The sequence below is a fragment of the Nycticebus coucang genome, chromosome 10 (genome assembly GCF_027406575.1).
Source record: "Nycticebus coucang isolate mNycCou1 chromosome 10, mNycCou1.pri, whole genome shotgun sequence".
In the NCBI taxonomy this organism is placed as follows: Eukaryota; Metazoa; Chordata; class Mammalia; order Primates; family Lorisidae; genus Nycticebus; species Nycticebus coucang.
Window position 1 is genome coordinate 66,873,852 of NC_069789.1, and position 72,089 is coordinate 66,945,940.

General features: G+C 34.9%; 1 pseudogene; it reads right to left on the reverse strand.

Annotated features, from left to right (window-relative positions):
* Window positions 1-1,700: 1,700 nt before the first annotated feature.
* LOC128596425 (nucleolar protein 58-like) lies at window positions 1,701-32,381 on the reverse strand (annotated as a pseudogene).
* Between the last annotated feature and the right edge of the window lie 39,708 nt (window positions 32,382-72,089).

The window sequence follows — 72,089 nt, forward strand, 5'->3', positions numbered from 1 at the left end:
AGCTGGTTTCTGTTCCACCCTAGTGAAACAGATACTCTGGATTGAAGTCTCAGCTGTGGAGAAATATCAGCAATTAAGTCACCCCACCCCCCACAGGCAAACAATTGGAAAAGAAAAATTAAACCTTCCTACCACCGTGCACCCAGGGCACCACCTGATTGGTCCTCAGGTGTTGGTCAGTTCAAAAAGTCCAAATCAATTGTCTCAGTCTGCACCTGTCTCGGGTGAGAGAGTTTAAGAGGTCTCTGGAAACAGGATTACAGGGGTCTGGTGACTACTCTGGTGTGGCTTACTCCAGTGCTGTGTGGAGTAAGGAGGAGCCACTCAGCCAATAGATCAGTCTGGGAAGGTTGATCTCTCCTTCCCCACCTTGCACCGCTGTCATACCCAGTCACTGATAGCCCTGCAGTTGGCTGACCAGTTGCCTGTAGTGAATCGGTACTCCAGGAGTTTGCACCTGCCTGAATCACAAAGAAGTCTGCCAGGCCTCTGTGCTCTGCCTCTCTCTAGCAGGAGGAGGTGAGGCCTGACAACCTTGGGCACTTGATGAAGGTTGGGGGTTTTCACTCAGGTCCAGTCTCGCCCCTGACTAATGTTACTGACAGAACAGAACAGAACAACTCTGTGGTTCCCCTGCAGAAGAGAAGCTGAATTGAGTTCTAAATCAGCTTGTCTTTGCTCTTCTATTGTCTATAGGCTGACGATCCCCTGAGGGCTAGGTGCGTCTTAGGTTTAGTAAAGCGGACCTCTGGGTCAGCCCCACCCTGGGAGTTTCCCCGGTTTGCAAGTTGGAGTAGCCTCAGGCAAATACTATACTCAGAGTCTCTGGTTGCCCAGGGAGACAGGAGGTGTGGCTTTAGAATATTCAGTAGTGAACCGTATTGCTAGCAAAAGGGGGCTGCTGTTTTATGGCTCAGGCAACCGCTGCTCCGGTGTATCTCCCTTCTGGCCAACCGTCCTCTCTCTGCTTCCGTACCCCAGAGTCTGCACTGACCGGCTGCAGCCCAGCACTGTCTACACTCCTCAAGCAATCGCCCAAGAGTCTGGACCCCTGGGGGACAGGCCTCCAGACCTTGGGGCAAGAGCAGAGGGGAGCGTGGGGAGCGCTGGGAGCCTGGGGTTGCGGGCAGAGAACACACACAGCTTTACACAGTTTTATGCCTGGCTGTATTGTCACCAAAAGACGGCTGTCGCTCTGTGCCTCAGGGAACTGCCACTCCAGTGCGGTCCCCTCTCCGCCAACCGTGACTGGCCTCCAGACCCCAGTGTGAGTGAAGGGGAGCGCTGGGAGCTCAGAATTCCAGGTAGAGTCTATATACAGTTTATACAGTTTTATGCCTGGCAGGAGGATGCCGTGGCACCCTAGTAGGGGAGGTAGGTCCAGTTTTTAGAGGGTCTTTCCCATGGAGTGTAGTGCGAGGACCTTTGAACTCTGTCTGATTGTTTGTGGGGCACTCTGAGCCATTCTCATGGGGGAGGGGACACCCATTGGCTTGGTGATGGATTTTGTACCTTTTGTTTGTATCCTTGTGGTCACAGCTCGCCTCCGCGGGGTTGACATGCGTTCTTCAACCTTCTCTCTTAGTGCAGCTCAAATCCACCAGGTTACTTGCTGAATTTTTGTCCTTTAACTCTCCTACTGGACGGGAGCCTCTGTGGAAAGCTGGCTTCAGTCAGCCATCTTGTCTCCTCCCCCCCTCAACTTTAATTTTAATCTTGGATTTTTTGGCTTTTTTTTTTTTTCAGTAATTTCATCCTCTTTATCTACCTGTTCTATTTTGCATTTTTTAGAATAGGTTGGAAGTGTGGAGTCACCAGAAGGATCATAAGTCTTCACTTCACTTTTATGTTCATATTTTTCTGCTTTTGCTAATGCCTTTCCTGTTCCACTTATTTTTCTTATCCCTCTATCTTCCAAAGTTCTCAATCTAGCTTTAATTTGGCTCTGTTCTCAACTCCCATTGCAGAACTGGAATCCTCACCAAATGCATCATAACGGATAGACAGGACAGTTTTGGCTGCCAGCATGCGAGAAATGTTTCCTTTATGTTTTGGGCTTGTCTGGCCTACAAGTGAAGCATGATAAATGAGACCATATTTAGGCGTATCTTGTCTAGACTTGAGGGCTCTGAAGAGTGCCTTTTCTGCTCCAAGAATCTGAACTGTAGAAGCTGTGTGTTTCGCCAAATTAAAAAGAGAACCTGCATGAGCAATAAGCCGTGCTCCAACTAATTCCCCAACCACGACTGTAACATTGGGTGCAATGGCCATCATACAATTTTGTAGATGTTCATAGAGCTGGGTTCTATATTCAGAGATTTCAATTACCTGGGGGATCACTTTTAATCAAGAGTTTCAGGTTGTTGTGAGCTAATAAGCCAAGGGCATGACATTCTTTATTACTCCTGTCTCTTTTTTCTTTTTCTTTTTTTTTTTAAATTGAGATTCTGTCTTAAACAAAAAAATAAAATTTTACCCACAGTAGTAGTATTCTCAAATTATTTTTTCCAATTGTCAAAAAAAAGAAAAAAGAGAGAAAAGAAATAGAGGAGAGTGTTAATTAATTGTAGCTAAAAAACTATCAGTTTTCTCTTCCCTAGGAATTGCAGAAGAGATAAGTAGAAGTGAAGGACAGAGACACAGTAGAGTAAAACAGTATAAGATTACAGAAAATGTCCCTCCTATCCAGTGATCCTCCCATACCACTTGACAGCATGAGGTAAGGAGGGATTGAGTAGAAACTCCAATCAATATGTGGGTTTAAAATTTAATTTATATGAGACTTTAAAAAAATATAGCCAGGAATTGATCATATGACTCTGACTCTCCTTAAGTTAACTTAGCCCAAATTATGTGATTATATATGTGTGTATATATATATATATATATTTGATATATATATATCAAAAAAAGAAATTTTGATATATATATATTTGCTTCATATCAATGTCTCTGTCTCTCTTTCTCATCTTGATTAGAGAAAAGTCTTATCTTCATTGTTCAAAAATTTCAAACAAGGCTCAGCGCCTGTAGCTCAGCAGCTAGGGCACCGGCCACACACACTGGGGCTGGCAGGTTCAAGCCCCACCCAGGCCAGCTAAACATCAAAGACAACTGCAACAAACAAATAGCCGGGTGTTGTGGCAGGTGCCTGTAGTCCTAGCTACTTGGGAGGCTGAGTCAAGAGAATCGCTGAAGCCCAAGCATTGGAGGTTGCTGTGAGCTGTGACGCCACAGCACTTTGCTGAGGGTGACATAGTGAGACTATGTCTCAAAAAAAATTTTTTTTCAAACAAATGTGAAATACGTTTAGATATTGTGAGTTTTCAAAAACATAGACACTAATGACTTACTGCATAATAAAAAGCACTTGTCCATTGTAGGTCTTCCCTGACATAGATAACTATCAGGCAGATTACTATGAATTTGCTGATGTGGCAGAAAGTTGCTAACACATTTTCTGAAAAAAAAGATTTTATTTGAACCTATATTAAGATTTTTTTACAACATAAATGTGCTTAAGGAACTTACAATTTTAAAACAAAACACTTTAGGAATAAAAAAATAGCAATCAACATACTCATCTCAAACCACCCAACAATTTAAAAATAAATTTGAATTTATTTCTTTTGGTTTGTATGTTTATTCACGCAAGACTTACAAAAGAATAGAAAGAAAGGTCTTAAAGATACTTTGTTGATAATGAAGTGGTACTTTCACTCTGGCAGAGAACAACAAAGTATTATATACAATAGAACGTCCATGGTTGACTACCTCCCCAAATCACCACCTCCTTAAGTTGACCTAATTTTCATAGACTATACATGCACTACATGTGCGTATCAGTATCATAGGCCTGGTTTCTATGTTGACCACCTCTGTATGTTGACAAGTTGTTACAGTCCTTTGGGTCAGAGCTTCTAGTATATTTCTTACGAATCTCAAACATGGTTACTATAGTCTAACTAGTTGATCTTTTTTTGTGTGTGTGTGATTTTTTTTTTTTTTTGGCCGGGGCTGGGTTTGAACCCGCCACCTCCGGCATATGGGACTGGCGCCCTACTCCTTGAGCCACAGGCGCCGCCCGAGTTGATCTTTGATTAATGTGACAAGAATAATGTAGCAGAAACTTGTTGAAATTCCATTGGCTACTGGAATTTGGAATTTTTCTCTTTGAAAAATCCAGATCTGCTTCTTCCATGACAACAGTTATTGCAAATGTATTCCTGGACAACTGTGCTCAGGTTCCTGTTCTAGTTTTTACAGTAAATATTTTGGTCTGCTATGTTGTACATGATCTGACAATTACATTTATGAACTCGGCCTACAAAAAGTGCTATAAACCTCATTCCTTAGTATTACTGTGGTAACCTTCAAAGTACTCCCCTGGGGAAGCTATACACCAATTCTAGAGCCTAGTCCACCCTTCAAAGCAATTTTGGAACTCTTTTTTTGAAATGGCTATCAGAGCAATCGTCGTATTAACCTTGATGTCCTGAATGCCACCAAAATGTCTTCCTTTCAATATTTATCTTTGGATAAAGAAAAAAGTCACTGGGGGCCAGATTAGGTGAGTAAAGAGAGTGTTCCATCTGATACAGTTATTTGTTTACTGGCTAAAAACTCCCTCATGGACAGCATTCATTGGTGAGCTCTTTCGGGACCATGTTTCCCTGCTTTTTCTTTTGTGCGTATGGAGGAACATGGGTGCCTTGACTACTCCATGATTCAGATAGGTCTGTCTGATTTTCCCAGTAGGCAGGAACCCAAGCCTTCCTCATGCCCAGGTACTGATAAAGGTGTTTAGCTTTCTGACTATAACATTGAAAGAGACTAGCCATAGCCTTTAACCAGGGTGTGAAGTTTTTATGAGAAGCCCTTCTTGCAGGTATAGCTGCATAAAACATTTCTTTCTTCACACTATCTGTTGAGAAAATATGCTGCTGAACTCTTAAGTTTTCCTAACAAATGCTTTGGACTGATTGCCCTGGTGTTTAGTACTTCTTTCTTTGGAATCAAAAAAGATCCATCTAACATAGCTTTCAACACTCCCTTGTGGAACCTCTGCCATAGCCTCTAGAGTGACTCACATATTGGGTTGGACGTGAAGGAAATATTATTGAATTATATCCTATCTCTTTTCAGATCAGGCAGAACTCAACCTTGATCAGAATGATTCTTTGTGGTGCTATAGAAAGTAGCAGAAAAAGGAGCAAGGTAGGATAATAATTCAACAGAAGAGATTGATTCAAATAAACAGAAAAATATTCCCGATAGACTTTGTTCTCTGACAAGTCCATAGGTTCACAATAGGAGTTGTTAAACAGTTTTTAAATTTCTCAAGGATATTTACACAGTTAAAGTTTAACTGTGATGTCAGTATGGGGGATACTGTATCTGTACTCAACTTGATTGAGATCACACCTAATCATTGTAATTAAAAGACATTTTAACAATATGACCAGATCTCAACAAAACAAGAAAATTCTAAAATAGTTAATATACACTACATTTTACGGTATTATATTTTATCAAACTATAAAAATAATTTAGTATTCTTTTGTCTAATTATCATTACTATTATGAACATTGAGTAGGAACATTTTTTTTTCTTTGTAGAGACAGAGTCTCACTTTATCACTCTCAGTACAGTGCCATGGCATCACACAGCTCACAGCAGCCTCTAACTCCAGGCCTTAGGTGATTCTCTTGCCTCAGCCTCCGAAGTAAGTGGGACTACAGGTGCCTGCCACAACACCTGGCTATTTTTTTGTTTGCATTTTGGCCAGGGCCTGGTTAGAATCTGCCACCCTCAGGGTATATGGGGCCGGTGCCCTATCCACTGAACAAGAGGCACCTCCCAGAAACAATATGTTTTACACAATAAACAGAAGCCAAAATTTCTTCTTGAATCAGTCCTTGTTTTTGGGATTGAAAGAATGAATCCACAGACTACAGATCAGTGGTAAGTCAGGGTTTATTTTACCGAAAAGAATACTGAGAAAAAAACAGCAGAACTCCTGGCAGAGGGAAAAACCCCAGTGGGAAAAAATTTCCCCCTGGGTCATTTGTTTAGAGGTATATCCTAACAAATGAATGGATACATCCCTTCCGTTGGGGCAAGGTTAATGACTATGTTGATTAATGAATAGATACAGTTCCTTCCTCTAGGGACAAAATGTCAGTGCATTCCCTTCCTGAAATTTACCAGGCCTAGGAAATTGGGATTTCCTTTCACCCTGAATGGAGGAACCCTGCACAGGCTGTGGCCACTCCCAGCTCCAGAAGCTGTGTATGCGCCGCCCAGAGTGCAGCATCACACCTGCAGCACTCCCCTTCATCCCAAGTCCCCCCTCCCAGCAAGGGGAAAGTAAAGTTGACTCCAGCAGCAGCACGGGCTGGTAGGGACCTGCGGCTTCCAGAGTGCTAGTCCCTCTCTGCTCCACTGGGTTTTCCAGCCCTTGCCTCCCCTCAACCTGCTGCACCAACACCCACCAGGGCTGAGATGCAGAAGGCCCAGCAAGTCCTCCCCTGCACCGAGAGCATCCTGAGCTGGGGTGCCACCAGCCCTGTGTCAGACATTTTAACAATGTGATCAAATTTCAGCAGAACCAGAAATGCTGAAATAGTTAATATTCACTACATTTTCTAGGCATTACATTTTATCACATCATAAAAATAATTTAGTATTCTATTCTTTCATCTAATTCTCATTACTATCGTGAACATTGAGTAGGAACTATATATCTTACACAATAAACAGAAGCCAAAACCTCCAAACTTTCACCAAAATATATGGCATCAGGGAATCATACAGTTGGCTCATAATCATTGAACTTCTATCAGAATTTTATTAATGTTTAAATACATAATCCATTAATAAAATGACTAGCCAAACATTTAGTGCAAAATTATAATATTCCAGGAATTGAAGTAAGAATCAAGGGTACTAAGATTAATTAGAAAGGACTCCTCTCTTGAAGAGACCCTGTCGTCCTTGTTAAGAAAGACACTTGAAAAAGTAATTACCAACTGTTGTGTTAAAGTATGTGATTAATTTTTTGAAAAAGTTCTATGGGAAGGCAAAGAAGGAATTGCCTAACTAATTATAGACATGCTACATCCTTAAGATAATTAGGCCTCTCCTAAGGACACCAGAGTAAACAACTCCAAAAGGAGAGCAAAAAGAAATTCAAATTTATAACATGATGATTCTGCATTTGCAGTAAAAATTTGCGAGTGTGTGAGGAAGCCTGTGTGACAAGTCTGATGCTAGTGGTAATAGAATGGCAAGACTTCAGTTTCATATGTATGTGAACATAAGGTAGACCTGAAATCTTTCCTGGTTTGCAAATGTCATATCCCAGTGATGCTTGGAAATGACCTATAATAATCCACCCTGCAGTCTTTGCTTGAAGCTATGCTAGACTGACTTGGACAATTACCCATGTTAGGGAAGATGTACTTGTGGTAGACAATCATGTCAACTGATTGTGATTCGTACATTTCCACCAGATAAATAGTGAGAATCCCCAAAAGCCTTTCACAATAGTCACAGGAGTACAAAGTCAACTCCTCTCTAACACATTAAGATTTATAACATTGTCTGGGACACAGTGGTAATTTGCTATTTCTTTAACAAACTTAAAGTTTAATGAAGTAATTAATTTATTTAAAATACAGTTAAAAGATCATTTCAAATAAGGAGATAATAAACTAGATTTTGGATAATTGGGAAAAATAAAAAAATAACATTTGAAATAATTTTAAGACATTATAATAATTAATGTAAATTTTAGCATTGCCCTCATCTAAGTATTTAAATCATTTTCTGGCATTAGAATATCCTAAGACTTGTTATATCACTCTCATCTGGGCATACTTCTAAGGCATATTTCATAGATTTAATAGATATTGCCAAATGATGAATGGCAAAAGTATCCCCAGGTTAAAAAATACTTCATACTTTTTTTCATTCATCATTTTTTATTGTTAGAAACCAATGTGAAAAATACAATTTGAGATGTATAAATTCTACACTTTGGTCATTATCTAAAGCAACATGAATGAAGGCAAATGATGTCCATATGTTTAAGAAGCATTGCAACACTCTCGCAATTAATGACAACATCCCTAAGATACCAAAAGAGGGATTGGCACACAATCAGCATAGTGAGTTTCATTCACAAGTTTTATCTGGAAATGTATTTGACTTGAAGTGGCATTTATTTCTAACATTATATTCTCTCACTCTTACATAATGCCAGGAAAAACATTTCCTTTTTTTATAATTCATATTAAGATAATCTACAAACTGAGGTGTGTCAAAATTTACTTTAGCCCAGTGAGTGGCCCATCTTGCCTTTGCTTGCATAACTCGAAGCTTTACATTTTGTAAATTATACTAATACAGGACAGGTGGTGCCCCAGCCAGCTCAGCCGAGCTGACCTGGAGGACCAGGCCGCCTCCTCGGAGGTGTTGGTGCCACGGCAGCTGGCAGAGCAACCAGCAGGCTGGAGGGTAGAGCCTTCCACCCCACCGGAGGCTCTAACAGCCAGAGGGGCCAGACAACTGCTGGGGAGACACTGGCACCTTGGTGTTCCTTCCCTTTGCACTTCTGACTCCATTTCCTATGCCTAGGTCAATTTCATGTAAGTTTCCTAGGCTTCCTACATTCATTCGCCTTGCCCCAGTGGAAGGGACTATATTCATTCATTAATGCACTCATTCACCTTGCCCCTGTGGAAAGGTCTGCATCCATTCATTGCCTGGCCTCATATACAAGGAACCCATGTGACAATATATACCCCAAGACAGACAGCCTGGGGACAGACGGAGAGAAAGAGAGACAGAGAGAGGGAGAGAGAGACAGCTTTCCCCCCCATGCCCACCCACTTGGGTTTTTTTTTTCTGTCTGCCAGGAGCTTTGGTGTTTTTGTATTCTTTTCTTTTCTCTAAATAAATAATGTCTTACCACTGATCTGTGGTCTGTGGATTCATTCTTGGAATCACCGAGACTAAGAACGCACTGAAGAGGAAATTCCAGTATCAATACTATTTTCCCATAAGCCACTAAGTGGTTCTTAACATATTTTCTATAACTTCTTAAACTATGGCAATTGCATTCATTGTTTAATTAAATTGACAAACATAATAATTTTAACCATTTTCTGTAAATTCAATATATATCTTTATTATTGTGCATAAAATTTAGTTATTTTCAAAATTTCTAAAATTTGAAAATAGCAGGAATACAGAACTCAAAGACTGCAACAGTCACACAAATACAGGTTTAATGATGTGTTGCGTGACCAGAGACGTAAACGAACAGCAGTTTTGCCGTGGATGTAAACTTGCTCCTGTAATTATTAAGTCAAGAAACAGACTACATGAGATGGGATGGCGTGTAGCGAAAATCTTTATTCAGGGTTTTGATTTAATACTTTTTTAGTTACGTACACACTTAATCTATCATCTGTGAGTTTCGTCATTATCTTATTTTACCTATCTGAAATTAACTTGAAAGGAAATATTTTGTTATCATATCAATACAATCACTTTGCAGTAAACCTCTTCTAAACACTGACTAATTTCTGAGCAGGTATCTAAATAAAGATCACAAAGAAGAAAGTAGCCACAGGGGAACAGAGCTAATGGAAGAATATCTTCAAGCATTCACTCAGTTTACACAGTATGAAGTAATGACTGTGTCTTTCCCTCAGGGCAGAGCACTTACAGACCTCTGACAATATGTTGTTAACATACGTCAACCCTCTGGCATGTATCTCTGAGGAAGGGTGGCATGCCCTTTGATCTCAGGCTTCACGGGGTGTATAGCTTCAGAGAAATGGCTTAAGGAATTAACTCCAGGGAAGCCAAATCTGCATGTATCCCAGGGTCCCTTAAGCCTCTGGAAGAAAAGCAAGTCATTTTAAACTCACACTGAATTCATTCTGTGTGCTTGATGTAGGATATGTTTATTTCTAAATATTATCTTACATGATGATATATATCAAGTAGCACTAATAATTGCAAGAGGCAAATTTCTATAAATTATTGGAAGAAGAAAGTGACTTTACACTTCTGAGGATGATCTATGGAAATTTTAACTCCCAGAAAGATGTTTGGAGTGACTGAATGTCTGCATAGAAAGGAAGAGGGACTTTGCCTAACAATTGCAATCAATGTAACCTGGCTTATTGTACCCTCAATGAATCCCTAATATTGAAAAAAAAAAAAAGTGAAAAAAAAATAAAGAAAGAAAACAGAAATACACCTTATCTGCTATCACTTAATTCTCTAAGCAATTCATGATTTTGTTCTGGTAAGGAAGAATGAGGAATACCCTATCATTTTAAAATCATTTTTCTTTTCTTAAATTTATAAAAGTTAAAACAATTATCCTGATGATTTTATCAAAATTATTAACATCCCGATTTTTTGCATTTAAACAATAAGAAATGAAAATAATTACCACACTTTTAAAATTCCAGATTTACCAGAGATATTCACTGAAGTAACACTGAAAAAAGGTAATCTACATGTCTCTTTCTTGATATTTTTCAGAAAACATAAAATATATTTTTTAATTTGACTGTGTACATCTACTTACAAATTAAAACATTACCAAAGTTTGTTCATTTTTACTGTTCTTTCTTTTTAAAATCAATGCAATTTTTAAAATTTGACGAATGATTGTGCATATTTATGAGGTACACAGTGATTTTTGATACATATAATTAGTTCACAGTGATACACTGGCATAGCCATCATCTAAAACATTATCTTTTCTTTGTGCTGGTAACAGTTAATACCTTCCTTCGAGCTATTTGAAATTATATAATAATTTATGGTTAACTATAGTCATTCTGTAAGAGAGTAGAGAAACAGAACTTATTCTATCTAGCTCTAATTTTTTATTCTTTAACATAACTCTCCTTGTCCCACCCCAACCTCCAATCCTTATCAGCCTCTGGTGTCCTCTGTTCTTTTTACTCCTACAAGATCAACTTTTATAGCTTCTATATGAGGGACAACATGCGGTGTTTAACTTTCTGTTCCTTTCATGTTTCCCTTAACATAGCGAATTCCAATTCCATTCACTTTGCTGTTAATGATAAGATTAATTCACATTTTTTTTATGAATAGTATTCCATTTTGTATAGATATCATAGTTTCATTATCCATTCATCTGTTAGTAGATACCTAGCCTGATTTCATACTTTGGCTATGGTTAATAGTGCTGCAACAATCATGGGGCTGCAGATGTCTTTCAATACACTGAGATTGCTGAATCATATCATAATCCTATTTGTTATTTTTTTGAGGCACCTCCATATTGATCTCCATAGTGACTGTGGTACTTTACAATTCCACCAAGGGCATAAACCCTCTTCTTTCTCCACCAGCATTTGTTTTCTGCCTTTTTCATAATTGCCATCTGAAGTGGGGTAAGATGATACTTCACTGAGTTTTAATTCACAATGCCCTGGTGGAATGATTAGTGAAGTTGAGCCCATTTTCAGATATTTGTTGATGATTTGTATGTCTTCTTTTGAGAAATGTCTGTTCAGATGATTTCCCATATTTAAGTGGATTGTTTGCTTTTTGACTTTTGAGATATTGAAGTTCTTTGTGTGTTTTGGATATTGATCCCTTGTGAGATTGTTTGCAAATATCTTTCCCCATTATAAGTTATATTTTTACTCTGTTGATTTTTTCCTTTTTGTGTGGAAGATTTTTAGTGTGATATAATCCTATTTATTTTTGCTTTTGTTGTCTATGCTTTTGAGTTCTTCTCATTAAAATCTTTTCCCAGATCAATGTCATGAAGTTTTCTCCCTATGTTTTTGTTTAGTAGTTTTATAGATTCTGGCCTTACATTTAGGTCTTTGGTCAATTTTGAGTTGACTATTATGTAGTGTGAGAGGTGGGAGTCCAGGTACATTCTTCTGCGTATCATTATCCAGTTTTCCCAACATCATTTATTGAAGTTTCTGTCCTTTTCCCACTGTTATTAGTGTCTTTGTACTTTGTAAAAATTAGATGGCTACAGAATTGAGGAATAATGTCTTGTTTTTTTTTTCTTTTTTTCCTTTGGCCGGGGCTGGGTTTGAACCTGCCACCTCTGGCATATGGGGCCAGCACCCTACCCCTTTGAGCCATAGGCACTGCCTAGTGTCTTGGTTTTATATTTCGTTTCATAGGTCAATGTGTCTGTTTTTATGCCTTGTCATGCCGTTTGGGGTAGTATAGTTTTGCAGTATATTTTTCAGTCAGGTATGATGCATCCTGATTTGTCTTTTTGTTTTTTGTTTTCTTTCCTATTGTTTCTTGGGTCAGTATTTATTTGGCTATTCAGGGTTTTTTGTGGTTCCATCCAAATTTTAATATTTTTGTTCCAATGACATTCGTCATTGGTATGTCAGTAAGGATTGTATTAAATCTGTAGATTGGTTTTAGCAATATGGTCATTTTAATAATATTAATTATTCTGATTAATTATTACTCTCTTTGTCCCACCCCAACCTCCAACCCTTATAAGCTTTTGGTATCCTCTGTTCTTTTTTTACTCCTACCAGATCAACTTTTATAGCTTCTACATGATGATTTGTATGTCTTCTTTTGAGAAATGTCTGTTCAGATGATTTCCATAAGCATAGGATATCTTTCCATTTGTTTGTATTCTCTACAATTTCTTTTGATCAGTGTTTTGTAGTTTTTCCTGTAGAGATATTTTATCTCCTTAAACTGATTCCTAGGTAATCTTTATTCCTGATGTCATCATATGTAGGAATACTTTCTTGATATCTTTTTTCAGCCAGTGTGTTGTTTGCATGTAGAAATGTTACTTATTTTTGTATGTTAATTTTATATCCTACAACTTTACTGAATTTATTTACCAGTTCTAAGAATTTTTGGTTAAGTCTTTCTGTTTCTGATCATATAAGAAACAGAAATATAAGATATATTAGTCAACAGAAATAATTTAACTACCTCCTTCCAAATTTGGATTCTTCTTATTTCTTTCTCTTGCCTAAGGACTCAGAGTAGGACTTCCAATCCTATGTTGAATATGAGTACTGAGACCAGGAATCCTTGCTGTGTTAGAGTTCTTAGAGGAAAACCTTTCAGCTTCTGGTTGTTTGGTATGATGTTCACTATGGGTTTGCTCATTTACCTCTCAGTCTTATATCCTAGCTCACCATTTTATCCATACATCCACAGAGTTAATCTGAAATAAAATTTAATATAAGTATTTATGTGTATTCTCCCTTCTACTTGGCATGGTTTAGTGATAGCTTAGGGAAATAAGGCAATGAATATCTGGTCCTCATGATGATTTCGTTGTAATTCTAAAGTGCTGCCAAGGTCTTTGAATTGCAATGCAATCATGTGTGAGGAAAACAATACACCTAATTTATTGCATACAGTAAAAATGTATAAAAACTAAACATAGAAACCCATGATATACTGGCAAATATTCTCTAGGCTGAGACACTTTAAAGTGAATGATATCAACAGGCTAGTGTTAAATATAGATAATAGTAATTGAACACATATATTGAAAACTTACCAGTTAATTCAGGATTATTGTTAGAACCTATCATATCAAGGACATGAAAAAGAGAATGATGACATATATTATTCTTTGTGTTCGGTGTATGGTTTTCATTCATGCCATTTAAGGTTTAGAGAAGGAAATCTTGAATACATTATTTGCTGTTTGCTTTACTAATCTGAAAGTTTACCATGGCCAGGGAAGAGTATGCCTTTACATAGCATAAATGTTAAATGAAAATAGTGTTATTTAATATTATTTTATCTATTTAATTCCTCTGATCATTGTGGAAGATAGGAGAGTTGAGAAGCAGTCCTTCTTTCTGTATCTTCCATCTATTTCAAATTCCTATCATTCCTCTAATTTTTTTCTTGACTGGATTCTCTCATTTGCTCACATTTTGCTTATTTCAATGTTGGAAATAAACTCTCTGCCTTTCTTTCTCTGTAGCTCTGATTAAAATGTACTATGCAATTACCAACTTGTAAAAGTTCTCTGACGTTATGGCAGACTCCATATTACTAGTGCCTTAAAGTAGAATTGCACAACATTGGCTATACATATTTGTTGAATTAATAAATGGGATATAGCTATATTACTTTCTAAATTTGTCCCTTATTTCTAAAATAGATGCCAAATCGAGCACTCTCAATAATTCTATTGCTCGAAGACCTGTTAAAGCCACCAGTATCTGTCGTCTAAACTCTTGCAAAATAATTCTAATTGATCTCTTTCTTCCATTCTTTTCCATGAGCCTAATGATTTACCAGCCATAGAAGCACTATATATTATAAAGCTTTGTTAAAGCATTGTGGAAATTAAATAAATGGTACTTAAAAGGTACAATTTACACTTTGATGTATGTCCAGACCTATGAAACCATCACTACAGTCAAGTTAATGAACACATGGATCACTTCAAAAAGTTATCTTTCCTCTTGTGCCCATTTCTTAAATCAATAAGTCTTTCATCCCAGCATCTCATTCTGGATCTGCAAGCAGATACTAATCTATTTAGTTTGCATATCTAAGAATTTCATATAGATAAAATCATTCAGTACAATGGCTTTTGGATATGCCAACTTGGATAGTATAGTCTCCAGAAATCACTTTGCTGTATTTTTCAGATTATAAATGAATAAAAATCTCATTTTAAAAATATCTTCCCAGGCTTGGTTAATCACTTAAAAAGTTCAGTGTTCTGGTCTGCATATCTTTGGAGCTCTCTTTGATCACAACAGTCTTCTATCCGGAATTCTTCTCTGAGAACTTTAGCCACTATGACCTTTCCAGACTCACTTCTGTATTTGTCACTGAGTGAAATCATTGCACTCAACCTAGTTTTCTCCTCCCATGCCTCCAATGTGGATACTCTGCCAGGCAATAAGCTACAGCAATTGCAGGACTTATCCCTTTTATAACCTCTACTTTTCAAAGATTACTACCCTACATTATCTAACGTGCACTGTCTTAAAAACGATACATTTTCTCCATTTTGTTGTTATTGTTTCAGTCTGAAGCAAAGTCCCTGTTATTCCAACTTGAATAAAAATGACAACTGTTATTTTAAAATTCTAAATTATTTCAGATGGTCCCTTCCTTCAACTACTGATAGCTTATTAACACATATAGACTAAAAGGATGTCTGTTATTAGCATGAGTTTATAAACTGTGTTCTAGCTGCAATGACCCTCTTTATTGCATTAGACAGCTCCTTCTCCTAATTGATTGATATTATAATCACTTTTCCATAACTCACTGTTCTTAAACTCACCTTCTTTTCTGTATGTCATGCTTTGTGGTCTGGTAGTCACAGTTGCACTCACTCTATCATTAAGTTGTCAGTTTCAGTCTTCTACTTGTAACCATGATGGAGCAGTTTGTGTCAGACTAACTGTCCCACTGAGATGTAGATCAGCTACAAAAGCTGGATGTAATGTTTGCAGTTATCAAGGCACTGATGAGAGCACCAATACAGTAAGGACATGATGGGCTATAATCTCAGAGAAAAGAGAAGAGAAGCTGTCTTTTCCTTGTACCTTTAATAATTCTTATCGCAGGGAAAAAAAGTTAAACAAAAAGCAGCAGAATGGGACTTGAAAATTCTTGGTAGAGAAGACAGAGCTTACAATGAAATAGAGCAACCCTCTTAAACACCAGTGGTTTCTCTGCGATCAGAAAATGCTGTACTCTAAAGTTGGTCTATACTTATAGAGAAAGAACTATGTCTTGGATATAAGAGCAAACAAGAAAAAGATCACGTTCAGCAAGGCCTAAAATGAACTTTGATGTAATCAAAGTTATTTACTCATCCTTTTTCTTCATGGGAAAGGAAAATTAAGTGTTCTTTATGGGAGGTAATATCCATATCTGCATACTTTTATAAGCATAATATCTGGTATTAAATTATATATCATTAAGTATGCCAAGAGCAAGTTTCAAATGACCAAAAGAATAGTGAAAGACAAATAAGACACTAGAAACAGACTAACATTTCATCAAGATATTACAATTATTTGATAAGGGCTTTAAAATAGCTAGGAGTAGTACAACAAATAAATTAGAGAATGACATGAAAAATATTTCAAGTCAGTTTAATCTAGAAATAGAGCTCAAGGAAAATTATGAGGATAGCAATGCTATAAAGAAAATGAGGGAGCCGTTAGGTGGGTGACATTATAGTGACATAATTTTATCTAAAGACAATTTAAAAAATCTCTAAAAGCTAGCTAGAAACAGACACTTTCCCTTCAAAGTAGTAACAAAACCATTCGGCATTAACTTCTCGAGAAATGATTAAGGCAAAAGAAATTTATCACTTTAAATATATTAAGGTTTAACCATTGAATTAATAATTAATAATTAAATATAGCAAAAGAAATTGCTATTATATTGCTATTCTATGTTTAAAGTGATAAAATAATTTCTGAGTTTTTTCATTTCAGTAGCCACTATGCAAATTGAACCATATAGAAAACTAGGAAGAAAAATGCACATTAAAAAAATAAGAGACTTATGGGATAGACATTGCTAATATGTATAAATGTGTTCTATACTAAAAAAGGAAGAGACCAAAAATTAATGTGATGAAATATTGTCACACAATTTTCTAAAATTACCCTCCAAAAGGAGAAATAAAGACATGGATTTAAGAAACTCTAGGAACCTCTAGTAATGGAAACACAAAGTATAGCACACCAAATCACATTATAGTGACATAATTTTATCTAAAGATAATAATTTAAAAAATCTCTAAAAACTAGCTAGAAACAGACACTTTCCCTTCAAAGTAGTAACAAATCCATTGGGCGCTAACTTCTCAAAAAATGATTAAGGCAAAAGAAATTGCTATTATATGTTTAAAGTGATAAAATAAATTCTGATATAAAATTTGATATGTAATATAATTATGATGAAATGAACACATTTTCAAAAATGAACAAAATCTAAGAACAAAAATTAGCACTAAAATACATGAGGCGAGCCCATTAGGTAAAAGAATAATGCTCCAGATAGAAACTTGAAAATGGAGGATGAAATATCCATTCCAAGATAATAAATACATTAAAAGTCTAAATTGAGCTAGGTTTGGTGGCTCATGCCTATAATCCTCACACTCTGGGAGGGCAATGCAGGAGGTCTGCTTGAGCTCAGGAGTTCAAAAACAGCCTGAGAAAAAGTGAGACATCCCTCCCCCCATCTCTACTTAAAAAAAAAAAAAAAAGGTAGAAAAATTAAGCCAGGCATTGTGGTGGCACCTATACTCCCAGCTACTTGGAAGCTCAGGCTAACGGATTGCTTGAACACAGGAGTTTGAGGTTGCTGTGACTTCGGCTGACTACAGCATTCTAGCCTGGGCTATGGAGTGAGATTTTGTTTCAAAAACAAAATCTAATATTGACTTTTAAAAATTATACTAAAGAATACAGGTGGTGCCTGTGGCTCAGTGAGTAGAGTGTTGGCCCCATATACTGAGGGTGGTGAGTTCAAACCTAACCCTGGCCAAACTGCAACAATAAAAAAATAAAAAATAAAAAAACTTAAAAAAGATTACATTAAAGAATTTATTGTGAAATTTTAACTACGTATAGAACTAAAACATAATATATGTCAATGACAGCACAACTAAAGGAGAAATAGAATGTAAAGTTTTAAGGTTCTCAAATTACCCAGAAAATGGAAAAAACACCAGTGTGAGGGAGACTTATCCATAAGACAAGGTTTTTTTTTTTAATCTTATCAGTAACTAATAAATGAATAACAAATATAGAGGTAAAAAAATGGAACTGTTTAATCAAAATAAGGCAAAAATGGTGAAAAAGTTATGAGAAATAGTATTTTTGACAAATGAAAAATAAATACTGATATTAAGATTTAACCCAAATTTCTGAGCTCTTAAACTAACGTACATATGTAAATACAAAATAAAGATCATTGGAATTGAATGAAAAATAAATATATGCTTCATATAATATTGTTCTCCTAAATATAGCAACCCAGAAAGCATGAAAATGAAAGAATGAGGCAAAATTATTTCTTTCTCTTCTCTTTATCTTAGTCTTATGTACACTTTTCATGTGACTTGTTATAATGTATACTATTCAGGTGAAGGGGACACCAGAAGTTCTAACTTCACCACTATATAATTTATCCATGTATCAAAAAACCACTTTTATCTCCTAGATCTACTGAAATAAAAAAACAAAAGATACCATTCTACATTCACTTAAAGGCAGTAAAATAGCCTCTCTTCTGCAAGACATTATGTTTTCCCTTGGGATTTGCCAAATCCTTCCCTGATGCATGTAATGTTATATGGCGTCATAATCAAACTGGGGATTTGCACCAGCATTGCGGAAAAGAAAATAGGCTCTACCTCAAAGAATCTAGTCAGACTGTAGCACGGGAAGTACAGGTAGAATTTGATTCTAATAATATTTGATTCAGAGGGACAGAATACATGTTTAAATATGGCATAATGTGTTTATTTAGGAGGCAATTTTTAAGAAACAAATTGTAATACCCTGTCAAGAGACCCAAGGGATAGGATGAGCTGCTTACTAGGATATATCACAGAATTAGAAGAGCAATGAACATGCTCAGTGCTGTCAGATGCCAAAATTCCCATTGCAGAAGGAAGAGGAAATATTCAAAGACTAAGAGAAATGGAATTTCCTGAGTGGTTATATTGTAGTGCAAGGAATCTCACCAGATAATTATATTCCATAGGAAGACCTGAAGAAGTTAATATTTGCCAAAGGCAAAAGAAGCAACATCATTCAAATTTTCATTAAGGAGAGGGGCACCAGCCTCTTCATTTGTCTCTGCTTGATATCAGTAAGCCAGGGGTGTTTGCAGGAGAAATAGTTATAGAACTAAGAACAATAATAGAAATAGAAGTTAGAGAATGCCAAAACTATACAAGTCTAGCAAATGTGCTTAACCACCAAAAGCCAGGTGGATGCAATTATCACAATGAGCAGCAGGGTTAGATTTGTAGCCAAGAACCCTGCCAGACCCACAGATAGTCATGGAGACAGCAAGCAGAAAACAGTGCCCACAGGTACAAAATTTAAAGGCAGGAAAAGGGGTGCAACTAGCAACCTTTTTTACATCATTTTTTACATTGTTTTTACAATTAGGAAAAATCAAGGATGGATGACCTTTGATTGTCATATTCTAAAAATTCAAAATTATTTGCCAAGCTTATTTTTAGACCCAGAAGTCTTTTACCAAAAAGGAGACAGATCTCCAGGATGGAAAACCCTGCAACACCCTCAAAAACAGATTATGGCAATGATTCTCAAGCCTTCCCCCAGAAAGGTCTTGTGAACATTTACTTGGGAAAAGAAACATATCCAAACATTTAAAGGATTCTTTGTCTGAAGTTCTGAAACATAATAATGGCCCCCTGTTAGACTGTAGAATTTTTTTTTTTTTTTTACAGTTTTTGGCAGGGCCAGGTTTGAACTGCCACCTCCGGCCTATAGGACTGGTGCCCTATTCCTTGAGCCACAGGCGCCGCCCAGAATTTTTTTTTTAATTTCAAAATATTAAGGACTACAAATGAATACCTTGTTTAATGCTTATGTGAGGGCTTTCAGTGTGGCCATCAACAGTAATGTTCATTGAACCCAATAGGTAATTTTTATCTTTCATCCCCTCCCCCCCCACCTCTGTCTTGGTTTCCAATGCCCCTCATATTAATCATGCCCATGCATATGCATTGTTTAGCTCCCACTTATTAATAAAAATATGTGGTGTTTGGTTTTCCATTTCTGAGATACCTCACTTAGGACAGTGGTTTCCAGTTCCATCCAAGTTGCTACAAAATATATTATTTCATTCCTTTTTATGGCTGAGTAGTAACCCAGGGTATATATACCACATTCTCTTTATCCATTTGTGAAATGATGGACTCTTAGGTCAATTCCACATCTTTGCAATTTGAATTGTGCTGTGATAAACATTTAAATGCTGGTTTCTTTTTTATGAAGTGATTGCTTGTGTAGATAACCAAAAGTGAGATTTCCGGATCAAATGGTAAGTCTATGTTTATTTTTTTGAGGAATCTTTGTGTTTTCAATAGACAGTTGCCCTCATTTGCAGCCCTTCACCCAGTGTATAAGTGTTTCTTTCTCTCTACATCCATGCCAATATCTGTTCTATGTGCCTTTTTAGTAATGGATATTCTCAGGGAGATAAGGTGGTATTTCAATGTAGTTTTAATTTGCATTTCTCTAATGATAAGTGATATTGAGCATTTTTCATATGTTTATTGGCCATTTCTCTATCTTTTGAAAATCTTTTCTTCATGTTTTTGCCTGTTTTTAAATGAGATTGTTTGTTTTTTTCTTCTTGATTCATTTGAGTTCTTTGTAGATTCTTAATATTATTCCCTTGACAGATTTAATATTTGAAAATACTTTTCCCATTCTGTAGTTTGTCTGTCCATTTGTTGATAATTTCCTTTGCTATGCAGGATTTTAATTTAATTAACCCTTATTTATTTATATTTATAATTGCCATATTTGCCTTCAGGTACTTAGACATAAGTTCTTTGCCTAGGCCAATGTCTAGAAGAGTTTTCCCTATTTTCTTCTAGAATGTTTATGTTTTAGTGCCTTACAACTAAGTGTTTTATCCATCTTGAATTAATTTTTGTATGTGGTAAGAGAGAGAGATCTGTTTCATTCTTCCTCATGTATGTATCTAATCTCCCCAGCACCATTTATTGAATAGGGCTTCCTTTTCTCAGTCAATGTTGTCTGCTTTGTCAAAGATCAATTTGTCATAGAAATATAGTTCATTTATGGCATCTCTGTTATGTTCCATTGATCTTTGTCTCTACTTTTATACCAGTACAATGCTGTTTTGTTTACCATAGCTGTGTAGTATAATTTAAAGTTAGGAAACGTGATTCTTCTAGACTTGTTTTTTCTGCTTAAGACTGCTTTGGCTATTTGAATTTTAGGATTATTTGGCAAATGAATTTTAAGATTATTTTTTCTAGATTTGTAAAATGTGTCATTGGTAATTTGGGGCATTGTGGGAAAATGGTTCCAGAAAGGAACTCTAGCCTGAGGGACCCCCAAATCACTGAACAATATAAAAAGAAGATGCAACAGAATTGGATGCGATAGGAATGATGCTGAGAATAGACATGTTTTCTTTCTTACATGTTTACCTTCTTTTCTCCAACACGGTGCATTTAGGAAGAGTTAACAAGAAAAACTATCATCTGAGAAAATACAGCAGAGTAGACATCTGCCAAAGTCCTGAGGGAAGGAGGACAATGTCTCAAAGGACTATATAAAAGTCATATTCTACTGGGAGGGGTGAAAAGTTCTGACAGCTCACCCAGTGTGTTACATATGGTGGAACTGGCAAGAGCAACTGGGTTTCTCTTAGTCCCCATATCCTGAGAATTGAAATCAGGGTTGTTGACACCATTTTAGATTATAAATTTCTTTCTATAACATTGTTTTGAGTGTTTTCAGTCGGGAATCACTGAAATGTGTCATAGGATGCATTGTAACAAGTGTTGAATAGGGTTTCAGGACAAGTGTTGCTTGATGTCACCCACACAATAGTAGCTATTTTTGAGTATGTACTAATGAGCGTTTTATGTTCATTATCTTATTCAATATTCACCATACTTTGAGATATATATTATTGGCTATATTAGTTTTAAGTGAGAATACTAAACCCAAGAAATAATCATTGAAAGTCCTATAGAAAGTAAGTGTAGATGCCACAATTAAAAGCTATTAGTGTGTGATAAAAATATTTATGTTTAAGAAACAGAGCTTTTTTGTGACCAGATTATGCAATGTAATTGGAAAGTTTAAAAGTCACACCCAAATAAAGTTGTACAATAAAGTATATAATAAATAAAACAGTTTTTCACAGAAAAAAAATGGTTGCGAGAAGGTAATGTTGATAATAATAGTAAATGTAAAAGTTAACATTGCAAGAACAGTAAAGATAGATGTATTTATCTGAACCTTTAAAGATGGGTAGAGGTTTTAAGATTCTTCAAGGACAGAATGAACAGCATTGTTGATCTATTGTTGTGAACATTCCCCTTCTTAAAGCTGCTCTCAAATGAGGTAGAGTTTTACCTCTGTGATTCCAGGTTTTATTGTAATTCTATATTATTTTCTTACTAAAACTAATTATTTGTTCTTGGTAAGTAAGAAAACACTAATCATGGTTGCAAAATTGAGATTTCTAATTAGATATAAAGGAAAGAAATATATTCTATTTCTGGTTGTGCTTTATTTTGTGTAGCTTGATGAAATTTAGTAATTCACAAGGATAGCTTTGGGCCAACATAATCGAAGACTTTCCCTAAAAATAGACTACAATAATTATTTTTGCTATTTTAAAAGTTTATATGAGGTGAACAATATACTATAGTATTTAGTAATAAAAGATTTAAATCTGCTATTTTTATGAGCAAGAGTATTTTCAAAGTAGAAATTACTTTCCTCTGCCTGCCTTTGCTTTCACAGCTATCTGACAGCTGATTTGTGAGTTTGTGTCACAGTTGGACGGTGTGCACCCATCTAGGAAATGACAAACATAGGGACCTCTTGGAACAGATGGAAGGCACCCATGGATGGTTTCGTCTACCTAGGGGATTGGTAAATTAACTGCGGAATTTTGTTTCTGATATTGAAATAGTTGTTTGCTAGTATTGCTGTAGAAGTGTTAAGTGACAGCTGGTGTTTTTAAGTATTTTAAACTCTTGGTGATGCCTGAGTTCTCAGGTTCCTCATTTTACTTTTGGAAAACAAGTCTCCAGTAATAAACACTGGAGTTTCATTGTTTGCTTTTTCTTTTTTTTTTTTCTATTGTTTTTCTTTTATTTTTAAAATAATTTTATTAACAAGCATTCTTACAGTTAAGAGGAAAATGTTTCAGTATGGGTAGGAATACAGAAAATATATTGTGGTTTAGGAAAAGAAAGGGCTATTTACAAAATAATAGTACCCAGTTTCGAGTGTTGTAATTTCACATATTTTCCATTAAAAGTTCCCATCATTCAGAAGTCCTTTTTATTAAAAGCAGTCACCTAGAAATAAAATTATTTCTAATTTTAAGAAGTACATGACAACTACTTTGTGACAGCTATGCACTCTACCATTCCCTTCTCTTGTTTATAAGAATGCCATTGATTATTTCTAGATTTAGAAATATCCTTGTTTGATTTTTAAATAGTTCCTAAACATATGACTACATTTTTATTTCCTTTTTGATTTGTTTTTTTATTGTTTGTGAAGTCCAAGTTAGGTTTGATTGTTTTAACACATTGGCTACTGCACTGGAATATTTTATTTTTCCTTGGGTCCCTAGTGTTTTATTACAAAAATAGAATAAAACTGCAAAAACAAAACTATTTAATGAAAAATTTGTTAGTTTTTATTGTTTTCTGTGCATGAGTTATAGGTAATGTGATGTCAGAATCAATTTTCACACTGCACACCATGAGAGAGTTGTACGTGACTTATTATATACTTACTGAATTTTTTTTCTGAGTTCAAAAGAACTGAGTCTTTTGTCATTCCACAAGTATTTACTTATGTCTGGAGTGGACCTTGGATGGTCCTAAATAATGACTTTGGAATCATACCCACTAAGACCTCTGAATCGTGCCTTCTAAGTATGTGGAGCCATGTTATTTGCTGCATACTATCATATACATTTTGTCAAAGTGCCATCAGGCCAACATTCAAGGGAACATACAATTGGAAGTTATTCCAATGGAGAACACAGTCAGCACGTGTGGCCAGACTGGGTGAAGCAGGGTGACAGGAGGTGGACTGACAGCAAAAACAATAAGCAGAGATTTCACCAGCCTTGCTATGGACCTTCCCATCTATCCACCAGCTCTATATACTTCACAAAGTCCCAGTCTCAAAACCACCATGAGTTAAATACAACTCACATGGCAGTCAATGTGTTAATTAGGAAAAGTAATCCTTTTAAAGTTGAATATGTGCTTTTAAAAACAGCGTTTTTACTTACTTGTAATATTAATTTTATTAACCACATTATATGAATACTACATATGAATTAAATTACATATAAAATCTGATATAAACTACTGTTATATTTTAATTTTCTACAATCTCCTTTATATATTCTTAATGAATCAGGATGCTAAATGTAAGTATGTTTTACAATTGTTTTACCACAACTGCTCCCTTATTTACCAACATAATTAATAATATGTAAAGCTAAAATACACAGTAATTAAATTCATGGGTGATGCTAAATTGGTAGTAGTCATTACCTGAAAAAAGAGCAGTAATGCAAAGTATTACAATGGAAAACAACGTGGGAAAGAAAAAAGTTCAAAAATGTTCTGCTTGAGAAAATGCAATTTCTTTTTTTTTTTTTTTTTTTTTTTGCAATCATGGGGCACTACTTTGAGATATCATCTAACTCCCGTAAGATTAGCCCATTTCACAAAATCCCAAGACCAGAGATGTTGGCGTGGATGTGGAGAAAATGCGATTTCTTAGGTAGAGAAAGTGACTGGACGTTTACCTGTTTTTGCCTTTATTAAAAATGTCTGTGCATGTATAAATTCTGATTAGAACCCTAGAGAGTAATGAACAGGTAATAATTCTTTACTTGAGCTGTGGATAAAAGGAGACCTTTGATTTTTAGTACGTAATGCCTTATCTGCACAAGACCACGTGGAGTAAATTACAGCTATCCTCCACTGCACTGATTGCTTGTTTTCTTTTTTGCTTGCATTTAAGGTGTAATTTATATGAAGATATAGCTCTGTTTTTCTGCTCAAAACAATGTAAGATTTTTAAGACAGGAGCTGCAGCTCAAACCTTTTGAAATTAACTTCATTAATATTAAAACTAATAACGTTTATTTTTACCTCAACTTTTCTATGGATATTGATTTAAAGAAATCCTGGGGATGTAAGCACTCCAATTTGTACAAATAATCAACACATCAAATCCCATAATGGCATAAATGTATTTATGATCTTTGTACAAATGACTTAATAAAAAAATAATAATTAAAAAAAATTATGACCAAAAACAAAATCAAAAGCATTTGTAAAACCCTTAAATATGCAAGGTAATTGTCTAAGGTTAATGAGATAATAAAATGAGTATTAATAACAGAACATAGTAAATACTGATGTTGAGCAATTATAAGGAGTAAGAAAATGAGTGTGCACAGTGCACAGTGGCAAGTATATATAAATTGAAATGATTCAGAAATATTCTTCACTTAAACATAAATAAAAAATTAAATTCAAGGAATGAAATGTTGAGAAAAGCATGGCATTTTAAGTAAATAATTTTAAAACCAAGAAACTTGAGAGATAAAATATTTGTAGGACAAATACAGAATAATGAAATACTATGTCAATAAATAATCTTTGAATTTTTTGACTATGATAATCATGATAAAGTAGTGAACTACCATAGTTTATGGGGAGAACTAAAGTTTGCACTTAAGTGTCTTGACTTGTATTATAATGCTATTGCACTGTAACCTATTGTCACTTTATTGCATTACACAGAGCTCATATTTTCTTTATTTCTAGATATGAATAACCTTTCACTAAAACGTGCAGTGATCTATAACATACTGGAACTTGGAATAATCTATCAACCATGAATATATCAACCCTTTTCTCAGCAACTTCTTGTAGATTACAATGAATATATTACCCAAAGGATAAAGAAATATATGGAATTTCTAATTTGAAAATTTTGCAGCTAAGCTTTATTTGTTAAAAAAAAACTTCAAAAAATACAACAATAAGAATTAGTTAAAATGTTCAAACTCAATATGAGTATTAAAAATAAACTACTCTATTTCATTTTGGAAAAGAAAGAGTCCATTGAAATAGCATCATAGGCTAAGATTTTAATAGATATATGAACTTCAAACACAATAACCTATAAATCAATGGCAAACAGAAAAGCATTGGATGAAGGGATTCTGAGTTAGGAAATGCTTGGCTATAGAAAGAATGACTTATTTATAGTGGATTATTTTGTTGAAATAGTGCTATAGATATAAACACAGTTCATAAACACTTTTAATTATAGAATAATTTATTACTTTAAACATTCAGATGTTATTAAGTAACTTTTTGATATTTAGAAGGCAACGCTCTAAGTATTAAGTTCTCTTTGTAGAAAACATTTGGAAATAAATGTTATAACCTGGTCTGATATAAAACACGGCTGCTCATCATTATGAATAATTTCAATAGCAATGGCTTTGAAATTTGATCCGTGAAATAAACTGAGTTCTCAATTAAGTGTTGTCATTGCCACAGAAAATCACTCTGTAGAACTCCATGAATTAAGTAAATATATATTCTGAACCTTTTAGTATTTAATCTGAGCGATCACTCATTAAGATCAGAAAGAACTCCATGACTGGAGGCTTGTAAGGGGATTCCATGTTGCCTCCATAAATTGTGGCATTTAATAGAAAGCCTAAATAAGGAAAATCTACTTTTGAAACATACAAAAACAGTTGCTTCTTGGTATAATTGAATTCACTCGTCTTATTTTCGGTTTCTTCAGTATCATCCTTGACTTGATGACGATGCTTCGCTTACCATATTTTGAACTTGGTCCCAGAGACCAAGACTACAGGTTGCATTAGATCTGATCTTCAGGACCTTGAAAATATAAACTTGCATTTGACATATTTATCACTTGCTTTCTTCACCTGCCTACATGGGAAGAGAGCAAGTAGTACTACTACCGTGACTCATTATTCAGCTACTAAACTTGTCAATTAAGTTGAGTTCTTATTATTTACAGCCAGCCAACTTCTAGCTTCCACTAACCGCCTTCGTTTGAACTTTAACATTTAACATTCTCATTTAAATTTGGAAGCATAAGCATGAAACAAGGAAAGTGATATTTTAGAAGATTGAGGTCTTAAAAATGTGCAGAATAGATTGAAGCAGTGTTGAAAAAAATGAGAGTCTATTAAAATAGTTCAAACCTGGGTGACATTGGCCTGAGCTGGGTGACTACTGTGACTACACTAAGAAAAAGATAGATGTAGGTACAATAATAATTTGAGAGAAAAATCAACAGAGCCTAGTGTCTTACTACAGGATGAAGGGAAAAGGAAAAAGATGCTACATCATTTAAAACATCTGTAATTAAGAGACAAGAGTATCAAAAGGAGAAAATGGGAAACCCAGAGAAGATTGAGATTCAAAGCAAACTCAGAGCTGATTTTACACAAGCTCAGTCCGAACCTAAAATATCCACATGAAGACATTCTACACGATGTTTGAAATCAGAATATTGAATAAAAGTTCCAGACTGGAGATTTCTATTTGGACATCATAAAAGCAGAAGTAACTAATGAATCCATTATGGTACAATGGATGTGATCTAAAAATAAAAGATAGGATAATGGAAGGGTTGTACTGACAATAGTTACCACTCACTAGATACTGGTAACGTTTGTTATCTTGTACACTGCATCTTGTACCTCTTGTAATTACATCATGACTTAAGTATCACAATTTTAATACAGTTTTTTCCTGTCTTATCATGTGTCTCCATTTTGGGGGATCCACTGTATATGGCTGCATATGTTTTAGTGATTATACCTAGAAACAAAGAATACTTAGCGTTAAAACAAACAAAACCACAAACGGATACAGGGACACGCATTTTATTTAGACATACAGACAGACAAACACATACATATGTGGCTTATACAGTGAAAGAAGTTAATGTTTAGATTATTAGAGCTATATTCTAAACTATTAGCTGAGTGTCCCAATTTAACATACATTCCTGAACCTAAATCTTAATATAAAATTTTATTTCCTTTACAAATTATTTTTCTTCTCCAAGTGACACTAATTTTAAATATTATAATGTCGTGTAAGTAGGAAATGTTATTAATTTATTTTCTTTTAAAGAGGAGCGATACAATATTAAAATAGGTTTATCACTTGTGCAGCATTTGTTATATGGTTGAATACCATTAATATTATAAGAGTTTTACAAAGCAGATCAAGACTGAGTTTATTATCACCAGCATAATTATGTTAAAGACACTTCATTTAGCGCCTTTTCCACTGTGGGGGTTCTTTTATTATTGAGGCAGTATGGGAAAGGCTTTTCTCTAATTTATTCCACATTTTATTTTCAACATGAAGTGCTAAACCTATTGAACCATAGACCTTTGCTGAATTGATCTCTTCACTTGCGGTATTTACCTCTCTGGTAAATTAGGTGTACATAATAACCAGCTGTCGACCTCTACACGCAATAGAGACCAGCTGCATCAAATCTCATTCTTCCAGGTACACACACTTCGGCACCTTTATCCGGGTAGTTGGTCTACTGCTGCTGTAAATAATTTCATACTGTGGAAGCCAATTTCATGCCATCTTGGCTTTTATTTATTTAAAAATAAGAAAATTTTTTGAAGAAAAAACTCAATCATAGTAGTAACACAGTCAACATTTTTAAAACAGGAGATTTTAGGTGACAGAAGTTCCACATTCAAAATTACCTCCACTCAGATGGCACAGCTAATATCTGAGATCACCACGACTTGATAAAATCCTCTATGTTTTAGAGAAAGAATTGTCCATAACGTCACAATATTGCTTGTATTTTAATTTCAGCTTTGCCAATGCATAAATAGCCAAAGGAACTCTTGTAAAAAAGTTGGAAAGGTCGGGAGGCGCCTGTGGCTCAATCGGAAAGGCACCGGCCTCATACACCGAAGGTGGCGGGTTCAAACCCGGCCCGGCCAAACTGCAACCAAAAAATATCCGGGCGTTGTGGCGGGTGCCTGTAGTCCCAGCTACTCGGGAGGCTGAGGCAAGAGAATCGCTTAAGCCCAGGAGTTGGAGGTTGCTGTGAGCTGTGTGAGGCCACGGCACTCTACTGAGGGCCATAAAGTGAGACTCTGTCTCTACAAAAAAAAAAAAAAAGTTGGAAAGGTCAGTCCCTGAATAGTGTTTAATCCCTGAATAGTGTTTAATAGATAAACACAAATTTTAAGTGACTACAGCAAATAAATTCAATGATCTGTAAATATTTTCTAAAATTAAAAATTTCCAAATGCCTACATTTGCTTGGAAGAGAAAACTATGCAGCACACACACACGCACGGACCCAAATAGTTTGAGTTGTCACAAAGGTACAAGGAATATCACAAGAGAGTCAGTGCAGGTGGATTGTATTAAGAACTGTCAGAAGATATACTCCTTCCCAAAGGGGAGCATCATTTAGCGTATAGCAGCCAAGTCGAGGAAAAACCTACCTGGGCAAAATGCTAAATGCATGAAAGACAAGGTCAGCAGAAAGGACTGAAGTCATTATTAAAAGGTCCAAACTTGCCATTTTGGAACTGTATCTTAACTTGACAAATTGATGATATTACAGTCATAAATAGATTGATCAATAAAGAGCTAAAGTGGACTGAGACAGTAAAGGGCTAGCCAGTCTTTTCTTGGAATGATAAATGGAACACAAAACTCTACTGAAACTGCCCTAAGGAGGTTTACGATTGACAAAGAAAACATGATATGAAATATAATTTTTTGGGAGTATTTTTGATAATTATAAAAATGTTTTTTAAAAAGTTATTATTGTGGTAATAGTTTAGTAAAAATTAAAATATGAACAAAACATTGATCAACTTATTTTATGTTAAACAGGGGTTCTAAAACTAGAGGTTTTTTTTTTTTTTTTTTTTGAGACAGAGCCTCAAGCTGTTGCCCTGAGTAGAGCGCCGTGGCATCACAGCTCACAGCAACCTCTAACTCCTGGTCTCAAGTGATTCTCCTGCCTCCACCTCCCAAGTACCTGGAACTACAGGCGCCCGCCACAACATCCAGCTATTTTTTGGTTGCAGCCGTCATTGTTGATTGGCGGGCCTGGGCTGGATTTGAACCCGTCAGCTCAGGTGTATGTGGCTGGTGCCTTAGCCGCTTGAGCCATAGGTGCTGAGCCAAATAAGAGTATTTTTTACAAGTCCTATTATTAATTTTAATATAATAAAACTGAATAAAAATTAATGATAAGGCTGGCTGCAGTGGCTCATGCCTGTAATCCCAGCACTTTGGGCAGCTGACATGGGAGGACTGCTTGAGGTCAGGAGTTCAAGTCCAGCTGGGCAGCATAGTGAGTCCTTCCTCTTCTTTTCAAAAATTTAAATATTAGCCAGGGAAGATGGTGAGCAGCTAGTCCCAGATATCAGGGAGGCCCCTGGACTAGAGCCTGGGTGACAGAGTGAGAATGTCTCTCTCTCAAAATAAAAATAATAAAAATGAAATTAAAAATAATGATTTATCTTTACTTATTTTAGATTGCTGGTAAATGACTGGGGCAGTCCAGGGGCACTGAATGACCTATGTTTCTACAATTCATGATATATCTACTTGATATACAATCTTGAACCAACAGAACATTAGAGTGGAGGTTACTCCTGTTACAGATGAACACTACCTAGACAGATAATCATTTCCTGAAATGGTGCACAGCTAATTTCTCCAGTAAAATCAGAAATTTCTCCTCAAGAAACAGATAATTGGAAAGTTATAGTGAAAGACATAAGCTGATCGTTGCAGTAAAAACAAAGAAAAATAGATCAACTGTGTGGTTTAACCAGTGAGAGGTTAGTAGTCAATGGTTAAGTTTTATGCAAATTAAATCAATTTCAGATGATGAATCCCATAGACACCCATTATGGCCATGATCTGCACAAGTGGTGACCACAAAATAATGGATATAGATATAGAGAAATTGAACATAGCCCTTCTGATTTACATATATATGTATATACACACACATACATATATACATATATGCATACATACACATTTTTTTGTTTGTTTTTTGAGTGAGAGTCTCACTTTGTTACCCCAGGCTAGAAGTCCATGTCCTCAGCCTAGCTCACAGCAACCTCAAACTCCTGGGTTCAAGTGATCCTCCTGCCTCAGCCTCCTGAGTAGCTGGGGCTACAGGCACCTGCCATGACACTCAAATTATTTTTATATTTTTAGTGGATATGGGATCTCTTTCTTGTTCAGGCTGGTCTGGAACTCCTAAGCTCAAGATATTTCCCAGAGTGCAAGAATTACAGGCAGGAGCTACTGTGCCCAGCCCTCCCTTCTCATTTATAAAATACCCAATTTAAAAATATTACTTATATAAATGGCATATTCGAAAAAGAAATCACCCTAATAATATTAGAATCTATTAGAGCCATTCCTTTCAGCCTACATTTCCCAATCAACAGAATTCAGAAGTTTCTTGTTTAGAAAAATCACATAGATTTTTTATAAAACTTTTCCTAAACAAAATTAATGAGCAGTGAGCTTCTTATATACTCAGACTCCAAATAGACACTGCTGGGATCCTAGTGAAATCTTACTAATAAAGGAAATTTTTATGCCCTCCAATAAACTTCTCCCTACTTAGAACTCATAAACTAAAACTATTTTAACAACAGTATGATATTTTAAAGAATATCAACGCATACTTTGTATTCTAGTTGTATGTAATTGCACATTTAACACATCAGTATAATCCTTTTCTGCTCTAATAACATTTTTTCTAGAGATGTCATATAAACACTGAAACTGAAATTTTTTCAGCATACTGAGGAAAAAGTGGCTTTGATGAAAGTTAAAATAATGAGATGTTTTCTTTAATTATAATATCTCTCATCTCAAACCAAGTAGCTCAGTTTAAAATGCAATAAAACCATTGGGTCAGTATTATTGGAAAGTTTGGAAAAAGAAAGGTCAGATTCTGAAATATCAATTATTTGTAGTTGGATAAGGACAAATGTTATTTGTATTTCTTTATTTTTCAGAAGTTAACATATGGGGCATTACTGAGGAATTGGAAGGTAGTAATGAATCTTAGGATGGCTAATTGGGTCAAGTCTCTTATCATTCCAAAGGCCTTGTTGAAATATGTGAGTGGGAGTTGCAAAGTGGAGTTACAAGAATCCATATTAGAACTGCATGACTATGATTCGAAAATCAAAACTATCTGGAGCAGTTATGGATATGTGGTTATATTTATCCATATAGGCTATTATGAGAAAAATGCCATAAACTAGGTGTCTTACAAACAACAAAAATTTATTTCTTACCATTATGGCGGCTGGCCCCTCTGAGGTCAATGTTCTGGCAGGCAGATTCAGTATCTGGCAAAGTCCTGCTTCCTGGTTCATAGGCAGCTGTCTTCTTGCTGTGTCTCACATGGCAAAAGAAGAAGAGCTCTCTAGGTCTCTCTGATAAGGGAACTAATCTCATTTATGAGGAACCCATCCTCATGATATAATCAAACACCAAAGATCTCATCTTCTAATACCATCACATTGGAAGTTAGGATTTCAACATATGAATTTTGAGAAAATATACTCAGTCTATAGTAACACTCTAAGATAGCTCAGAAAATATCGCTCGGATTTTTGGGACTGGACCACTATACATAATTTAGTTCTTCAAGATTATCACTTTGGACCACATGATGAGTACATTCCTGTTTTTTTTTATTAATTCATAAGTATATACATTAATGCATTTATGGGGGTATGATGTGCTGATTTTATATACAGTTTGGAGTGCTTACATCAAACTGGTGCATTCCGTTTTGTACCAGGATCAAGGTGGCAAGCACTCAGAAGTGCAACAATAAATTTATTCAATCATCTCAATGTCACTATTGCTTTCACACTTTTACCCACCTGTTCTTGGGGCTAGATATGTATATGGTACTGGCAAGGGCAGAGACCTGAAGAATGTGAAAAAGTAGGGCAGGGAGGCACTTGGACATCTAAGGAAAGAGTATTTCATGTATGAAAAATGGGGTGGGAAGCCTTGAAGTAGAAGCATACTTGATGTATTACAGAAAGAGCAAACAAGACAGTATTGTTAGAGAACAATGAAACAGGAGATAAAGTTGATGAAGCATTGGATTGCCCAGACACACAGCAATTTGCAGCCCATCATGAGCACTCTTCCTGAGACACAAAATCAATGTGGAATTTTGAGCCAAGGAATAATATGATACAAAATATATTTTCAAAGAAGCCTCCTGTCTTTGTGAAAATATACTATAAGCACTGAAGAACAGAAGTGGAGTAACCAAGTATGAGACTGTTGGAATATTCCAGGTGACAGGGATGTTTTATTGGACTGAAGTGCTCGCAGGGAGCTAGGTCAGCAGCAGTCAGATTCTGGATATATGTTGTATTTAAGACAAACAAGATTTGGTTTGGGATTAAACAGTGTGTGAAGACAGAAATAATTCAAGAATGAGTATAAGAGTCTTTGCCTGAGAAAACAGAAGAGACTTAACCAACAAGAGTAAAAAACTATAGTGAAAATAGAATTGTGAGATTATGGAAAAAGTCAAAAGCAAAATTTTAAACATTTTATTTTGGAACATCTATTAGAAATCCAAGGAGAAATATTGAGTATACAATCCACTTATAAGATAAGGTTTTTATGGTAGAATACTTTCTGGAGTTATTTATTTGAGAAACTATAAAGGCCAAAAGACAAGACATGTTTGCTTATGAAAAGAAGAGGGGGGAAATGAGAGAACAATGCATTCCAATATTTAGAGGTGAGAAAAATGTACAAATAAGACAGAATGAGAAACAAAAATTTTGTTAAGATTTTTCATGGTTTGTTTATTTTTTTTTAATATGGTCAATATTACTTGTGGGTATGCTGAGAGGAAAAGATTTGATTTGCTAGAAAGATAAAAGCAGATGATACTGCAAGAGAGAACATAATTTTTATATTTATTTATTTAATTAATTAATATATTTATTTATTTTTTGAGACAGAGTCTCATTATGTTGCTCTTGGTAGAGTGCCATGGTGTCACAGCTCACAGGAGCCTCAAACTCTTGGATTTAAGCGATTCTCTTGCCTCAGCCTCCCAAGTAGCTGGACTATAGGCACCTGCCACAACGCCTGGCTACTTTTTGGTTGCAGTTGTCATTTTTGTTTAGCAGGCCTGGGCTGGGCTTGAACCCACCATCCTTGTCATATGTGTGGCCAGCACCCTACTCATTGAGCTGTTGGCACCAAGCCAGAACATAATTTTTAGAGCAGTATCCTTGGATAGGTAATAGTGGAGAATTGGGTTCAAAGAGTGGTATAGATAACTCATTTATATTAACAAGAGGAAAGGCAGAATATGTGAACAAAAAGGCAGACACGTTGGTAGTTATGGCAATGGGACCAAAAGGGATTTCTCTTCTTATTGGAAATTTGAAATGTAGTCTATTAGAATGAAATGACTAGGAAAATACAGTAGAACCTCCATAGTTGACCACTTCCCTGTACTGAACACCTCCTTAAGTTGACCTAATTTCCATAGACCAGATATGTACCACAGGTATGTGTAAGTACGGTAAGCCTAATTCCCTACGTTGACCTCCTCCATGTATTGATCTTTTTGATACAATCCCTTCCGTAGTCAACTTATACAGGTTCTACTGTATAACAACATTTTAAATGATACTAAGAGCCCCATTGTGGCCGTTAATTTTAAAGTCAGGACAGTCAGAATGTTTGCAATTTTTCTTCATCCACATCTAGATGCCTGGGTGCAGTGGCTCGCACCTATAATCCTAGCACTTAGGAGGCTGAGGCAGGTGGATTGCCTGAGCTCACGGGTTTGAGATCAGCCTGAGCCAGAGCGAGACCTCGTCTCTAAAAATAGCCGAGCATTGTGGCGGGTACCTGTAGTCCCAGCTACTCAGGAGGCTGAGGCAAGAGAATTGCTTGAGACCAAGAGTTGGATGTTGCTGTGAGCTATGACACCACACACTCTACCAAGGGCAACAAAGTGAGACTCTGTCTCAAAAAAAAATAAAAATAAATAAAAAAGAAGATTCTCAGAGGAGTTTGAGCTTATACAATATTTGACTGCTAGTAGTTCATAATGAAACAGGGGTTAGGAGAACAATACAAATCTATTCCAGTGATTATAACTATTTTGTGTATTTCTTTTTGCTGTTGTTTTCTACCCAATTTATACTTAGAATCTTTTTTCAAAATTGGTGATTTTTTTATTGTTTGTATATTTAGACTCTTTTAAAACTTTCTTCTTAATTGGGGTATGTAAATGTTGTAGATGTTTCTTGGTACAGGTCCTATTATATTCTGTTTCTCAAAATTTTTATGAAATGAGGGTAATGCAAGTGTTATTGTAAAATGAAACTCCAAGTTGTACTTCAAAACTGGAGCATATTTATGACTGCATGTGTTTCTGTAGTATTGTCCTTATACTCATATGTTTATTTTATATTTTGTTCTTCCACATGTGATCATTTTTTACATTTTTTAATCTTCCAGAACTTCTATTGAATTTTTACAGTCTTTTTTTTTTTTTTACTCTAAGTATATTTTATGGTACCCTGTAATATTTTCTTTACTGTAATATTTTTCTCCTGTTTTGGGTGGTGCCTATGGTTCAAGGAGTAATGTGCTGGTCCCATATACAGGGATTGGCGGGTTCATGCCTGGCCCTGACCAAAACTGCAAAATAATAATATTAATAATGATAATAATAATAAATATTCTTCTCCTGTTTTATGATGGTTATATGTTCCTGAATCTTTCTAATATGAAGTTGATAAACTTGCAAACTTGCCATCAGGAGCTGACATTGGCAGCACTGTACAAATACTGTGGTAAGGTTTCATAACCTTGGTATTTCAGTATCACACAGTTGTGTTCATACTGACGTGTGGCAGTGTCTTGCTGAATGGCATTCATTATTATTGTTGCACACTTTTGTGTGCCATCATGAGAATGCTGGCATTTGAATTAGAACAACAAACACACATTCATAAATTTCTTATTAAATCTGGCAAATCAGGGAGTGAAATCAGGGAAATATCCAAGTATATGGGGATAATTCTATAAAGAAAATGGCATCTCATGTTTACTAGATTAATTCTATCTACAATGCGCTTATATTTTAAGTAAAGGTCACAATCTGGGATAGTCAACTTCAGGAATTAAATAGATACATATGTGGGGAGATGCAATTAAATCCATAATAGTAATTGTGGTCGGAAGACTGGTCTCAGTTTGGGCAATTAACAATGATGCTCTCAACATAAACAAGCTTTTTACATGGCAGGCAGCTTCCTCCAGAGTGAACATTCCAAGGAACAAGAGGTAGAAGCTGCAAGTTTCCTAATGTTTGGACTTGGAGAATGGTACAGCTTGACTTCCTTCTATTCTATTCACCAAAACTGTCATTAAGTGAAGCCAATTCAAGGGAAGGACAATTTCTGCTTCACTTTTTAAAGAAGAAGTGATAAATAATTAGAAATCATCTTGAATCTATCACAGACTTAAACTAATCCAAACCTTACTTCCAAGATTCAAGATGGCAGTGAGGGCTTCTATCTGTAATGGCATAGTTTAGAATCCCATTGACCGATATTATAGAACAAAGAAATACTAAGAAATGCTGATGTGAACCCCCAAAGTTCCAGATATAATCTTTCTCACTCTAGGAGACAGCAATGAAAATATTCACTATATTTGGAATCAATGAACAAGCCAGTTTAGGGAACACATTGCACGAAGAATTCAAAATGGTCTTCTATGGTCTTAGCTCCCAAATCAGTTGAGCCATGGCTCTGTTCTCTGGCATAGCATCTCTTCTTTGGATACCAAGTAATTGATAGCTATGAAGCACAAGTTCACAGAAATAACAAGCAATATATCCTTAAAGGAATTATAAGGTATAATTGCAAAAGGGAATCTGCTATCATCTCTCTTATTCTCAGAGGAGGTAATCAAGAAGACTTCATTCACATAGTGGCCAATTGCTAAAGGGAAAAATATCATACCTTGCAAAAAAATCCCCCTGACATCACACAGTGTTCAAATCACATCCCAGGTTATTAAACTATTTTTTATTAGTTACTTCTTAATGTATGGGACATACATTAATATATGTGAATACCTTATGATAGTACATTATTGGCATAAATTAGTCTATTATCCAAAGGTATTATTGTGCGACATATCAACATAAGCAAAGTAACAGAGTGCAAGAAAATGGCATATAATACGTTATCCTCACTATATGAATATACAGGAATCCCTTGGTCTCTTGGTTCCAGGACCCACTTGGACTTCAAAGTCCATAACGTTCAATTCCTTTATACAAAATGAGATAATATTTGCATGTAACCTAAACATATCTGTATGCTGCTTAAGATTACTTTCGAGGGTAAGAATCGAAAATGGCCCATTTGCTAGGCCAAGAGGCACATATCATGTGTCTGTTTTAATTGTAGTTTTCTTTTCTTCAATACACATACCAAATATGGTGGTATATGTAAAACTGGTGTCATCTCCAAATTAATTTCTTAATAATACATAGTCATTCACCATGATTCATATGACTTGCACAGGGAAAATGTGAGGTCAACAGGTAAAGAAGATAAATTATTATACGTGCTTCTTTAAAGTTCTTGATTTGGGCACCAATCTCTTTACATTTCTGAGAATAGACTTCCTTCAGAGATGCTGCATTTATTTATTTTTATTATTATTATTATTATTATTTGCAGTTTTTGGCCAGGGTTTGGCCAGGGACTGGGTTTGAACCTGCCCCCTCCAGCATATGGGGCCAGCGCCCTACTCCTTTGAGCCACAGGTGCCGCCCCCATTGATTTATTTTTTAATATCAGGCAGGTAGGTGAATGTAAATGAAGAAATATCCATTAAATAGGTCATGGTCCCACTGGAACTACTTGAAAAAAGGCTCAAACAACACTCCAGAAATTATGGTGGTATTTTAGTTATCAAGGACTCGCATCAAATTTTGGCTTGTTATTTTATATCTTCATATTAATTCAAAGTATTTTTCTTCCCTTACTATGTAGTCACTTTGGTAAATGGTTTCAGGATCTACTGTGGAAATCCTGAAGAAAGATCCAGTGTGGCCACATTGTGGAGGCCTTCTTCAAAGGGATTTTCTGTCTACTTAAGGAGACCCAAGTCTACAAACTGCCTCTGACGTGGGAATGGAAAAGAAAATATTAAACACTCAGTCAACAAAATCATCCCCAACAGACCTAGAGCTTTCTATGCTTAAGAATGTGTGTAGATCCTTAATAAATAAATGGCCAACTATTTATTTTGTATGGACCCTATGCTCAATCATCCTTTGCTACTGAGTTCTGGGAGATGAAGAGTCCAGGTGGTATCCATCCGGTTCGTGCATCTTATTACTGGGTAACCAACCTCTCTGCTCTTACTCTCTCAGACGCTCCCATTTACCAAAACCAGCTGCAAAGCAAGGAAGTCTGCCTGAGGCAGAGATCAAAGAAATTTGTTCTTTAAGCCACATGATATTAACAGAACATGGAAGTATAAACAATATTATTCATTTCAAATGTAAGACTACATTTAATTATACTTTATAAATACATCTCCTATAGTAAGATTTACTTTATAAATATATCTCCTATAAGTAAATATTTATGTATTCATAATATCCTTTACTTACAGTAGAAGAGGTGAAATTTATTTCATGTCTCATCATGAGAAGTTATTTTCAATGCACAGGAATGAGAAACAAAATATTCTTGAAGGAATTATATGCCATAATTGAAAAAGAGCATTCTGCTGTCCTCTCCCTTGAATATTCTCAGAGGAAGTTTGATAAGAAAGGACATCACACCAAAATACTAACATCACAACTAGATACCCCCAGTGGATGTGCATATAAAAACATTGAATTGAACATAAGAACATTGAATTAGATTATCTGTTTTCATTTTTTTTAATTAATGAAAAAAAATGTATGTTCTCACATCAATATAGTGATGTGTGTGTGTTTGAAAAGCCAAAGGGTGGATAATGGTAGACAACTTCACTTTTTTTTTTTTTTTGCAACTTCATTTTTTTAATTAATGTAAATTTATACATTATTAACAGAACATGGAACTTTATACAACATGGAACTTTATACAACATGAAGAGTCCTTTTTTGGAGAGAAGACAAACACAGTTTGAACCTAAGTGCTATTGGGATCATGGCTTCTGCTACACTGAGATGCTTAATTGATGAAGAAATAAGCGAACCATAACATAAGTGGAGAAGAAACAATAAATGAAGAGAATATGCTTTTAATTGCTCCAAGTCCCAGTTTCCTGTCATCACTAAAACCACACTTTCCTTGTTTCTATCCCTCAAAACAATCAGCATTATAATTTAATCTCCAATTTATATAAGCTAATTTAATATGGATATGTGTCACTTATACATGAAAAGTAACACAGAAGGCGCAGATGGGGTAATTTCATAAATGTTCCTAATAATAATTGTCCAAAATTCTAAACTCCATGAAAGTCACAGATTTATGATTCTAACAGATCTCCAACAAGAAAAGTGAAACTGAGTCTTTTTTTCTTGTTGTGGAACAAGTAATTGTCATCTTTAATGAGAGCATTTTGTTATTCACTATTTCTTTTTTTTTTTATTGTTGGGGATTCATTGAGGGTACAATAAGCCAGGTTACACTGATTGCAACTGTTAGGTAAAGTCCCTCTTGCAATCATGTCTTGCCCCCATAAAGTGTGATACACACCAAGGCCTCACCCCCTCCCTCCGTCCCTCTTTCTGCTTTTCCTCCCCCCATAACCTTAATTGTCATTAATTGTCCTCATATCAAAATTGAGTACATAGGGTTCATGCTTCTCCATTCTTGTGATGCTTTACTAAGAATAATGTCTTCCACTTCCATCCAGGTTAATACGAAGGACATAAAGTCTCCATTTTTTTAATAGCTGAATAGTATTCCATGGTATACATATACCACAGCTTGTTAATCCATTCCTGGGTTGGTGGGCATTTAGGCTGTTTCCACATTTTGGCGATTGTAAATTGAGCTGCAATAAACAGTCTAGTACAAGTGTCCTTATGATAAAAGGATTTTTTTCCTTCTGGGTAGATGCCCAGTAATGGGATTGCAGGATCGAATGGGAGGTCTAGGTTGAGTGCTTTGAGGTTTCTCCATACTTCCTTCCAGAAAGGTCGTACTAGTTTGCAGTCCCGCCAGCAGTGTAAAAGTGTTCCCTTCTCTCCACATCCACGCCAGCATCTGCAGTTTTGAGATTTTGTGATGTGAGCCATTCTCACTGGGGTTAGATGATATCTCAGGGTTGTTTTGATTTGCATTTCTCTAATATATAGAGATGATGAACATTTTTTTATGTGTTTGTTAGCCATTCGTCTGTCATCTTTAGAGAAGGTTCTATTCATGTCTCTTGCCCATTGATATATGGGATTGTTGGCTTTTTTCATGTGGATTAATTTGAGTTCTCTATAGATCCTAGTTATCAAGCTTTTGTCTGATTGAAAATATGCAAATATCCTTTCCCATTGTGTAGGTTGTCTCTTTGCTTTGGTTATTGTCTCCTTAGCTGTACAGAAGCTTTTCAGTTTAATGAAGTCCCATCTGTTTATTTTTGTTGTTGTTGCAATTGCCATGGCAGTCTTCTTCATGAAGTCTTTCCCCAGGCCAATATCTTCCAGGGTTTTTCCTATGCTTTCTTTGAGGATTTTTATTGTTTCATGCCTTAAATTTAAGTCCTTTATCCATCTTGAATCAATTTTTGTGAGTGGGGTAATGTGTGGGTCCAGTTTCAGTCTTTTACATGTAGACATCCAGTTCTCCCAACACCATTTATTGAATAGGGAGTCTTTCCCCCAAGGTATGTTCTTGTTTGGTTTATCGAAGATTAGGTGGTTGTAAGATGTTAGTTTCATGTCTTGGTGTTCAATTCGATTCCAAGTGTCTATGTCTCTGTTTTTGTGCCAGTACCATGCTGTCTTGAGCACTATGGCTTTGTAGTACAGACTAAAATCTGGTATGCTGATGCCCCCAGCTTTATTTTTATTACTAAGAACTGCCTTAGCTATACGGGTTTTTTTCCGGTTCCATACAAAACGCAGAATCATTTTCTCCAAATCTTGAAAGTACGATGTTGGTATTTTTATAGGAATGGCATTGAATAGGTAGATTGCTTTGGGAAGTATAGACATTTTAACAATGTTGATTCTTCCCATCCATGAGCATGGTATGTTCTTCCATTTGTTAATATCCTCTGCTATTTCCTTTCTGAGGATTTCATAGTTTTCTTTATAGAGGTCCTTCACCTCCTTCGTTAGGTATATTCCTAGATATTTCATTTTCTTTGAAACTATGGTGAAGGGAGTTGTGTCCTTAATTAGCTTCTCATCTTGACTGTTATTGGTGTATACAAAGGCTACTGACTTGTGGACATTGATTTTATATCCTGAAACATTACTGTATTTTTTGATGACTTCTAGGAGTCTTGTGGTTGAGTCTTTGGGGTTCTCTAAGTATAAGATCATGTCATCAGCAAAGAGGGACAGTTTGACCTCCTCTGCTCCCATTTAGATTCCCTTTATTTCCTTGTCTTGCCTAATTGTATTGGCTAGAACTTCCAGCACTATGTTGAATAGTAAAGGTGAAAGAGGACAACCTTGTCTGGTTCCAGTTCTAAGGGGAAAAGCTTTCAGTTTTACTCCATTCAGTAAAATATTAGCTGCGGGTTTGTCATAGATAGCTTCAATCAGTTTTAGAAATGTGCTACCTATGCCTGTATTCTTCAGTGTTCTAATTAGAAAAGGATGCTGGATTTTATCAAATGCTTTTTCTGCATCTATTGAGAGGATCATGTGATCCTTATTTTTGCCTTTGTTAATGTGGTGGATAACGTTTATGGACTTGCGTATGTTAAACCAGCCTTGCATCCCTGGGATGAAGCCTACTTGATCATGATGAATGACTTTTTTGATGATAAGCTGTAATCTATTGGCTAGGATTTTGTTGAGAATTTTTGCATCTATATTCATGAGTGAGATTGGTCTGAAATTCTCCTTTTTGTTTGGGTCTTTTCCTGGTTTTGGTATCAGGGTGATGTTTGCTTCATAGAATGTGTTGGGGAGGATTCCTTCTTCCTCAATTTTTTGGAATAATTTCTTCAGTACAGGAATACGCTCTTCCTTGAAGGTTTGATAGAATTCTTTTCTAATTAAAATTAAAGATTGTCTTTTTCTTATTTTTAAACAGAGTCTCACTTTATGTCCTGGGTAGAGTGCCACAGGGTCACAGCTAGCAGCAACCTCAATCCTCTTACCTCAACGTCCTGAGTAGCTAGGATTATAGGTGCCTGATTAGGTTTTCTATTTTTTTTTTTTTTTTTCTGTTTTTGGCCAGGTCTGGGTTTGAACCCGCCACCTCTGGCATATGGGGCCAGCACCCTACTCCTTTGAGCCACAGGTGCCTTTCTCAGGCCAGTCTCGAACTCCTGAGCTCAACTCATCCACCTGCCCTGGTCTCCTAGAATGGTAGGGTTATAGATGTGAGCCACTGCACCCAGCCATTTTTTTTTCTTTAGAAAATAGAGACTGAGATTGAAGAGATATGTCCACCTGGCAAGGCAGGGCAAATCAGCTACAGCCACCAAAGCCTGAAGGAAGGCACAGATTGATTTTCCCTCAGAGCCTCCAAAAGGTATCAATCCTGGGAACACCCTGATTTTGGACTTCAGGCCTCCAGAAGTGTAGAAAAATCAATTTTGATTGTTTTAAACTACAAAATAATAATAATAAAGATTATATCATTTAAAATTAATGTTCAATAATAAAAATTCAGTTACAGAAAATTATTGTTCTCCATGTAACTGTTTTACAAAGAAATATGCTTTTTTCTTATTAAAATATGTAAATTAATATTTTATTAATTAATTCAATTTTCAAACCATCATTTGCAACATTCCTCACAGTAGGAATTCAGACATAACAGGATAAAAAGTGCGGCTTCTGCTATTTTTGTATGTAGTAAAAGATTTGTCTACTTTCTTAGTAAAGTCAGGTAAGTGAAATTAAATGGGATGTGCTTGAAAAATTCCATTGGTGCATTTCAGAAGTGATGCATATATATGGTACTTGCATTATACTGAAACAACTAAATCTTTTGTTTATATTAGATTTCTTATAAATACTGAGACCTATATATAGACCAAACCTACATAATTTATCATGGCTTCAGAGAATCCTTCTCAAGCTTAAAAAAAATTCAAAAATACGTCACTGAACTCTACTAGGAAATATAAGGACTTATCTGTGAAAAAAGGAGCATGTCCATTAAGTAATATTTAGGAGATAAATAAATCTTGAATATTTATAAATGATGAATATTTTAAAATATAATGTTATTTTTTATGCTTTGCAAATAGTAATGTATTCTAGAATGGCTATATATCTTTAATTACTAAATGAGATTTAGTGTATGCATGTATGATGTTAATATTGATTAAACTACATAAATCAAGATAAATACATATGTCTACGTGTATGCACCCACATATGTATTTATTTGTTTGTAATAGTTTAATCAATAATAATATTTAACCTAAATTTCTAACTTTTACTTATGGCTAAATGAAAATATCTTATATCCGCTGTTCCCAACCTCAAGGCATGACCAGTACTGGTCCATGGGTTGTTAGGAACTGGGCTGCACAGCAGGAGATGAGTGGCAGCAAGAGAGGAAGTCTTGTCTGTCACTGTCTCCCATCACCCGTAAATGGCACGGCACTGATTAGTTGCAGGAAAATAAGCTCAGAGCTCCCAATGATTCTGCATTATGGGGAGTTGTATGATTATTTCATTATATATTATAATGTAATAATAATAGAAACAAAGTGCACAATAAAGGCAATGTGCTTTAATCATTGCAAAGCAATCTTCCCCACTGTGGTCTTAGAAAAATGGTCTTTCATGAAACGGGTTCCTGGTGCTAAAAAGGTTGTGGGAGACTGCCTTACATCATAAGCCTTCTAGTGAAGAAATAACAACAACAAAATCCTCTGATAGTTTAATTTGTGTTAGGCCAACCCCCAACCTCCAGAGATCATAATTACCTAGTGTGTATAGATGCTTTATAGTGGGGCAGGAATTAGCATAGCTGTGGGGGGGGGATCAGAATATGACTATTACCGTATTTATACCACCAAATATCTATATATGTTAAAAATAATTTAAATAATTAAATTATAATAAATAGAAATTGTCCATACATACTAACACTATAGCAGGTGGTACCAAGTCAACTATGACTATCGTATTTTTGAGCATTTGTGACATCAACTATAGAAATAAGAAAAAAAAGCAGAAAATATTTGAGGAATTAATTAGAAATAAAAAAATTAATTATACAAATTTGTAATTTACAATGGATATACAAGAAAAGGCGTATGTTGAAAGTGTAAAACTGATATCTGGAAAAATGGCCAAGTTTGAAAATTCATTGGCAGAGACAATAGAAATTATATAGAATATTCATTACATATTAAGAATATAAATATAATCAACTCTCAGCCTTTTAGCTAAGATCAAGTGAAGAATCCATACATATTTATGAAAGTAAAACCAAAGAAGAAAATTCATGGAGCACAAGTTAAGTGTCCAATACTTTCAAAATGTCAAACAAAAAGAAGATGGTAAAAAAGTATAGATTATTTTGGAAGTTGCACATGATTTGGGAGCAGTATTTATTTATTTTTTCTGTAATAATTATGGTTGAGATTATAATTAAGTATAGTTTTGGTGGCAAACATAAAAACAAAAAATATATAATTTGAGATTTAAAAAAGATAGAACCTCTAGATATCTCACATTCACGTCTATTTTAAATAATCATTATGTGGGAATATTTAACATAGAAAACAAGAGGGAATGTGGGCAAAATGATTGAATGTGATGGGAAAAGTATGAATGTTTGATCGCTATCCCAGAGTAATGTGGAAAATGGAGTATTAAAGAGTTTATAGGCAAAAATGCAACCAAAAAATAGCCAGGCGCTGTGGTGGGCACCTGTAGTCCCAGCTACTTGGGAGGCTGAGGCAAGAGAATCGCTTAAGCCCAGGAGTTGGTGGTTGCTGTGAGCTGGGTGAGGCTCTCTACCGAGGGCCATAAAGTGAGACTCTGTCTCTACAGAAAAAAAAAAAAAAAAAATTAGCATTTGTAAATCTATATAACAAATAAGAGATATTAAAGCAACTGGGCTATATTCAAGGGATAGGCATCTACTAAACACACAATGCTAAAGTTTGTGTACATTTTAAAATAGTTGACTATTTACAGACACACTGTACTAGTATTTTATACTCTGTAATAAGTACTAAACATATGAAGAGACATCTAGTTGCTTAATGGGTGATATAGACTACATACACAATAAAACAAGCAGATTTATTAGAACTAAGTTATAAGAAGAAAATTCCTTCCTCCCTCCAAACTTTTTATGCTTACAGAATTCACCTCAACCACACCTGTCTTGTAAGAAATTCTTATAGGAATTCCTCAACATGAAAGAAAAACAAACAAACAAACAAAAAAAAAAACAACTAAGGTGCAAATGAACACTTTTTAAAGTATAAAACCCATGGTAAAATTAAAGAACCAGACAAACTCAGAATAGTCTATTATGATATTTGTAGTGAGCAATCCACTTATAATTCTAGTCTGAAGCCTAAAAGACAAAAAATATTAAAAATAAGAGTAGCAACAGCAACCCTTAAAAGATAATTAATACAAAAATATTGAAATAGAGAAAACTAAAGGGCAAAATGGGGGAGGTCTGGAATTAAAGTGTTGAGTGTGAGTGTGTGTGTATGTTATTTTGCCTTTGTGTGTCTTTAAGAGACATTGTCATATCTTTAAGAAAGGTTTTATTATCCATAAGAAGCTTTTTTCCCCCTAAGCCTCATGCTAACCACACACAGAAAACCAATAATAGATTCACTAAAAGAAAATACAGAAAAATTATAATATGCTACAAGAGTTTAACCACTTAACTACAAAGGAAGACAGTAAAAAAGAAAAATGGAAGAGAAGAATCTCAAAATAAGCAACAAACAACAAAATGGCTGTAGTAAGTCATTATTTATCAATAATCACACTGAATGAAAACAGTCTTGATTCTGCAATTAAAAGACACAGAGTTGTTTAAAGAATACACAAATAACAATAAACAAATAAACAAACAATAAACTCAACTATATGCTGTGTTCAAGAAAGACACTTCAGTTATAAAGACACACATAGACTGAAAGTAAAAGGGTGTAAAATGATATTCCATCCAATTAGAAACCAAAAAGGAACAGAAGTAGCTACACTTGGATAAAATAAACTATAAATTAAAGACTGTAAAAAGACAAGGGAGATTGCTATGTAATGATAAAGGGGTCAATTCATCAAGAAGATATAATAATTACACATATCTACACTCCCAACACTGGAGCTTCCAAGCATATAAAACAAATATTGAAAAATTTAAAGGAAGAGCTATATTGAAGTACAATAATAATAGGGGACTTTAACATCCCACTCTTAATAGCAAACAGTTCATTCAGGCAGAACATTACAAAGAGATGCAATTAAACTACACACTAGATATGATAGGCCTAACTGACATTTATAGACTAATTTACCCAACTGCTGCAGAACACACACTTTTTTCATCAGGACATGGAATAGTCTGTGGAATAGACTAGATCTTAGGCCACCCCAAATTTAGTCTATACAAATTCAAAAAAGCAGAAATTACATCAAGTATCTTCTCTGACTACGTGGAATAAAAACCAGAAATCAACACCAAGAGGAATCTCAGTAAAATACAAACACATGAAAATTAAACAATATGCTCCTGAACAACCAATTGGTCAATGAAGAAATTAAGAAGGAAATTTGAACATTTATTGAAACAAATTAAAAATGGAAACATGCCAACATCTATAGTTTATGGCAAAAATAGTTGTAAGAGTGAAATTTTAGCAATAAATAAATTGAAAAGGTACAAAGAACATCAAATAAACAATCTTATAGTGTGTCGTAAAGACCTAGGAAAGCAAATACAAACCAAACACAAAATTACTAAAAAGAAAGAAATAATACAGGTTAGAGCATAAATAAATGATATACAGAAACACACAAAAACCAGAATGCAGAAGAAAATGAAAAGTTTGGTCTTCAAAAAGACAAAATTGACAAACCTTCAGTGAGATTAAGAAAAAAGAGATAAGACACCGATTAAAAAATTCAGAACTAAAAAAAAGGAGACATAACAACTGAGGCCTCAGAAATATAGAGTCTTAGGGAATAGTATGAATAACTATACAGCAACAAATTGGAAAACAGCCCCCAATGTCAAAATCTTCATGTCAAAAGGTAGGATTAGTTGGACAACATAGTAGAGGATGACTGAATACATCAATATGAAATGACTTGGAAGTTAATAAGAAGATTCCCAAACAATATCAGCCCTTTATTAAATTAGCATGAATTTGGTCAGAGTTTAAAGAGATATTTTTGTTTATCTGGGGATTCCTCATCTGAATTGCCAAGCTAAGATGTATCTTCAAAAGAAAAGAAGATAATTTCTGGGAAAATGCAATAGTGGTAGTAACAGTTTTAGGTACTCCTGATATCCACACTGAAATAAGCAATTAGGTTGCAATAACAGGGCAAACAAAAAAAAAATTGCAGTAACAATAGCTAAAAATACCACAAAATCAGCATGTTTATTGCTGTTGGTGTGGGAGAAACAGAACAAAGGGCAATAGTGGGACATAAGATGAGAAGAGAAAAACTGTAAAGCAGTTAAAAGATAATCCCAGGAAAATTGAACAGTCCAGAGGAAAATAGCAGCTAAAGGTATTTTGTCTAATCTGAGAATAAACGAATTAGTGGGCACACAGTGAGAACTGAATGGGCTGGAATAGCCAGGCTCTCACAAACCCTCAAGTCTCAGAGCTCCCAATCAGAGGTGGGACCCAAACGCAGGAAAAACTCCTGAAAGTAGAATCAAAAGTGAGTAGTATAGGAGACACAGAGTCAAATTAAAGAGGAGATCCATGCACCTGTGATAGAGAAAACAACGATAAGATACCAGAAAACTCAAAAATTAATTGACTTCTTACACTATACATAGTGGAGAAATATATATTTGTCTCTGTATGGGGGGGAGAGAGACAGTGATTGTTATGATATAGTTAGAAAGGATATCATCTATTTGGGTTTGGACAAACAAATTCACATAAAAATGAGAAACAAGTGTAACAAGATCAAATCACTAAAATAATTAGTGAAGAAAATAAGAATTGAAACCAAACAATACCCTTACCTATAACAAAATGTCATAAAGCATAAGGAAAAAAAGAAAATATGTAACTTAGAGTATGAAAACAAGTTAGGAAATTATACGACATGAAAAAATATAAAGTACAACTACACAGTATATAAAAAGATATGGCAAATTTTTTCAAAAAATTAGAATTAAATTACTTTAGAAATAAAAACTAAACTATAAGCATGTAAATAAAACAGATCATATATTATAAAAACCAAATTAAATAGGAGGAAAATTTAAATATTCAAAATGAAAAAAAGAAGAAATAAATAAATTTGCTAGAAAATGAAAATAGTAGTAATAGTAAAAAGATTCAGCATAAATATATTTGGAATATTTGAAAATAAAGAAAAAAATTAAAAGGAACTCAACAAATACCAAAATTCAATAAACCCTCTAAAATAAAAAAGATATTTAAATCATATTTGAATATTAAAAAAATTAACATAATGAGACTGACCCATAATAGCCACCAATAAGACATATTGTAGTGTAATTACTAGAGATGAGGAAAAATATACACGTGTGTATATATGTAAAAATATGTATATTATATAATGTATTTAATACATATGTAATGTATTATAATGTATAAAATATATACATATATATGATGAGAATCTAGTCAAAACAACTCAGGTGTCAAATGGAAGAAGTTCTTGGCTAAAATTGACATACTTATAGCTTTAAATAAAGTAAAGATGGCAATATGTTTTAATTCATAAATTCAAAATAATATTAAAGAAGTAATCTAATTAGCAGCCTTCTAGATACAGCCAAACAATTCATCTTCTTGAAAGATGGGTAATTGAAAAAAATAACCCAACATATATCCTACTATTCCTGCACCATGGTATAGACAAATAGTATATGAAGTAAAGCAATATTCTTATTAAATTATTATATACAATATATAGAAGCAAAAAGTGGTAAAATCATAATATGTTAATTTTTACCTTTTCATAAATTACTGGATATGGGCACTGAGCATCAGTATTTGGGCACAAAGACAGTAACCCACATATTTATAATCTTCTGAGAAAAAAACACATTAAAACTTCTAGTCATTTCAAAGTGATGCAACATGGCACTTTCCAGGTAATACAGAAAGCAAAGACATATGTTGGACTGCAGAATAATTATAGAATCTGAAAAACCACAGTGTGAGAAACATTGTGTGTCAAATATCCCAACTTCATCTCCAGATAAAATTTAAGGAGTACAGGTATGGATAAGATTCTTTAATGGAAATCATGTGATAAAGTTAAGTAGATATATAAATTAATTAAATAATTTCTCTCTGAAGGATTAAACAATTTCTAGGTATTTAACAATACTATATTCAGATATTAGCTCCTCACTTCTCAGTACAAGAATAAAAAGTAGTATTCCCTTTGAATCATTAAAAATAGATTAAGATGGCCAGTAGTGAGTGGGTCATGCCTATTATCCTAGCACTCTGGGAGGCCAAGGTGGATGGATTGCCTGAGTTTAGGAGTTTGAGATCAGCCTGAGCAAGAGTGAGACACTGACTCTACTAATAATGGGGGAAAAACTAGCTGGGTATAGTGGCAGGTTCCTGTAGTCCCAGGTATTAGGGAGGCTGAGGCGGGAGGATTGCTTGAGCTGAAGAGTTTGAGGTTGCTCTGAGCAGCTACAATCAGCAGCACTCTACCCAGGGGGACAGAATGAGACTTGTCTTAGAGAAAAAAAATAACTTAAGGTATTTAAAAATTGTATAACAAGAAAATTCATGGGGTATGTGTCTCAATGTGATTGCTTGATGAAATGATTGAAGTTTAAAATTCTTCAGAGATGCTTTTCAAAATTGTACACTGTTAGTTAATTATTATACTTTTAATGTAAATTTTTACCTATATTGTGAAATGAACAAAATGGAAGCCATATTGCTTATTAGCATTAAGGAGAAAAAAAAGAAAGAAAACACTATAACCTATGTTTCTGCACCTTTTCATGGCATGTAGTAACAACACTTTGAAAATTGAGGAAAATTTACTTCGTACAATATAATAGTGAAAATTGCACATGCTTCTTTTTCTGTGTCTTATATTACATTGCAATTTTGTATTTGACACAGTGTATTAGTCAATGTTCTCCAGAGAAACAAGAATAGGTAGAATATGCATATTCCAATAGAATGCATGTTGATATATAGAAAAAGATTTGTTATGAAAGACCGACTCACATAATTCTGGTGAGGAAGGAGAGACAAATTTTACACTTCCTAGTAGTCCTGGGAATATAGCAGACAGTTGCAGAAGAGCCTAGCCTCCAAAGATGAGAAAGAACTACACACACACACACACACACACACACACACACACACACACACACACACACACACACGGCAGAAATAACCTTGAAAGAGACTATGTAACAATTAACAGCACTCTGGTTTCTTGAGAAATACAGTCATCAACTCTTTATGATTCTTTTGCTTACTAGGTAAAAACTTTCCCCATGACCTAACAATCTGTAACTGTCACTCTGTAACTGTAACTGACCTGAAAAAAGGTATAAAAGAGTTTAGTAAGAACAAATCTTGGTACCGAAGTGTTTTACTCCCTGAAGCAGCTGAGTTCTTGGCAAATACAGTTCCTTGCCCTGTAATCTTTTGGTTTTGATTTGCTTGTCCTGTAAATCGAGGTTAAGACATCCTGTGACCTGCTGTTGGCAAGCTGAATGCCAACTACTAGTCCAGTAAACTTGAAGGCCTGGAAGCCAGGGAACCAATGTTTTAAGTCCCAAAGTCTGAACATGAGAGAACCAGGAGGAAAGACACCCTAGGGTAGGATAAGATGGATGTTTGAAGGTAGCAACGTATGTAACAGGATATGTAGCAGGATATGTAGTGATCTATGTACAACCTGTGTAGCAACACATGCTGGAAGATGTGTAGATACTGGGCAGGGTTCGGGGGAGAGGCGTATGTTCTCAATAAATAGTAATTGCCTAGGTTGCTTAGGACCTCTCCTTATGGGGAGGCCCACCTCCTGCAAGCTTTGAGTTTACAATCCATTGCCCAGCCTGCTTCCTTGGTGACAGCACGGCACTGACATTTGAAATTAAACAGAAGAGAAAATTCATCACTCTACCATATTTTTGTCCTATTCAGACCCTCAAAGAATAGTACATTGCTTATTCCCATTGGTGAGGGCAATCTTTACTGACTCTATTCAATGCTAATGTAGTTCAGAAGTACTTTCACAGACACATTCAGAAGTAACATTTCACCAGCTTTCAGTTCCTGTCTTAGACAAATTGACACATAAAGTAGCCATTTACATCTGAAGACATGGCATCATGTTGAAGTTCGAAGAGCAATGGCTAAATTATTTGATAGATTAAAGAATAAAAATGATGAGGGCAGTTAAAGGCTCCAAATGATTAATCATGAAGGCAAAGAACAAACTGAAAATGTTCATTTCGTTTCTTAATTAATTTAATTTTTTAATCATAGGAGTAACATTTCTATATGCCTCACTGAATATTAGCAAGTAGCATCCCCAATTTAAAGAAGTATTGCAATAACATAAAAATATTTTAGTTGTTATGAATGCTGTAAAAAATGCTAAAATAAGTTGTGAAATGCAACTGCAAGTCTTATATTCTTATACAGTATTAGATCATCAAGCCTGTCTTGAATGTAATTGTCCCCAAACTCTGATTTTAGGAGATAGAATTAAAATGGCAATTTGTGTCACTTTAGAGACTGTATCATCTGTAGTAAAAATTATACTTACTTTTTGTCACTGTATTTTCCCACCAGTACCATCTAGCTCTTCCAACTTAGGCTGATTTTCATATATACACAGAGGCACATATAAGGCCATGATGAACAAGTGTGTGGTATTTTCTCCATTTTTGAAAGTTCTCAATGACTAAAAGTACACATTGCACATGTCTTATAGGTAACTTGTTATTCTGATTTTTATATATGAGATGACTATATTGGAATTTTTATTTTGGCTTCAAGTTTTAGTAATTTAAAAATGACTTCCTAAGTATGATTCACCCAAACAGACAAAAATTTATTGGGAAATTTGTATTAATTGAAAAAATCAGAATTATTCTTCTGTGAATGTAATTTTCAAAAAAAAATGTGGGAAGTTATCTGAATAGCTTCCATGATTTAAGAACTCTTAAAATGAAGAAAGAGCACAACTTTAAACAATAGAAGGGAATATCCTTTGCCTTGTACAATTACAAAGAAAAAAAAATTGTTGCCTATGGTTTGGGTTTTCTCATACTAGATCTGGTGCAAACAACCATAGGAACAAGAAAATTGAATGGTTTTACAATTTAATAAGCCCAATTCACCAATAAAATCTTGGACAAAGGAATAGTCATATATTTTTTAACTCTAAATCATAGACAGTTATTTCTTTCCTACAGAAAATTGTAGACATCAAGGAAAGTAGTATCTGTCTAACTTTAAGGAACCCTACTACGATCATTTTTCTGAATTAAACTACAGAACAAAAATATTCTGAAAGCAGCTTATAGTATTAATACAGCTATACTTTGTATGACAGTATTACCTGTAAAACAGGTTTTCATATAGGAGATGAGATAATTACCTTCTACCTTTCTCAAATTATATTCACACTTTGCTAGTATGATTAAATTTCCTCAGAACTAAAAATACTTTCTCTCTGGTCTTATGTAATATTGCAATTTCTTGTCCTTTCAGTTTATTTTCTTCCTGCTACTATTCAATTTAATAAAAGTATTATTTTTACTTGTTATCTATCCTCCCTTCTCAATTCTCTTTTAGATAATAATTATCCAATAACTCATTAGGCCTAAACTGCTGATAATTTCATTGTGACCTTGACTGTATACTTTAAAAGTTTTTTTTAATCCACCTAAAAAGCTCACAAAAACTCTAAGGACCACGTTCCTGTGCTAATTTAAGGATTATTTTCTGCCCACAGATCTCTGGGTAACTGCAGCATACTTCCCCAAAACTCCCTGTCCCCAGGATAGGATTTAAACTCCTAGACTGAAGACACAGGGTCTTTCTACTTGGATTCCCTCCATCCACTTCTGGAGGATCTAGTCCACCTCTTTTGCTTATCAATCTTTCCATCAATAAACTGTCCTGTTGCTGATCCACGTGGTCTGTGGTTTCATTCTTCAAACCCTGAGACCAAGAGAACCCAATCCCTAACACAGAGAAATTCTTGCCACTCCCAAACTTTCAAAATATTAATTAATAAATATTAAATTTAACATATTAAATTTAAATAATAATATGAGGATATTTATGATTAAAAAGTTTTATAGCTATCAGTCTGACTTTTATTAAAATGCTGAGAGGTTATACATTCCAAAAAATTACATATCTCACATAATTAATACATTGTAGTACTTGTCATACATAAAGAAAACACTTAATAAAATATAGATGCAATTTGAAAATCTTTTTCTTTCATTATTCCCCTTTTATCTACTTTCTCCAGAGGCCGTCACTGCTGAGTTATTCTTAATTCTTTATTTAAAAATGTCTCTTCATAAATATAATTTGGAATTTTATTTCTATGACATTACAAAACATTATTTAAATTTAGTTTTTACCTCATAGTGTATATTTTTGAGGTCAACATATACGTATTTATTTGGACTGTTGTACAGTACATCATCACATGGCATAAAACTGTTTATTTACTATCGACAGATGTTTAAATTCTTTTTTGTATTTTTCTGCTAAAATTTTTGGTGAACATTCTTATATACAATTATTCTTTTTTTAGTATTTATACAATTTGTTATCTTTTTCAAGGTCACATAGTAGTTATATATCTTGGGGGACAGAGTATGATGATTCAATTGAGTAATGATCAAATCATAAAATTAGCATATTCATCATATCAAACACATGTGTTTTCTTTGTTATGAAACATTTGAAATCCTCTCTTGTAGTTATTTTTTTTTTATTAAATCATAGCTGTGTGCATTGATATAATTATGGGGCATCATTCACTAGCTTCACAGACCATTTACCAAGTTTCACTTATACCCTTGTAAGATGCACCGCTGGTGTAATCCCACCAATCCCCTTCCCTCTACCCACCTCCCGCCTCCCTCCCCTCCCTTTCCCACTTCCCCCTATTCTTAGGTTGTAATTGGGTTATAGCTTTCATGTGAAAACCCTAAATTAGTCTCATAGTAGGGCTGAGTACATTAGGTACTTTTTCTTCCATTCTTGAGATACTTTACTAAGAAGAATATGTTCCAGCTCCATCCATGTAAACATGAAAGAGGTAAAGTCTCCATCTTTCTTTAAGGCTGCATAATATTCCATGGTGTACATATACCACAATTTATTCATCCATTCGTGGATCAATGGGCACTTGGGCTTCTTCCATGACTTAGCAATTATGAATTGGGCTGCAATAAACATTCTGGTACAAATATCTTTGTTATGATGTGATTTTTGGTCTTCTGGGAATGTGCCCAGTAGAGGGATTACAGGATTGCATGGCAGATCTATTTTTAGATCTCTAAGTGTTCTCCACATCTCTTTCCAAAAGGAATGTATTAATTTGCATTCCCACCAGCAGTGCAAAAGTGTTCTCTTTTCTCCACATCCGCGCCAACATCTCTGGTCTTGGGATTTTGTGATATAGGCTAGTCTCACTGGAGTTACATGGTATCTCAAAGTAGTTTTGATTTGCATTTCTCTCATGATTAAAGATGATGAGCATTTTTTCATATGTCTGAAGGCGGTGCACCTGTCTTCTTCAAAGAAGTTTCTCTTCAAGTCCCTTGCCCAGCCTGCGATGGGATCCCTTGTTCTAGTCTTGCTAATGCATTTGAGTTTTCTGTGGATTCTGGTTATTAAACCTTTGTCAGAGACATAACTTGCAAATATCTTCTCCCATTCTGAGGACTGTTTGCTTGCTTTACTTACTGTGTTCTTGGCTGTGCAGAAGCTTTTTAGTTTGATCAAGTCCCAGTAGTGTATTTTTGAAGCTGCTTCAATTGCCCTGGGGGTCCTCCTCATAAAATACTTGCCCAGACCGATTTCTTCAAGAGTTTTCCTTGCACTCTCCTCTAGTATTTTTATAGTTTCATGTCTTAAGTTTAAATCTTTGATCCAGTGAGAGTCTATCTTAGTTAATGGTGAAAGGTGTGGGTCCAGTTTCAGTCTTCTACAGGTTGCCAGCCAGTTCACCCAGCGCCATTTGTTAAATAGGGAATCTTTTCCCCACTGAATGTTTTTAATTGGCTTGTCAAAGATTAAATAACGGTAAGTAGCTGGATTCATCTCTTGGTTCTCTATTCTGTTCCAGACATCTACTTCTCTGTTTTTGTGCCAATACCATGCTATTTTGATCACTATCGATTTGTAGTATATTCTGAGGTCTGGTAGCATGATTCCTCCTGCTTTTTTTTTTTTTATTTCTGAGTAACGTCTTGGCTATTCGAGGTTTTTTCTGATTCCATATAAAACAAAGTATTGTTTTTTCAAGATCTTTAAAGTATGACAGTGGAGCTTTAATAGGGATTGCATTGAAATTATATATTGCTTTGGGTAGTATGGGCAATTTAACACTGTTGATTCTTCCCAGCCATGAGCATGGTATGTTTTTCCATTTGTTAATATTTTCAGCTATTTCTTTTCTTAGAGTTTCATATTCTCTTTATAGAGATCTTTCACGTCCTTTGTTAGATAAATTCCCAAATATTTCATCTTCTTTGGCACTACTGTGAATGGGATAGTCCTTAACTCTTTTTTCAACTAGACTATTGTTGGTATATAGAAAGGCTACTGATTTATGAATGTTGATTTTGTAACCTGAGACACTGCTGTATTCCTTGATCACTTCTAAGAGTTTTGTAGTAGAGTCCGTGGTGTTTTCCAGATATACTATCATATCACATGCAAAGAGCGAAAGTTTGATCTCTTTTGACCCTATATGGATATCCTTGATTGCCTTTTCTTCTCTAATTGCGGTGGTAAAAACTTCCATTACAATGTTAAAAAGCAATGGAGACAATGGGCAGCCTTGTCTGGTTCCTTCTTGTAGCTATTTTGAAGCACACAACACATTTCTGTTGACTCTAGCCCTCCTTCTGTGTGATGGAACACCAGAACTATTCCTATGTAACTGCCTTTGTACACGTTGATCCATCTCTTTCCCTCTTCCTCTCCCCTCTAATCTCCCTATCCTTTTGTAACCACTATTCAACTTTCTATAACTATGAGATCTATCATATGATCCAACCATCCCACTACTGAGCATATACCCCAAAGAGACCAAAGTGGTAGATTGAGGAGATGACTGCTCTCTCACGTTCACTGCAGCATTATTCACAATAGCAAGGATACGGAATAAACTACATGTCATCAAGGGGTGATTAAATTGAAAAGTGTAGCATATATACACAATGGAATGCTATGCAGCCATAAAAAAAAATCAGACATTTGCATCAACATGAGTGAATCTACAAGACATTAGGTTAAATAATATAAGCCAATCACATAAGGACAACTATTGCCTGACATCACCCATAAGTGATGTTATTGTATATTATTTAGGCACTTTTATTCTAATAAGAATTTCATTAGTCACAAACAATTCTAGGGATTTTTATTGAATGTATGTGAGTGTATGTATTTTAGTGAAATACTTAACATCATTAACATCCACGCAATATTGACTTATAAAGTACGAATATCATAGTTTATCACATTTTTCTATTGAGATCTACAATACATTTTCTCTATCAAGTTCTTACATTTTTTGTTGCATACCTAAACTATGTTTATACTATTTCCTAATTACAAATTGCTGTGTGCAAAAGGCCTATTAATATTTATATATTTATTTGCAACAACTTTGTAGAAATTGCTTTATTGGTTCTGTTCTTAAACTAGATTTCATGTGATATTTATAGAAACAAGACACTATCTTAAATATTAATAACCTGTTCTTATTCTTCCAAATTTTAATATTTCTTTGTTAATTTTTCTTGCTTTTGTCAGCTAGGCCTCTGTTAAATGTTTTATTGGGGCACTGTACTAGTCAATGGTTTTTAATTTTCATGTATGTGTTAAAGCAACTTAGATAGTATTAAGACAATATAAATTGGATTTCACATTTCAAAACCGGAATGTTATATCATCTATAATAAAATTTATTATTTATGGTAATGATAAAAAGGCAAATAATGCATTAACCAAAACAGACATGTTTAATACTCAAAATATAGTAGGACGATTTAGAAATACATATTTTATGACTCCATGACTATAGTAGACTTTCATATAATCATATTTTTATATGGTAAATAAGGATCTGTGAAATAGTGTCTCATTTGGACTGAAGAGGACTTTTAGTGAGAGAAGGGTAAGTTAAATTTGAGTTTCATTGTGGAACTTACAAAATTTTGATATTAATTAGTTCTTTAAGGCCAGAAAAAGTAAAGTGGAAATTTTAACTCATTTGTATTTTATCCTTTAGTCATTTGTGCTTTATGTACATGAGTCTTTATACTATATGAAATTCATGCATTTTATCTTGTTATAAAAATACTTATTTGAATTTATAACTTTAAATTTCTATGTATTAAAATTCCAATTAATAATCAGCCAATGCATAGGCAATTGTGAGTTGATTGCTGTGATAAAATTTAATGGTAGTGAAAGATAATTAGCTCATTCAAGAAGATGATTAGCTATAGATTGATTAAAAATATAGACAATTGAATATGATTTGAATTATCCAGGTTAACATGAAGTAGGTTAGACTTAGTATTAGATATAAGCAATAAAGGTTTAATTTATATTACCTTTGAGGAATTTCTTGCATTCTCCCTGGTATAGTAGCTATTTTTCAAACTGGTCCTCTTTTATCCCTAATAGATTAGACATTTAATGTGAACGTTACCACAGGCCTAATTTATCTTTACACCTTGTTAAACAAAATAACTCGTAACAAGTGTTTGTAGAATAAATTGGTAACTGGTATTTGATTTTTAACAAAAAGTGAACAACAATACATAGTTCTTGACATGACAATATATCTCAAAGAGCAAAAACAGCACTTAAACTAATTATTGAATAAGAATTGTTAGTACCATTTTGATAAATGTCTTTGTTACAAGTTTTTTAAGTTATCAAGATAACTAAATGTAAGTTTAAGTAATAATGTAATTAGCTAACTTGCATTAGACAGAACAATGTTCTCATTTTTATAGTACTTTTCTTCAGATTAACTTTTCATGTATTGATGCATGTTGCTAATTCAAGTTAGTAGTTTTATTGCTGCCTTGCTTCTAATAAAACTCTAGAGGTCACATGAATATAGATTGACTGAATAAAATTTTAAACCATTATGTGCAGTCATATTAAAAAGCAGGAGATAAGAGGAAAATGTTGATAATTGTACTCCACCCATTACAAAATTTAAATCGATTTGACTTCAGGGTGAAGGCTAAAGGCATATTCAATATACTAAAAGCACAAATCTATACTATGTTATTCAACACACTGTTATTACTACTAGTACATCATTTTAACTTCAGATTTTCACTGCAAAAGTTTTAAGAAAATGATTGCTATCAACCTTTTAATAATTTGAATGCATTTCTTCCTAGACCTAATAGCTATACACAAGGAAAGATATTTAATCTTTCTATGGCTAATTTTACTTTTGTGTAAAGATAACAATTTGATTTATTTTTATTTTTATTTTTTTATTATTAAAGCATAACTGTGTACATTAATGCGATCATGGGGCACATAGACTGGTTTTATAGACCGTTTGACACATTTTCATCACACTGGTTAACATAGCCTTCCTGGCATTTTCTTAGTTATTGTGTTAAGACATTTACATTCTACATTTACTAAGTTTCACATGTACCCTTGTAAGATGCAACGCAAGTGTGATCCCACCAATCACCCTCCTCTACCCATCCTCCCCACCCTCCCATCCCTGTCCCCCTTCCCCCTATTCTTAGGTTATAACTGGGTTATAGCTTTCATCTGAAAGCCATAAATTAGATTCATAGTAGGGCTGAGTACATTGGATATTTTTCTTCCATTCTTGAGATACTTTACTAAGAAGAATATGTTCCAGCTCCATCCATGTAAACATGAAAGAGGTAAAGTCTCCATCTGTCTTTGAGGCTGCATAATATTCCATGGTATACATATACCACAATCTGCCATTCAATCCTATAATTCCTCTACTAGGTATATATATACCCAGAAGACCAAAAATCACATCATAACAAAGGTATTTGTACCAGAATGTTTATTGCAGCCCAATTCATAATTGCTAAGATAACAATTTTAACTAAATCTCTAGTTCCAAAGTTTATTTGTCTTCCTACCAGAGTTATACCTGCCTCCTCACAAATAACAAGTACTGATAGAGAAGAAAATGGGGCCACATGGAAAACAATCTACTAATGTCCTAACTTGTTCGTTTCTAACAAAGAGTCTTTTAACTGTTGTTTAGTTACAAGTCCATGAAAGTAGTGGTTTCTAGGTAAAGAAAGGAAAAGAAGAAAAAGGAGAGAAATAAGGTGGAAATTTAAACCACTGAAATAAATTCTATGTCTGAATTTCTCCCAAATTTAAGTTGTTATTATATAATTGATAACAATTATTATATAAATAATAAGTTAGAAAATTTAATTGTATTTTTACTTCCCAAACTAATGGTTTAATTTAAAAAATGAATCATTCTTATGCATATTTAAGGATTCTTTAACATCATTAACTGCTTAATTTACTCAAGTCCCATTTGTTTATTTCTTGTTGGTGGTACAATTGCCACCGGTCCTCTTAATAACTTTCTTTTACTGGGTTGATATCTAGACTTTTTCCCCATCATTTCCTGGGTCATGCCTTAGCTCTCAGCCTTTTATCTTTCTTGAGTTAATTTCTGTGAGTGGTGAGAGATACGGATCTAGATTCACTCTTCTGCATGTGGCCATACAATTGTCAGAGCTCCATTTCTGACACAAGGCTTCTTTTCTGCGGTGTATATTGTCTGCTTTGTCAAAGGTCAGTTGGCTGTATGTGAATAGTTCTATATCGGAGTTTTCTGTTCTGTTCCACTGATCTACATCTCTATTTTTGCTCCAGTACCATTGTGTTTGGGTTCTTTAGCCTTGTAGTATAGTTTGAAATCTGGTAATATGATGCCTTCCTATTTGTTCTTTTTGCTTAGGCTTGATTTGGCTATTTAGTCTTTTTTCTGATTCCACTCCAAGTGAAGTGTATAATTATTTTTTCTAATCTGTGAAATACGGCATTTTTTTTTTATGGGGATTGCATTGAATTTGTAAATCACCTGGGTAGTACAGACATTATAACAATGTTGTGTCTACTGATCCATAAACGGGATATTTTTCTACTTGTTTGTGTCCTCTATAATTTCTTTCTTTAGTGTGTTGTTGCTTTTTTTATAGAGATCTCTCACCTTCTTGGTTAAGAATGGTCCCATGTACTTTATTTCATTTGTGGCTATTATAAATGTTGTTGACTTTTTTTTTTTTTTTTTATTTGACTCTCAAGTTGGCTGTTATTGGTGTATGGGTACGTAGTGATTTGTGTAGGTGAATTTTGTAAACTGAGACTTTCTTGAATTCATGTATCAATTCCAGGAGTCTCTTGGTGTAATCTTTGAGGTTTTCTAGATATAAGATTATATTGTTAGCAAAAAGCAGTAGTTTGATCTTCTCCTTCCTGATTCAGCAATTACCTTGTCCATACAGTAATAAGTATAATGCAAATCAGGGACTTCACGATAGATAACTTGAAGTGAGAAAATAAATAATTAGAACATATTTATTTATGATTTCAAAATTATATTTCCTACTACATCAATATTGAAGTGGTCTTAGATTTGTGAAATTGCCATGGTGATAGGAATGATGAGGAAAGGAGCTGGCATCTCAGGAAATGTACAACAAAGTAAAACTACTTCTGGGGTTTATTGAAAAGCAACTTAAAGAGCAGCTTTTTGGAGCATTCAGTGAATTTTTTTACCTGCCAATGCATTTGTTACAAAGGGATCTATAGGCTTAAAGATAAGGCATTAGCATATTGGTTTTCCATGCTTGTAACCAAAATATAGTGGAATATAAATCTCACTTGAGAACGTAAACAATGTGAAAGGAATGTTTCTATGGTCCAGAGGCTTAAATTAAGAAAAGGAAGGGCGGCGCCTGTGGCTCAGTGAGTAGGGCGCCGGCCCCATATGCCGAGGGTGGCGGGTTCAAACCCAGCCCCGGCCAAACTGCAACAGAAAAATAGCCGGGCGTTGTGGCGGGCGCCTGTAGTCTCAGCTGCTCGGGAGGCTGAGGCAGGAGAGTCGCTTAAGCCCAAGAGTTGGAGGTTGCTGAGGGCGGTACAGTTTTTTTTTTTTTTTCTGTCTCTACAAAAAAAAAAAAAAAAAGAAAAGGAAGAGATATTCTCTCAATGACCATATATCCATGTCAGTAACCTCATTTCTAATACTGGCCCTAAAATATTGACACTTGTGGCTATATTTTACTTCTTATCTATTCCATTTTTAAAAATCTTTATTTTTGTGATCTTTATCAAGATTTTGCTTTCATATATGGACTTATCAATTTTTCTTCTCATATAAAATCTTGAAAGACAAATCTAATTTGTGAGAATATTATCAAGAGTTTTTAGTATGCTAAATTCACATATACTTTATATACAATTTTAACATTCATGAAATATTGATTGTAACTTACATTAATATTCTGGCATTATATATTTTGAGTGATACCTTATAATATTTATATTACCTTATATTTATTGTTTGTATTATAATCTTCCACGCTGTTTTTTGAACATTCTGAACATTAAGAAACACTTGCAATATAATTATGTACACATTTTTAAATATATTTTTATACAATCACTTATAAAACATAAATACTTTCCTTTTTGTTAGCTTTTCCTCTTACTTGATTGACAGCAATACTTTATCCTTTTCAAATCTACACAATTAATATCTATCCTACCGAGTGGTCAGTAATGTTTATGGATAAATAAACACTAACAAAAACTGTGAACAGAGTTAAAATGCTTTTGAATATCATTTTTGACAAATAATTAAAATGATAAGTGTGTTACAAAAATGGTCCATAATGCTTTGAATAAAGATAATGCTTTTAATCAGTTTCATAGAGAGAATACCTTCTTGGTGATAAACCCCACTGATACCTAATGTTAAAACTACACACCATTTGCTGGGCAGCAGAAGTATCTATAGTAGCAAATACATAGCACACAATACACTGAGTGGAATATTTCGAGGGGGAAATAAAATTATTTTAGTGCTTTATATTTAAATCCACCCTAGGTAAGGAATTGTTGGATAATAGAGTATGCAAAAAATAATTCCCAAATCATTTATTTTCTTATTGTTGTATGTGCAATTTATTACATGGTGCAATGCTTTCTTTTTACATATATAGCTCTTACAAACGTTAATACAGGATTATTTCTAGCCAGGCGTTGTGGCGGGCGCCTGTGGTCCCACCTACTCGGGAGGCTGAGGCAGGAGAATCGCCTACGCCCAGGAGTTGGAGGTTGCTGTGAGCTGTGTGACGCCATAGCACTCTACCAAGGGCGATAAGGTGAGACTCTGTCTCTACAAAAAAAAAAAAAAAAAAAAGAAATTTTTGAAACAAATAGAGTTAGCGACTGTCACTTAATGAGAAAAAACTTCCCTGTGATATTTCAAATTACATTAGAATAAAAAAAAAAGTGAATTTTCTTCTATGACTATACTGGTTATCTTACCTTGTCATTAAAGGAAAATTAAAATATAATAGCCAGCACTTAATTTCCTCCAATTTAGTACTATTCACAGACTGATGGATGCAAAAAGTTGAGTAAATGGAATGAACTAATTAATGAACATCAGATAGTATATTTAACAAAAACTACCATTCTTTGATTCATAAAATAAAAAAAATTATTTATTATTCAGATGCCTAATATTGATCTAACAGTATGCTAGGTACCAAGATTGAGAAAATACAGTGTTACATATGAGATAATCACACAAATACAAGATGTATACCAAAACAATGCTAAAAATGACAATAGCAAGGTATCTTTTGAGATTTTAACAAGTGAACAAAAAATATTATATGATTTAATTACCCCAAGATGTCAGGAATACCTCTAGAGCAGCCAGTACTTCACTCCTTACATGTGGCATAACTAGGCTTATTTTGCCAATCAATTTGTTGAATATCTCACCAACCCAAATACATATGGAAAATAAAGATAATTATTTGCTGCAAATACAACTGCAATCACAGCAACTCAAAAAATAAACTTCATATTTTACTTTCCTTTTTTTATGACTTGAATGTTAATTAAGTCATTGATTAAAATCCAGCTTCTTTTCTATCGCTCCTAATATGTTACTATTTTCTAATCTTCAATTTCCAAATTATTCCTGGTAAATGTCAGTCACTCCTGTCCCCTATATTTCATTATGAAAAAAGTAATGTAAAATGCAATGAAGTTCTACAAAAATAAAATAAAAACAAGACATATTGAATGCGGATTTATTTTATTAGAGTCTAGAGACATAAAATCACATTAAGTGTATTCATTACATGTATGATAGAAGAAAGAAGTGTAAATATATACTTTGATCATGGAAACTATGCAAATAGGTGATTAATATAGATAATCATTTTTACAATTGATATATTTTCCCTACTATGGTCATAAATGAAAATAAATAATTATTCTCCACATTAAACACTAAAATTCCAAATGTTAGTATGCACAGTGTCCAATATGTGCATGTAGTGTAAAAATTTTAATTCAAAAATTTATGAAATCTTGCCTATTAACTTTTCTAATCTTTAGATTGATAACACTACCAGTCCTAAAAAAGAAGTATATCCATACTATAGCTATGTTTGGTTTAAAATAATGATTAAAATAGTGATTTTTGTAAAAATATATTGGTGGGTAATAGCAGTAATTTTAAAACAACTTCAGTGGGTTTGTGGCATTAATTTTGAAATTTTATACAAATAAAACGTGTTGTATATTTTCAAAATTCACCTTTAATCTTCCATCTAATTTCTATAAATTCCTTTCATAATCATAATTAAATTTAAAGTAACTTTCTATGTAAGAAATGAATACCCAATTTTACACGCTTTTGAGTTGTAGTTAACAAACTGATCTTAAATGATTCCAAATTAAATCATGATCCTACTCTTGGTGTCTGGCAAGAATATTTGCCACATGTAGCTGTCAAATTGCCATGGACATTTCCAGATGTTTATTTTCCATTTCTATTTTTATGTTGTTGAAATAACAATTTTTTTTGTGGACCAGCAATAATTCACGAACCACACTTTGAATAACATAGCCTCAGCTTTAGCATTTTTGCCTTCATCATAGTACCACTTCGAATGAATAAAAAAAAAAAATGCAGTTTGAGTTTCCCTTTAATCCTCTGACTTCAAGTCAAAAGACCTCGGCCTCTTTAGAGAATAAAGTGGCTTCTCCTGATCATTGAACATAGATACAAAACTTAGGGAAATTATACTTTGTTAGAAAAAGAGAGACATACAACACAAGAACACATTTTTGTATACTTCGGGGTCACTTTAATTCTCGACCACAAAGGGAAAGAAACATCTGGGAAAGTAGGTCATTCTTTTTTATTTTATTTATTTATTTTTAACAAGGACATTTTTGGATTGTGCATGATGGATGTGTGTGTGTGTGTGTGTGTGTGTGTGTGTGTGTTTTCTCCTGGAGGTAAGGATAGGAGCAATCTAAGAATGCAAAATCTCTGTGCAGTTATAAATTTTTATAAGCCTACATTTTTCCATCTCTTGTTTATTCAATCCATATTATTTTAATTTTCTGTGTACAGACTAGTTACAGGGAATGGAGTAGAACATGGGCTAAGTGGTCAGTGGTGGAACTCAAAAACGCAACAACCATTCACTTCCTTTGAATTGATGAATTAGCATAATGCTAAAATCATTTTTCACCATTATCCAGTATTCATCAGTATTACTGAATTTTTTTTTTTTTTAGAGACAGTCTCACTTTGTTGCCAGCGGTAGAGTGCTGTGTCTCACAGCTCACAGCAACCTCCAGCTCTTGGGCTTAGGCTATTCTCTTGCCTCAACGTCCTAAGTAGCTGGGACCACAACACCTGGCTTTTTTTTTGTTGTAATTTGGCCGGGGTTGGGTTTGAGCCTACCACCCTCTGTATATGAGGCTGGCGCCCAACTCACTGAGCCACAGGTGCTGCCCAGAATTATTGAATTTTTAAGCTAAAACTTAAGGGAAATTTGAACTTCAGTCAGATGTATGATGTTTCAATAGGGGGATGTTAATCTTACTTTGATATTGAGGAGAAAGTTTGTCAGATTTCATATATCATATTTGTGATGGGCACATTCTATTTTCTCCATCAGATTTCTTCTCTAACTTTCCACAAACCTAGTCTATTCTCCTCAAACTAGACTTTAAGTCAAGGAGTATGTAAACAATCCACTTGGCCTTTGTAGTTTTGGGCAGTTAAAGGTATCATCAGAAGAAGACAGGAGAGTGATAATGAGTTATTTATGCCAGAGCCTTTTTATCTGCCTTGTCACCTTGGGCTGCCTATATGACATCTTGGCTCCTATTAAGTAAACTTCCTTGCAGAGCTTTGTTTTCTCAAGGTTCCAATCATTGCTTTCTGCCTTTGTGCCCTTAGGTCTGAAGATATAAAAAAATGTCCTACTATTTGTAAGTCTCAGAAGACTGCATTTTTCTTAGAGTTTGCCTATACTCTGCCAACAATGTGTACATAGTTAAATGGACCATGAATCCCTCAATTTGATGACGCCATCTATGTTCTGCCAGGTCACTGACTTATACAAGTCGTGTTGGAAAAAAAATCAAAATGTAGTAATATATTTGAATAACATATACATAGTAAGATCAGACAAATAAATTTCTTACAAATTATTATAAAGCTATGAAAATAAAAATAGTATGGTTTTGGCCCAAGTAAAGAAAACAGACCCTATAAAAAGAAAGCCAAGAAACTGACTAACATATAAAGAGTCATTGACAAGGAACCTCTGAAATTCAATGAGGAAAGAATGGTTTTGTGCTAAATACCACTGGGAAAATATATCTTATAGAAGAAAGTAAAACTTGACCCTTTCATCTTCTCTTAAAAAACAATTAACTTCATATGACTAGCAGACTGAAATGTGAAAGCTTAAAATTAAAGCTTCCATACTAAGATAACAAAAAATAGTATGATGATTATTATGATCACCATATTTTCAAATATGTCATAAAAAAGAATCGTTTGTAAAATAAAAGAATATGTTTGGCTATCAAGAATGCAAAATCTCTGTGCCATTAGCAGTTATAAATTTGTATAAGCCTATATTTTTCCATCCTGATTTATGCATATGAGCTGTAAAGCATAAATCAGGGGAAATACTGCTATATAAATTTGTGAAGAAAGCCTAAAAACCTGAGTATGATAGCCAGTTGTATGTGTCAACTTAGCTAGGCTATACTACTCCTTATTTAATCCAACACTAATCTGGGTGTTGCTGCAATGGCATTTTATAGAACTAACATCTACAATCAGTTTAAAGGAGATGACCCTTGCATTGTCTAATGTGATTGAGCCTCTGCCCATCAGTTGACATCTATAAGAGCAAAAAATGAAGTTGCCTTGATGAGAAATTCGACCTCAACACCACAGGGTGGCTTTTGCCTCAGCTTCTAGCCTACTAATATGCCCTACAAATTTCAAAATTTCTGGCCCTTATTATTATATAAGCCAAATTCTATGGAGAAACCTATTTCCCTGGAGTGACCGTTCTAGTACAGATTTCATAGTAGAGATTCTGAATGCTTAACCAACATCAGATTTCCGTGAAACACGAGTTGCCACATCATGAACTAAATATGATTTTACCCAGAAAGATGTATAATCCAGCATGCACAGCAGCACTCTATCATCAAATAGAAGTGGCATACAGGAGATCAGGCTCCATTAAGTTACCTGAGAAGCAGCCCCATTTCCTACAGCCCCTACACGCTTTGCCTTCTCTCTCTGAGCCTGCACCTAGAGCTTCATGGGAAATTCCTTATGGCCAGTTTACTGAGAACAGGAAGACACAAGCTTGGGTTATAGGTGGCTCTTCATGACATGCAGGCAGTGCCCCAAAGTGGACATCTGCAACACTACAACTGCCCTCTGGGACACACCGGGAGAACAGCGGTGGATGTGCACAATCAGTTGCTTTTAAGTAAAGAAGATCACCTTTTATAATGTGAGTAGGCCTCATGTAATTACTTGAAGACCTTAAGAGGATGAAGTGAGGTCTCTTGGAGAAATAATTCTGCCTCAACCTATAATATAGAAATACTGCCTGCTTTTCCAGGTTTCCATTCTTTCTGATATAGTTCAGATTTGCCCATTCCTGCAATCATATGAGCCAACTTCTTAACATAAATGTATTAACATGTATGAGTGTCTATGTACATTTGTATGTATGTTGTTTATCTGGAGAATTCTGATTGAAACCTTACAATCCAAAACAAAAGGGAGCGGAAGGGGGGCAAAACATTAAAACAGGAAATTTAGAAAAGAAGATATCTAAGTGGCCAGACCACAAATGAAAAATTTCTCGATCTTATCAGTGACCAGATAAGTGTAAATTAAATGAAAAAACAATCATTACATTCCAACTACAGTGGCCAAATTTAAGAGGAAAGTATCAAGTGTCATCAAGGTTTCTCATTATCTGAGATTCTCACACATTATTGGTAGTAGTATAAATTTCTTCAGACATTTTGCAACATGATTTGGACAGTATCTTAAATGTATGACTAAGTCTTGATTAGTTAATTGATTTTTTTGAATACAGCTGTAATAAATGAATGCCTATGTTCACAAAAAACATGCAAAAATATGCTTAGGAGCTAATTCATTATAGGCACAGGCATAAGGCAACTTACATATGGATCAACATGATTACACACACACACACACACACACATACGGTTTGTTGTATATCTGCAAAGGATTGCTACACAGTAATGAAAAAGGAACAAACTACTGTTCAGGAGTTAAACTACAACCAAAGAGAAAATGGTAAGCAGAAAAAAGCCTGTCACAAATGAATGTTTATTTCATAATTCTATCTGCATTAAATTCAATGGCACTAATCTATGAAGACAGTTTTTAGAGTACTACTTTCCCATGGGAGTTTATTTATTAATTACAAGAAAGTTTTTGAGTTATGATTATCGGATATACAAAGTTCTTCTAAGATACATAGAAGGTACTTAACTATAAGTTTTATCTCAATTAAAAAAAAAAAATCTGAGTTGCCTTCTTGCTTCCTGTTTCTGTCTCCATCACCAGAAGGAAAATGGTTCAGAAGTGAGAAGTCATGTTATTTTTTTCAGTTTCCGCCTGCTGGGTGATTGTGAATGACTAGGCCCTTAAATCAAAGGCCAACTGGATTTCCCTCTTGAAATAAGTCTCTTTCCCACCTACTTCAAACCTAGTAGAAACCATTCTCTACTGCTATGCTTTCTGGAGTAACAAATGATCTTTGTGGTTCCTTTACACTCCCTCTAAACATTTGTAAATAGTTTCCTTACTAAGCTCTCCCCAAACCTTTGTAAATAGCTCCTTTATTATTCTCTGCCATATCTTTCCTGCCAGGACACTATTATACCTATAAGAAATTTTCCAATTTTGCTTGTAGTAGAATAGCCTCCACATTATCCAAGGTGTAGCACTCAATTTTTGCAATTTTGATCAGATTAAATACATTTGGGTTAGGGACTCATTCTGAATGTTTCGTAATTTTAATCTGCACTACTTTGTTTTTATCCACTATCATTAAAAAATTTAAATTATTGATTTAAAGTTGGTAGTTTAAAAATGGTGTTAAAATAGTTTCCTGGGTTCATGGATATATTCCTTTAAACATGTATGGATGTGAAATTAGAAAGAAAAAAATCACATATTTTATTAATTGAACTGGTTAATGTGGGCAATTTCATTTCCCTCCATTCTATGATGGCAAAAAAAAAGAAAGAAGAAATTTTTACCAAATTTGAGTGTTTCTAAATATTGTACTATCTAAAGAACTGCCTTCATTTGAAGATTTAGCTTTAAAGTTTATACATTATAAAATAAATAAAATTTTTATGATTATGATTTTGTTACCTGAATTACTTCTTCAAAAGGTCCTTGGTCTTGTGGATTCAAAGAACGAATCCATGGACCACAAATCAGCGGTCAGACTGGATTTATTTTACAGAAAAAGCACCAGAAACTTTGAAAAAATCTCTTCTCTGCCTGAGTTCTTTGGGGATCTGTGTAGTCACATGGGCCCTTTGCAGTTACATTTGGCCAGGACTCGGTAACAAACGAATGGATAAACCCCTTCCTCTGGGGTCAGATGAATGAGTTGAGTCATGAATGGATACAGTCCCTTCCCCAGGGACAAGGGTGAATGAGCCCATTAATGAATGGATACAGTCCCTTCCGCTAGGGACAAGGCGAATGAGCGCATTAATTAATGGATACAGTCCATTCAGGAAATTGCGCAGGCCTCAGAAACTTACATGAAATCGCCCAGTCCTAGAAAATGAGAAGTCCCTGTTCTGGCCTGAATGGGGGAACCCTGTATCACCCTTGGAACTGTGACATGTTCACAGGGGAGTAGTCCAGCCAGAGGAAGGTTCTCTAGGTCCAAAGGTGGTTCTGGGGTTGGCATGGACAGCAGGGCGGGCTGTGCTAGGGTCTCCCTCGCTAACTATGGACCCATGGCCTTCCACTGCCCTGGTCCCTTCCTGTGGCACTTGGGTCTTCAGCCCTCCTCTCCCTGAATCCTGCTGCCAACACTCCCCGGGCAGCAGGTCCCCCTGGGCAGCCCAGCATGGCCCCGGCTGGAGCGCCACCTGCCCTGTATCAATTTTATTTCACAATATAACTCAAGATCTATAGAAGTTGGAAACAAAACAAAAAAGGTTCCTAACATCAAGCTGTCCCCAGACAACGGAAGTATAGTCATTACGGACTATAGACAGTGTAGTATAGAGGTCTTTTCCAGCTGGGTCTATGGGGAGGCTCTCTGCACACACACACACACACACACACACACACCGTTCCCCTCCTCCCCTGCTTCCAGTGGCTCCCAAGGTGAAGAATAGAGAGTAATCACAAACAGGGCGATGCCACACACCTTATTACAAGAAAAAGAAAGAAGCTCTACAAAATCATAGTGCAGAAGGGAACTGCACAGGACACAAAGTAAGAACACCTCCCAGAGAGAGGACAGGGTCAGCCCCCATGAGCGGAGAAAGACCTGGGGTCTGAGTCCGCACTGCCTGTCATAATCTCCCTAGTCTGCCCTGTCTATCTCCTGGCAGGACTGGCTGTCGTTTCCTGCCTTTAGAATGATTGACAGATTGGAATTATATAATCGATTACATGGCAGGTTTAACTAGATAGCAACCGTCAAGTTACACACAGGTCACTAGGAACTTTTTTGACTGTATATTCCCACTAGGAATGACTTCCTCACTGCACTTTGGCTCCAACCTACAATTTGGTTCCCAGTCTCCACCATTAGTCACTTCCTTACCGCATCCTTGCCACCTGTTAACCCTCCATCAGATCTAAAACTCCAATTATGACCTGCTACAAAAGTCAGCACTTAAAAAGAGTGTGTGTAGGGCTGAGTGGAGAATGAGTGGTCTGCACTTGGAGACCCAAAAAGTGGTGATCCCTGAACGGGGGCTTTAGATAGTAATAGCCTTTTTTATTGTTCCCCACCCTCATCCTTTTTAGTTTCCTCATTTCAAAAAAAAAAAGAAAATGCGTGCCTCTCTCTCTCTCTCTGTGTTAGACTTGGTGGAACTACTTTTTTCAATATCTTCTCTTCAACTGGAACTTAGCAGCCACATAATTTATTTGCACTCTCAAAGATTCTAAGCATGTCAAGACGGATAAGAAATTATCTTTACATTAGAAAAGCACATCATCTTCCCATCCTACGCCAAGACTTCAAAGCAGCTTAAAACAACAGAAAAATTAAATTTTCACTGACTGCTTTAAAAATTACTTCAGAATGAGAAGAACCATAGAGCAGCAAACCAGTAAACATAATAGAGCCTAAGGGCATGTGTTAATGCTTTCTGAAATTGCATTAAAATCATAAAAGTTAGAGGACTATTGCAAAGAAACTGTAATTTTCTTTAAATTTGAGCCTGTGACCCTTGTATCCTAACTTAAAATCTGATAATCTTTTTTTTTTTTTTTTCATTGTTGGGGATTCATTGAGGGTACAATAAGCCAGGTTACACTGATTGCAATTGTTAGGTAAAGTCCCTCTTGCAATCATGTCTTGCCCCCATAAAGTGTGACACACACCAAGGCCCCACCCACCTCCCTCCTTCCCTCTTTTATCTGTAGGTCTACTCTTCATTGCCATTAAAAACCTTAATTTAATTACCTTTATCACAGGCCAAGAAAACTATATTTCATCAAGTAACATTTAATTTGTCTGTTAAGAGCTTAACGGGAGCAGAGACCAATACTTGTATGTAATCTCAATGTTCCTCCTTTTTTTTTTTAGTTTTAGATTCCAGTTCTATGGGAGGCAATAGTATGCCCAACTAAGATATTACATTTTCCAG